Raw genomic sequence first — 57,835 nt, forward strand, 5'->3', positions numbered from 1 at the left:
CTCTGTTTCCTCTTCTTCTGGAATCCCAATTATTCTAATGTTGTTTTGTCTTATGGTGTCACTTATCTCTCGAATTCTCCCCTTGTGATCCAGTAGCTGTTTGTCCCTCTTTTGCTCAGCTTCTTTATTCTCTGTCATTTGGTCTTCTATATTGCTAATTCTTTCTTCTGCCTCATTTATCCTAGCCGTCAGAGCCTCCATTTTTGTTTGCACCTCATTAATAGCTTTTTTGATTTCAACTTGGTTAGCTTTTAGTTCTTTTATTTCTCCAGAAAGGGCTTTTATATCTCCTGAGAGGGTTTCTCTAATATCTTCCATGCCTTTTTCAAGCCCGGCTAGAACCTTGAGAATCGTCATTCTGAACTCTGGATCTGACATATTACCAATGTCTGTATTGATTAGGTCCCTAGCCTTTCGTACTGCCTCTTGTTCTTTTTTTTGTGGTGAATTTTTCCACCTTGTCATTTTGTCCAGATAAGAGTATATGAAGGAGCAAGTAAAATACTAAAAGGGTGGCAACAACCCCAGGAAAATATGCTTTAGCCAAATCAGAAGAGGTCCCAAATCGTGGGGGGGGGGGGGGGAGAAAGGGGATAAAAAGAGGTTCAGAAAGAAAGAAAAAAAATTAAAAAAAGAAAACCAATAAAGAAAAAGTATAAAAAGGAAAAATATATATATATATATATTAGATAAACTAGTTAAAAAATGTTAAAAAAGAAAAGGGTAAAAGTTAAAAATATTTAGCAGAAGAAGAAAAAAAATTGAGAAAGAAAGAAAAAAATTAATTTAACTGCAAGGCTAAAGAATCATGGGGAGAAAGCTATGAGTTCCGTGCTTTGCTTTCTCCTCCTCTGGAATTCCGCCGCTCTCCTTGGTATTGAAACTACACTCCTTGGTAGGTGAACTTGGTCCTGGCTGGGTTTCTTGCTGATCTTCTCGGGGAGGGGCCTGTTGTAGTGATTCTCAAGCGTCTTTGCCCCAGGCGGAGTTGCACCGCCCTTACCAGGGGCCGGGCTGAGTAATCCGCTCGGGTTCGCTTTCGGGGCTTTTGTTCCCTAAGCGCTTTCCATAGAGTTCCAGAGGGCGGGAATGAAGATGGCGGCCTCCCGGTCTCCAGCCCGGAGGAGCCAAGAGCCCGGGGCCGCACTCGTCAGTGTGCCCCCAGAGGACGCGCCCAATGACTCCCGCCACCCTGGCCTCTGGCCGCGCTCCAAGCTGACCGAGTCTGCGACCGGTTCAAGGTAACCCCGAGCTGAGAGTCACTCCTCGGCTCTGTCTCTGTAGCCGGCTTCCCCGTTCTAATACCTGTGAGCTCTGCGACACTCAGACACCCCCGATCCTTCTGTGACCCTGCGGGTCCTGAGGCCACGCTGACCCCGCGTGGGCTTCACCCCGGTTAAGCCTCTGGAGCGATGTCCCTCAGCACAGAGCACCTGAAACCCTTGTAAATTTTTAAGTTATAAGACACTAGGAAGAGTTTTTTTCCTAATGGGGTGATGCTGGGTGAGCTCCTGAATGGGGCTTATCACCACAGAGATCAAGCTATGATTCGTAGCTTGAAAATTTCAGCTCTAACTCCCCATTCTTCAGAGAGGGGAAAACTTAGACATGAAGCTAGTAATTAATCATGCCCATATGAGGAAGCCTCCATAAAAATCCCTAGTACAGAGTTTGGGAGCTTCCAGGTTGGTGAACACATCCATATACCAGCCTGGGTGGCTCAGTTGGTTAAGTCCCTGCCTTCAGCTCAGGTCCTGATCTCAGGGTCCTGGGATTGAGCCCTGCATCGGGCTCTCTGCTCAGCGGGGAGCCTGCTTCCTCCTCTCTCTCTTCCTACCTCTCTGCCTACTTGTGATCTCTCTCTCTCTCTCTCTGTCAAATAAATAAATAAAATCTTTAAAAAAATAATAAATGCAACAACAATATTAAAGAAAATTTGAACAAAAGGAAGTAATTCCTCAAAATCACAAAATCTTGTTATCCTGTTTGCCTTGATTCACCCACTTTCCATTATTCTGTGTTTGTCGTTTTGCCTCACTCCATCAGGCATTTATGGGTTAATGCAGAGCGTTGTTTCCTTGCCTGCTTTTTCAAACTATTGATCGAAACCCTGCCTCTTGCAAAAACAAAAACAAATATAAAGTATGTTTATGAGACATGGTTGGAAGACCTTCTTAGCTGCTTGGAGTGAGAGGTAGAGGTTTATTGATCTAAAAAAGAGAGTGAGCATCTTGCTCAGAAGAGAAACCCCCAACTCCTGTTAACATAGGAGACACTCATCTTCTGGAGATTTTAGTCTTTTTACTGTGAGTTTTTAACGACTGCTCTCATTAAGGAAGAAAAGCACTTAGCTTGTCAGCAGGTTACCTTAATTCAGCACATCTGCAGCTTTACTGTGAATACTTAACTGTAATACACAAATAACCCTGCCTTGTGTATCATCTGTTGTAGAACAACTTCCAAGTGACTTGAGGAAAATGCCCAAGTGTTTTAGAAAGAACGAAGAAACAGGAAAAGAAAAGAGAGAGAGAGAGAGAGAAAATCAAGGAAAACAGAAGACAAGGGAATCTTTATTACTTGTTTGAATTTAAAGAGATCTTTTGTTGTTTATGGCATTGCAAGACATCCTATGGAACTATTACAAAAAAGGACTTTATTATATTTTATGCATCTGGAAGAGGACTTTAGCTACAACCTCCATTTTGACCTCAGTCTGTATTTTCTAAGTGATTAAGCTCTTTCCAGCTCATCTCTTAGCTCAGGCAAAAGACCCAGTGGGCAAAGCATCCCCTGAGGGAAACTAAAACTACCCCCTCAAGCAATGACTGCTCAGAGGCAGCAAGACCCCACCTATGACAGTGATCCATCTGACCTTCACTGCCCACTCACCTTTGTCCCACATTTTTCTCATATAAACCTGGAAGTATTTTCAGCACTTTGGAGACAGTCTTAGAAACACTAGTCTGCCCTTTCTCACTGAAATCAATTCTTTTCTTGTTTCACTACTATAGGGACCTACTCAGCCAGAGTGACTCCATCTTGGTTAAATAGCCATTTTGTTGTTCATGCAGTAAAACTTAAACTGACCCTGCTCCCCCCCCCCCCCGCCGGGGAACTTACTTAAAAGCAAGTCTGGGGGTGTGCCTGGGTGGCTCAGTGGGTTAGGCCTCTGCCTTCAGCTCAGGTCATGATCTCAGCGTCCTGGGATCGAGCCCCACATCAGGCTCTCTGCTCAGTGGGGAGCCTGCTTCCCTCTCTCTCTGCCTGCCTCTCTGCCTACTTGTGATCTCTCTGTCAAATAAATAAATAAATAAATCTTTAAAAAAAAAAAAAGCAAGTCTGGGAAACCAGTAAAATATGGTCGACCAGTCCCTGATAACAGAGCCCAAATACAAGGACAGGTCAAGTCAGGTGGAGATAACAGAGCCCAGAATGCAAGAATGAGTCAGGCCAGGTGAAGACAATCTCATTGGCCAGGCTCAACCACGTGGCCTTTACTCTATAAAAGCTAGTCCGTGAAGCTGGGGGTTGTCGCTCTTTCTGAAAGAGATGGCCCCGGTTGGTCGGTTTGATTCTCGGTGCTGGCGCGAAATAAAGCTTTGCTTAACCTTCGCTTTGTATCAGTCTTGCTCCTTTGATCACGGACCCCATCAACTACCACTCTTTTCTCTGCCTTTGGATTTTGTCAGTGGCCAGTGGCTGAACCTGGTCTGTGTGGGACCCTGGGAGCCAGGTGCTCTTGTAGCCTGGCTACACATCCAACTAACTCAATTATTTGCTTTATGTTCTAGAAGGATGGGGGTAAAAATAATTAGAAGAGTGTCTTTTTAAATTTCCTAATGTCTCTGTATTTTTCAAGTCTTAGGAAGCACCTTCTCATGATAAGTGTCATTGCACCCAAATGAAATTGTCCTTTTTCACTGATCATAATCTATACAGACCTACGATAAATACAAACTAGACTTAAATCTCCATCATCTGAAACAGTTGTTCTATATGCTTTTCTGAAGTCTGATCAGTTGGGTCAGATATTTAAATCTTCAGAGGAATTCCCTTTTTTTTTTTTAGATTTTATTTATTTATTTGACAGAGATCACAAGTAGGCAGAGAGGCAGGCAGAGAGAGAGGAAGGGAAGCAGGCTCCCTGCTGAGCAGAGAGCCGGATGCAGGCTCAAACCCAGGACCCTGGGATCATGACCCAAGCTGAAGGCAGAGGCTTTAACCCACTGAGCTACACAGGCGCCCCTTCAGAGGAATTTCTTAAGTAAGAATATCACGCATCCCTGTCCCCAAAGTAGAAACTAATGCAGGCAGGCTGGGCCAGAGGACACGGGGGCGGAGAGAGGGCATAGGATCAGTCAAGGTAGTCCTTGGCTTCATTCAGGAGAGAAAGTGAATGTGAGCTGGAGAAAGTGGAAGAACAGTTTGTTGGCGTAGGACGAGTGACAGAGAATAGCAAACAGAGTGTTGGGGAGACTCAGAAAGGAAAAAAGAATAAGGTTTATCATTGCTTGGGGTTAGGGGTTTATATTGGAAAGGGGTCTAGGGTATGTGTTCCTTCAGTAACCCAATGTAGGGTCTGATCAAAGGCAAGTGTCGAGTGAACAATAGGTGTTATTCCATACATTACCCAAGGTAAGGGGTATTGATGCTGGCATGAGCTGAGGTTTGCTCAAAGCTAATGTCCTGCAACATGCTTGGAATCCAGCTCTTCTTAGGTGTTACTAGGTGTCTGGGGCCTAGTACAAAATTCAGAGAATGATTAACTTTCTGGCTTCTCTCTGGAGGTGAGAATGTACCTTCTTTGGCTTATTCAGAGGCAAATATTGAACATGAGTATAAAGGACCTCACAGAAAAACAGCCGAGATGGAGCCTTTCTAAAATGGAATTCCTTCAGCTTCCCTACCGCAAAACCATCCAATTAAAAACAATTATGGGGCGCCTGGGTGGCTCAGTGGGTTAAAGCCACTGCCTTTGGCTCGGGTCATGATCCCAGGGTCCTGGGATCGAGTCCCACATTGGGCTCTCTGCTCAGCAGGGAGCCTACTTCCTCCTCTTTCTCTCAGCCTGCTGCTCTGCCTGCTTGTGCTCAGTCTTTGCAGGGGCTCAAGATTATCCTGCTAGACTTCCAGCTTATAAAATAAACAAAATAAATGTAGCCTCTTAACCTTACCTAAGAATCTGAAAAGGGGAGTCTTTCTACTGGATAGGTATGATTTTTCTCCAAGAGTCAGCTTCCAGGAAGATAATTTTTACACCTCAAGCATGGATCTGAGCTGTGGTTGTCATGTCTCCTCTGATTAACCTTATGGAATAAAGAGAGAGGCAAAGGGCAAGGACAGGAAAGGGCATCCCAGCAGGAAATGTTGAGCAGAAGAGTAACATGATTAGACTTGTATTTTTGAAAGGACAATAGTTTGGAGGGGAGTTTGGCGGATGGCAAAGAAGCCTGCGCATTAATCTATTCTCTTCTTAATCAACTCAGCTCCCTTAGCTTCCAAAGTATTCCTATCCTCTTCTTCCTCACACCATTCTGACCATCCTTTCTCAAACCCTTTCCTGATCTCCTCTCGGTCTGCTCACTCCCTCACTGTTGTTTTCCCAGGATCTTGTGGCCCACTGTTCTTTCCCTGCCTCCTCTCCTCACATGCTCACATCTACTCTCATGGTTTTGCCATGATTCTTAAAAGTTTATCTCCCCTGAACTTCAGATGCATATACCCAGACCCTGTATCAGCCAGTCATTGGTCACAGGCAACCAAATCCTGAAGGACTGGATGAAACAGTTTCCTGAAGCCCTGAGAATGACCAGCAAAGGAGCAGCTGGGGGCAGTCATCAGGAGATCTTCCACGTTGCCCCAAAGAGGAGGCATTCTGGGCAGATCACCACTGTATTTACCTAGGTTTCTTTTCCCCCTCACCTCCTACCCCTTCTACCCCAACCCAAAACTATCACTGGTCTTTCCAGTTTTGCTCGCTAGTATCACCAAAATCCATCCCACATTCTCTATAATTCCTATTACTGTCCTAATCCAGGCCTTCATTCCCTCTCTCCTGGAATACTGCACTGGCTTTTTACTGAGTTCTGTGCCCTTTAGCCCATCTTGTTCTCAGAGAAATCTATGTGAAACATACATTCGATCACGTAGCTCCAGGTTTAAATGGTTTCAGTAACTTCCCATGACCTTCAGAATACTGTACCAGTCCCTCATCACAGATGTGAGCCCTCCTGGACTGGCCCCTATCTGTTTTTCCAATCTCATTTCTTCCCATTTTCCATTTGATTATTCACTCTCTGGTGAATATGTAACACACCCCATCACACTGCATGGCTTCATGCTTTGAAGACTGTGTTCATTCTCTTTCCCCTGCCCTGACACACCCTTTCTAGCTTTCTTGCCTTAGTTAATGCTTCTGATTCTGTCAGCTCAGCCTTCAGCGCTTGCAGGCCAAGTTACATTCCATTTTCTGTGCTTCCAAAGAAACGTGTGCACATTGTTACATTATCACTCATCACATTATGTTGATCTATTGACCTGTTGAGATGATTCGTTTTTATATTTGTCTCCTTCACAAATCTTTAAGATCCTCAAGGGCAGAGAATAGATCTTATACTTGAATTCCCAATGTCCAGTATGGTAGCTGTCACGCTGAATGCACGAAGGCACTAGAATTTTTTCACTAAACTGAACCTAACTGCACTGGTAGGAACTCCTGATTCTTTCACTCAATTAAAAAAATGCAATAAAAAGGTTTTTAATTTTTACTTATTTATTTATTTATTTTTAGAGACTTATTTATTTATTTTATTTGACAGAGATCACAGGTAGGCAGAGAGGCAGGCAGAGAGAGAGAGAGAAAGGAGGAAGCAAGCTCTCTGCTAGAGAGCCCGATGCAGGGCTTGATCCCAGGACCCTGGGATCATGACCTGAGCCAAAGGCAGAGGCTTTAACCCACTGAGCCACCCAAGCGCCTCTTTGATTTTTATTTTTTAAGCTGCTTTGAGATTATGAGGCCTTAGAAAAATTAATATAGAATAAATCATTATTTTTTCTAGTGTTTGGAAATGTGACAAAAGTAAGTATAAGATGACCTGACATGGAAAGTGCTAAAGACAGTTTTGCTAAAAAAATATTATCTAGAAGGAAACAGTAAATAAATATCAGTTCCCCATTCTCATTTTTAAACTCATTTATGTTTCCTACTATGTGATAGATTTCATTTCCTTCCCATGACAGATATTCCTGTGATGGTAGACCACAGTATAGCTTTTACAAATAGCAAACATTTGGGCTTCTTGCAGTTTCCACTGAAACTGGATTACTCCTGAAGCTCCAAGCAAATCGAATGCTCTTTGATTTCAGGGAATTTGCAGTGGAGGGCATTGTTTCAATTATCCATTGCCACATTGTATCAATTAACCATTATAAAGTTACACAACAACCAACACATCTATTTAAGTTCAGCTGATCTCTGCAGGCTTGTCTGGTCTTGCTAGGTAGCTTTGCTGATCTTGGCTGGCTTGCTCACTTGTGTGGGGGCTAGTTGATGGATGGCCAGCCTAGGATGGCCTCAGTAGGAATGATGAGGATGACTTGGTTTAGCTCAATGTGTTTTTCATCTCCGGTGGGCTAGTTGGGGCATATTCACCAGTTCAAGCACCTTTTCAGCCTCTGCTGGTGTCATATTTGTTAATATCATATTAACCAAAATAAGATACAAGACCAACCCCAGAATCAGAGTGGGAGTGGACACAGAAGTGAAGGGGAGGGTATGGAGGAGCAGAGAATTGGGATTATTCTTGTATTATACCATAAATGCTTAATTTTTTTTCCAGCATGTCAGTTAATAATTCATTCAATGGAGTCAGATATTCCATGGACCACATTAATTATGTCACCTCCTTTGGCTTGGCTTAATGCTAAGGAAAAGAAGCCAGCATTTATTTTATAAAAACAACAGCAGCAACAGTAAAACAAATGCTGCTTTTGATAAAACACCAACAAATTAATGTATGATTTCTTCATTAAATATTTTAAGCCAACTATTATTTCATGTCTGGAAAGAAAAGAACCAGCACATCAGAGATTCCATTGACAAGGCTCCCAGACCACCAGTATTGTCCCTGGGACACACTTGATGAACTCCTGATGAAAGTATGAAAGTATATATATTTTGAAAATTTGAGTGCAGTTTCACACAGATGAACTTTTGTTTTATGCAGCTAATCCCATCAAATCTCTATCAAATCCCATCAAATCTCTAATCCTAGCAAATGCCAAATCTCCTGTTAAACATTAAATACTGAAGGATCTATTTAAAATGATTTTAAAAGCTGATTTCAGACCAGCCTCTCTCTTCAAAGTAATTTCTTAAAAGCATGATAAAATGGAAAGAACTTGTGTTTATTCACAACCCTTGTATCGTTTTCATATCCATGACATTGGCAAGGCCATTAGGCTTTTCTCTACTGTCTTTACCTCTTTTTAGTTTATGCTCTTTTTTAAACCACTTTCTTAAGGTTCATATTCTTTCACCAGTCACAATTTGTGACAGTAAAAGTACTTTTGTTTCCGTAGTGATACTTAATATTTTACTGATTAGGGAGGAGAACCCCAAGGGATAAGGAGATAATATGGGTATGCCGATAATGTAGCACAAGAACATTTTGTAACCCTCAGTTGTTCTGTGGCTACTACACAAATAGCTTTTTGTTTTCTTTGAGAGAATTCTGAACATCATCTGGAAGTTTGGTATTGTGTTTGGTATATAGATCCTTTGCCTGATTTTGTGGGTGACTTCCCCTCTACCCCAGCTTTACAGAGATATAAATGACATATAACATTGTGCAAGTTTGAGGAGTCCAATGTCTTGATTTAATACACACATGTATTGGAAATGATAACCACCAGAGTATCAACTAGTTATTATTTTTTTGGTGATATTTAAGATCTACTCTTTTAGCAACTTGCAGGTATGAAATACAGTATTATTAACTGTAATCACTATGCTGTGCTTTAGATCTTCAGAAATTACTCACCTTCTAACTGGAAGTTTGTAATCTTTGACCAATATCTTCCCTGTTAGAATGGCCCTCAATTCCTGGTAACTGAAATTCTAGTCACTATTTCTACAAATTTGTCTTTTTTAGATTCTGCATGGACTTGATATATAGTATTTGTCTTTCTCTATTTGACTTACTATGCTTGAGGACTTAGCATAATTTCCTCAAGATCCATCCATGTTGTCACAAACAGCAAGATGTCTTTCTTTCTCAGGGCTGAATAATTATTTATTGTACATATATACCACATCTTCTTTATCCATTTACCCACTGACAGACATTTAGGTTGTTTCCATATTTTGGCTATTATAAAAATGCTGCAAATGAACATTACAGGGTGCAGATCTCTTTTTGAGATAGTAATTTCATTTAGTTTGGATATATGTCCAGAAGTGGAATTGCTGGATCATATGGTATTTCTATTGTTAGTTTTTTGAGGAACCTCCATACTGTTTTCCATAGTGGCTGCACCAATTTATATTCCCACCAACAGTGCAGAAGCATTCCCTTTTGTTCACATCCTTGTCAACATGTACCTCTTGTCTTTTTTGACAATAGCCATTCAATAGCCATTCTAACAGGTGTGAGGTGATCTCATTGTGATTTTGATCTGCACTTCCTCAATAATTAGTGATAATTAGCACCTTTTCATGTCACAAACAGCTTTTTAATTAAAATTTAACTGAGTTTGTCAGAAAATTGTCTAGTAATAGACAATGCTGATGAACTTCTGGAAATTAAAACTCAAGTCAAATATAAAGTTAATTTTGCTTGAATGAACGAGTTTTAAATTCAAAATTCATTTCCCCAAACTTTACACAAATTCATGTCCAAATCTGGGCACCCGCTATTCTATTTGGTTTGTTTTATCATTTTTAAAAATTATTATCATTTTTTAAAGTAGGTTCCAGGCCCAGTGTGGAGCCCAACATGGGGCTTGAACTAGGACCCTGAGATCGAGACCTGGGCTGCGATGGAGTCAGACCCTCAACCAACTGAACCACCTGGGGACCCTTATTTTGTTTGTTTTAATGCAACAGGCATACCAAGAAACTTTAACATCAAGAAAGTATGTACAAACCAGCAACCCTATCTATTCTCATCACAACCATGGCTACACACACCTTGCATCTTGGAATGTCAAGACACTAAGAGAATGACAGAGTATTAACTGTATATTTGAACCACTGTGCTTCTAAAATCCGGGCTGGAGGATAGCCTTCTTTCCCGCCTCAGAATGCTTTCCCCTTCCATTAAATACATTTTTATTTCTAGATGTTGTCTCCTTGTATTTCTATAAAACAGAGACACACGAAAATCGAACGCTGGGAGGCTGAAAACTAAAAGTAAAGGGAGAAACTAAAAACGCCTCTTGCAAGCTCCCAACAGCTGAATCCGTGGGCGGCGCCACGACCTGGGAGCTAAAGGAGCGGTCAGAGGCCTGAGTCCAGCAACGCACGCGCCCCTGCGTTTGCAGCCTCCACGCTGTAGGGGCCGCTGTGGCAATGAACCTGATGGGCGCTCTGGGCGGCTCTGTCCTGCACGCGGAGAGGAGGCGGAGCTGAGAGGACGCGCAGGGTGGGTGACCTCGCAGCAGGTGAGGGGGGGGCGGGTGATGGGCGACGGCGGGGGAACAGGGTGCCCTCCCCCCTCACCCCCACTGTCTGGTCTCTGACGTTGGCGGGGGGGCCGTCCTGTGGGCCTCGCTTCCAGGTGCGTCGGGCCTGACGGCGTTCTCTCCAACACCCCGAACCGTCGCCACTCTGTGGGCGCCCTGAACCGTCTTTGGGATCCTTGGCCTCATAGAGCCCGTTTCCCGGCCCTCACGTGCCAAGATCTCGGTGCTGGTCATGAGCAGCCTCACGTCAGGCACCCTCCCACTTCCTGGACAGTTTCTTGGTGTCCCAGCTCACCAGAGGGAAGAGGTGTTGTGATTGTTTTCACCTGAAGTGCCTCTTTCCTTCAGTCACGTGTTCCCCCTTGCAGTTCCCCACCACAGTGTCTGGAACTTCATTGAGTGCAGTTTCTTTTTCTGGAGGCTTTAAATGCATCTGTCTTTGAGTAATAGCCAGCTGTAGTGTAGGTACCACAATATGGGGAGGGAAGTAGAAGGCACTACTCCCTCAGATTGTAACAGCCATTGTGAAAAACCTTCTCCCTTACTCAGGTACAGTAAATTCAAGAGATGGAAAGGCAACTTTTTAAACTTTTTTTTTTTAAACATCAAACCAACAAATACAGAATCCATTTTAAAAATTTAAATGATTATAATTTTATGTTTTGTAATTCTGGTGATAACTTACCGATTTCAGAGTACAGTGGGGGTGAAATGGAATAGGGGTGGGCTGGAAATTGAGAGACCTGGGTTATCTCACTCTCATTGGCAAAGACAGTCTCTTTGGGTCTAGGTTTCTGTGTTTAAAAAAGGGAATTGGACTAGATGGTAAGCATGACAATAGCTGTCATTTATTGAACATCTGTTACATCCTTTAAAAAGTGTTGTTTCACTTAATCTACACAACTGTTCTATGCAATAGATAACATTACCCTTTTAGGTGGAAACTGAAGCCGGCAGAAGTTGTCACCTCTTCCAAGACCTCCAGCTTATACATAGCAAAATTGGAAGGAATTTGAGGCTATGCCGAATCCCCTGAAAACACAAAGCCGTCTGATTCTATCCCAAACTTGTTTATTCTAATTTAAATTCTTTTTGAAGTGCTCTGACTGCAAATAATTTTCTTAAGTATTAAGATAGTGTGGTATGTGAAACTAAAAAAGTGTATTTTATATCTCCACTAAAATATTTTGTCTATTTTAGAATTCTCTAAATCTTAAAAAAAAAAAAAAGCGGGGGGGGGGTGCTTTGATTATTGCTAAGGTTCGTTCTCACTAACATTCTATAATTCTGATGATTTTTGTTTTGACATCTTCTGTTGAGATGCTGATTTAAAAAACATCTGAAGATTAAATTTTTCCCTAAAGTAACTCATAGTCTTTTTATCTTGGTCTAATTTCCATGTACAACATTATATAGTCCTACCAGTGAATTGTTCAATATCAGTTGCCAAATACACTCTGATCATCTGCCTGAGCAAGAATTTTAGTAAGGGAGGGAAAATCATCCAAAAATGACCAGTTCTGACTGTCTAGGACTATGTTGTACAGGCTCACATATTGTGCATTAGTTCCAGGAGGGCACCATTCTCACTCACACTTTGAGGTGTGAATGACACTCATGAAGCTGTGTGAGGTGGCATCCTTTCTCTCTGCTGCTTTCTTTTCCAATCACGTATTTCCTTCACAAGAGGATGGGCAGAAGAAAAAGATGAACTTTTTACCGGGGAGGGACATATGAAGTAAATGCAGTTGAATTTAGATCCTTTTTATTTACGGGTAGGTATGAAAAATCTTACTGTTTTTAAAAAACGTATAAACGACAGTTTCATATCATTTGTCAGTAAGGGAACAAGAAATGAGTGATGGAAAAATGAAGAAATACAAGTAGGGGCTCCTGGATAGATTGCACCAGCCAGGGGTGGCCCCTTAGATACCTAATTTATTGAGTATTTTGCAAGTGGGCCCACACGCAAGCTAATCACCAAATTGCTTCACCAGCAGCGGTGCAATGCCAGGTTTCGGTCATCCCTGCCAGACTGTGTGTGTGTCTTTTTAACACAATAAATGAGTGTTTTTTCCCTAGCTTAAAAGTAAACCTATCTTGAAAGCAAGTGTAAGTCGAGATTAGCCAGTATCATATGCAAACAAGTAAGCGCTTGCTACTTACAGTGGTAAACAAAGAGTGAGGGGAGAAGTTGGACAAAGTAATGGGAGGACAGGAAGTTCTAAGGGAAGTGTGCTAGATGTTAAATAGATGTTTTTGTCTAAGGTACAATGCATTTGAGTGGTGATGTCAGATTATTGCTCTGCTTTGAATTTATGATTAGTTCTGCAGCTTTTAAAAGTGGAATTTACATTAGCTCTGCACTTGAAAATAGCTTTATTTCTAGATTAAAGTTTACTTTTGATGTAGATATTTGTTTTCCCCAAAAGTTTTGACAGTGAACACATCTGTGAACAAACAACTAAGTTTTTGCACTCTATGTACTTTACTTAGACAACCAACACAAGTTGAATTTCTGCTCCAGCCATATATCTGAGCTCTGTGGGCCAGGCATGTGAAGAGATTCAAAAGAACTTTCTACACGAAAAGATTTTTTGTTGTATTGTTTCTTATAGTTGTATGTAACACAATTTTTTATCTTAATATTTATTTGACAGAGAGACACAGTGAACAGCAAGAGAGGGAACACAAGCAGCGGGGAGTGGGAGAGGGAGAAGCAGGCTTCCCACTGAGCAAGGAGCCCAATGCGGGGCTCAATCTCAGGACCCTGGGATCATGACCTGAGGCAAAGGCAGCCACTTAATGCTTGAGCCACCCAGGTGCCCCATATGTAACAAATTTTCGGCTACTAAAGCCCTTTTTGTACTCAATAATCTATATTTTTTTATTTAAAGTATAGAATAGGGGCGCCTGGGTGGCTCAGTGGGTTAAAGCCTCTGCCTTCGGCTCAGGTCATGATCCCAGGGTCCTGGGATCGAGCCCCGCATCGGGCTCTCTGCTTGGCGGCGAGCCTGCTTCCCCTTCTCTCTCTGTCTGCCTCTCTGCCTGCCTCTCTGCCTACTTGTGATATCTCTGTCAAATAAATAAATAAAAATCTTTAAAAAAAAAAAAAAGTATAGGGCGCCTGGGTGGCTCAGTGGGTTAAGCCGCTGCCTTCGGCTCAGGTCACGATCTCGGAGTCCTGGGATCGAGCCCCGCATCGGGCTCTCTGCTCAGCAGGGAGCCTGCTTCCTCCTCTCTCTCTCTGCCTGCCTCTCTGCCTGCTTGTGATCTCTCTGTCAAATAAATAAATAAATAAATCTTTAAAAAAAAAAAGTATAGAATGATGTTAAGATTTCTTTGTTCAATAGATTATATAAACAAATTCATGCAATTTTGGGGAGAACTGCTATAACCTCTCAGTGACCGTGACCGTGACTTATTAACATGCAGCAATAGGGTGCATGTTAGTTGCACCCTATTAGTTAGTTAGGGTGGCTTAGTCAGTTGAACATCCGACTCTTGATTTCAGCTCAGGTCATGATCTTGGGGTTGTGGGACTGAACCCTGAGTCAGGCTTTATGCTCAGTGAGGAGTCTGTTTGTGCTTCTCCTTCTGATCCTCCTCCCGCCCCTTCTCGCTTTCTCTCTCAAATAAATAAAATCTTAAAAAAAAAAAAAAAAGAAAGCAGCAATAAAATTGAACCGTCTTATGCCATATCTGGTAAAAGACTGATATATAATGGAAAATGTTACTTTTATACTTTGCAGAAAGTATACTTTCCATCCACAAATGATGGAAATTGTGGTATATGAAATCTTTTAAAATATAGTGTGGTAGGTAATCCCTTAATTTGTAAATGTCCCTTTAATAAACATTTCTGCTAGCTTCCAGTTCAGGTGTTCTTTGTCATTTCTGGTAAAAAGTTTACAATAAATAGTGTATTATTAGGTGAATATGGATGTCTGGAGATAGCAGTATAATAAGTACTGCCTTGGTTATTTACTTCCTTCATTCATTACAAAGAAAACATAGGTTCTGCTAAGGAAAAGAGGAGACCAAGGAATCTTGCAAATAAAATTAAGTCATTACAGGGACGCCTTATATGTCAGTTATATGTTCAATTCTTGATCTCAGCTCAGGTCTTGATCTCAGGGTTATGAGTTCAAGTCCCGAGTTGGGCTCCCCACACTGGGGGTTGGGCTCCTTGCATTGGGCTTCCTCCTGGGTGTGGAGCCTACTTAAAAAAAAAAAAAAATTAAGTCATTACAATTCATGTTAGAACACTCTTTTTAAAAAAAAATTTTATTTATTTATTTGACAGAGAGAGAGAGAGATCATAAGTAGGCAGAGAGGCAGGCAGAGCGAGTGGGGGAAGCAGGCTCCCTGCTGAGCAGAGAGCCCAATTCAGGACTTGATCCCAGAACTCTGGGATCATGACCTAAGCCGAAGGCAGAGGCTTTAACCCACTGAGCCACCCAGGCGTCCCATGTTAGAATACTCTTAACCCATACTTTTTACAGACATTTCATATAGGTTGAATTTCAACATTGAAGATCCCTTTGATTTGATTTAAAAATTTTTTTTGCAATCCTTTGATTGTAAAATAGTGAAATGTCTCTTTCTCCCTCTCTTGTTTTTGGATTTGAGGTAAGGATTGCATTAACCATCCTCAGTTCTTGGCACATTTTTATCAGCACAGAATGTAAGTGGTTAACGGTGGTCTGAGGACCCTTCTGTGCTTTACAGTGTGTGCCCTCTGTACCCACCTTCCCCGTTACCTTGTTTTTCTTCCCAGTGAACAATTTTAAACCATAGTCTACTGGATATCTTTGTTTTAATTACATGCAGCAGTTTCTCAATAATTGAAGGAAAATGCCACTTTGTCAGTTTATGGTTAGAATGAATGACCTTTGTGTATTTGCTTTTTCAGGCCTTCCTAGTATTTTTATCTAATGCCCCAGTTTCAATTAGCAGTATATGCAGGCTGTGATTTAGTCTTAAAGTGGCTGTTGTGTTAACTATTTCCTGCCTCACATTTCTTTTAATGGGCAGAGCTGATTTATATTCTATAATATTGCTTCCACTTAAATGATTGCTTCTTTTTAAATTTTCTTTCCCAGTGTTACAGTTAATCATGTTATTAACTTAAGTAGAAACATTACTGGAACTTAGCTTAGGCATCTGGTGACCAGCATTTGTCACTTAAATTCCAAATGCATTAATGGTACATTCCATCTACGCTGCTCTCATGGCTGAGAGAGAAAGATGAAATGCCAGCAGTTTTCATAGAATGAAATGAAAGCAATAGGAGTAGGTTGTTGCCATAAGTAAGGAGGAGTAGCAAAGGAATTTACCATCCCTTCCCCATTTTGTTGACATTTGGGAAAGATTAGGCCGTAGATGAAGAGGAAGTTAAAGTATTGTTCAATAGATTATATAAATCAATAGATTATATAAAAGGGATCCTGGGCCTAAAGTAGAAGCAAATGCCAGGTCCCTATTAAAGCTATTTTTGTGTGATATCAAGAAGTTAGTTCAGGATGGGGCACCTGGCTGGCTCATACAGAAGAGCAGGCAACTCTTGATCTTAGGGTTGTAAGTTTGAGCCCCATGTTGGGTATAGCGATTACTTAAAATTACTTAAAATAAATAAGCTTAAATTTTTTTTTTTAAAGTTAGTGCAGGACACAGGCACATAAGTAGACCTCTTGGTCAGCAGAAAGCAGTGTATTTTTTGCCAGCCTTGGGCATGATGAGTTTCAAGCCAGTGTATTCTGGCTGAACAAATTTCAGGCATCTTAAGGAATTGTTTCATAAGTTGTCTGTAGTGGGAAAAACAAAACAAAACAAAATAAAAAACAGTGTCCTAGTGGAGAAAATGAGTAACTTGCATACAGGAGAAACTTAAAAAAACAATTGCTAGTTACAGTTTGAATGATGTTTGAAATGCTGATGAATTGTGTTTTATGAGTTGCTACGTCATATACCTCATGGCCAAGGTGGACTTTGCAGAAGAAGTAAACAAAGCTAGATGATTGCTGTATTCTTGCAGAAGAGGTAAACAAAGCTAGATGATTGCTGTATTCTGCTGTAACACATCTTGGATGGAAACATGAGACTACTTGTCATTGGCAAGTCAGTTTATCCTCAGTGCTTCAGAAATGCTCATTTGTTCCCCTGTGATTACAAAGCCAGCACACGCATCTGAAGGATGAGAGGTTTATTTAATGAATGTCCAGGAAACGCTGGCCAGAGAATGGAAGGAGCAAAATGCCATATCCTCCTGCTGGCAGACAGTTGCTCTGCCTACAACACACTCCTATGCTTGGATCAGGCATGTATTGAGTTTTTCCCACTGAATTGCATGGAGCCATTCTAAAGCTGTAAGATGGGGGTATAATTTTCACAGTGAAAGCACAGTGCTGAAACAACTCTTTCTAAATTTAAGTGGTGAAGAGAATACAGAAAATGTGATTGCTGAGATCTGGTGGTCTGTAGAAGCCATCCACATAGTGAAATTTTGGCAGAAGGCAGGTATGATTGCTGTGGAACCCCTGAGGTCAACCTGGAAGACTGCAAACCAAGGGTGGTATTTGAAATACTCTGGTACTTAATTGCCAGCTCTCTAAGTCTCCCAAACCAGTTTGATTTTAAAGGCTTTGTGGCTAGAGATAGTAGATTAACTATTTTCCAAGAGTTAGCAAATCCAAAAGTTGCTATAGGAGTGCTAACTAATGTCAGACTGGAGCCAGAAAGTGATGATGATGATGATATTGATAATGACAGTGGCAACCGTAACCTCTGGTGGATGATGGAACAGGGAACAGAACATTTCAGAAGCCCTGGCAAGTATAGGGAGCATTGAGAATCCTTTTCCTTCGAGTAAGTGTTTCTGACAAGGTGTTTATCCAACTAAGTGGTATAAATGAAGTAATCACTTCGACAAAAAACAGTTTTGGGAAAAAAAAGAAAAAACAACAACTCCTGGAGTGCCTGGGTGCTCAGTTGGTTAAGCATCTGCCTTCGGTTCAGGTCATCATCTCAGGGTTCTGGGATCAAGCCTCTTGTCCGGCTCCCCGCTCAATGGAGAGTCTACTTCACCCTCTGCCTCTCTCCTTCCACTCATGCTCTCGATCTCTCTCTCTCTCTCTCTCAAATAAATAAAATCTTTTTTTTTTTTAAGAAAATAGAAAAAAACTGAACTCCTAATTTTCTCCATAATTAATAAAGGTACAAAAATATTGCTTTTATAAAGTCAATTAAATGGAAGACTTGAAGAATTCTTACATGAACAAAGCCCCAAAGAACGTTTAAATGTGAATGTTTGACTCTTGTCATTTACTGTATGGTAGGGTTACAGCATTTCCCCAGAGAATTTTATTAATATTGTCATAATTTCAGCCTTTGGAAGCTCTCTTTGCTACCTTTTCCCTTCCGACTCTCCATCACCCCTCCCCAGCATTAGATGGCAGGAATGATAAGAATTAAGCTTTTGCCTAATGGTATCTAGAAGAGAATATTCACAAAATGTTGACACTCCAGCTGGGAGAACTGGAAGCAAAAAGACACAGAGTTAGAGTGATTAAGAGGAAAAAGGATATTCAGATGAGAAGATAGCAGAGCAGTCCTTCCCAGAGAGTCACTGACACACAACAAAGAGTGAAAGTAACTACCTGCCCTTACTGCTTGGTACTCATGCTTGGGTAGGCCAGCAGACACTTAGCACAGGCCAGGGGGGAAGCTGTGGGAGAAACTGAGGAATGCTAGCAGCCCTTCAGCTGTTTCAAGGTGAGCAATAGTGAAAATGGGAGGAAATAAAGAAGGGTATGAATTACTCCCTGCCCCCTCCTTCCCTTAGTACCCCTTTCATATAACAAGTACAAGGTGACTCAGACCAAGGCTTCGGTGAAAGTAGTAAAACAACTTTTTCCCATTTCACCAGTTTGTTCTAAGAGGTGAAATATTAAATAACTGTTTTACCAAACAAAATTTAAAGCACTGTTTACAAAGTACATGTTATACAAAGTAATAAAATAATTGGCAATCACTTTGCATATAACTGGACTGGGATTCAAGAAAATCAATGAGTACAGAATGATTTTTTTAAAGAACATTATAAAAAAATGGTCATGAAGGGGAAAAAAAGGTCTCTTATCTTATTTTTAGGTAATAAATCATCATTAGTCAAGAAGATGTCTTCAGCACCGGAGTCTCCTGGCTTTAAAGAGGAACCATCCAAAGAGAAAGACTTTAGAAACCCAGGGCTCAGAGGGGTCCGTACAACAACCTTATTTCGAGCTGTGAATCCAGAGCTCTTCATTAAGCCTGTAAGAAATATATCCAGGATAAGTCATTATGTTCAGTTTAACTAGGCTATCAGAAATAGAAAGTTTTTATTTTATCATGAAATAGCAAGTTTTCATTTTCTCATGAAAATTTTGTGTTGACTAGTAAGAGTTCACTGAATAAAAGCAGGTGGAAGGAAAACTTTAAATGCTATTTCTCTAAATACACATATAAAGCTAATTATTTTAAGGGTATTTGAGAACTTTAACAATATAGTTGCACATTAAAAGATCAACTTCTCAAATTCCTATTTAAGATTTTATTTTAATGGTTGCACTAATTTGAAATATTTTTTGCACTGAAGAAATATTTGTTGTTTGATCAGGTATTATTGAGTAAATAAGATCTTCCATTGAAACAAAACAAAATGAATATCTGATCATTCTTACTACAATTCCAGCTTTAATTGTATTATTTTTACTTAAGGGATATTGCAAATATCATGAAAAGTTTTAAACATACAATGTAAGGGAGTTAGCTAATCATTTATATTCTTGTTGCAAATTATTGAATATATTTGACCAGTTTTATTTTTACATAAATAGAAATTTATGTAAAAATAAATTAAATAAAATCAAATATTATATAATATACTTAAATATATTGAATTTGGTTAGAATATTAATAACATAGTTGCCAGTGTAAACTGTTTTAAAGTTAAATAGGTCAGTTTAACAATCAGATCATTAAGTCAAGGTAGAATTTTGTAAAACCTTTGAACAAATGTGTTATTTTATTTTATTTTTTTTTTAAAGATTTTATTTATTTATTTGTCATAGAGAGAGAAGCGAGAGTGAGCACAGGCAGACAGAGTGGCAGGCAGAGGCAGAGGGAGAAGCAGGCTCGCTGCCAAGCAAGGAGCCCGATGCGGGACTCGATCCCAGGACGCTGGGATCATGACCTGAGCCGAAGGCAGCTGCTCAACCAACTGAGCCACCCAGGCGTCCCCAAATGTGTTATTTTAATTGCCAAGTGCATTTCAAGAGTTGTAGATTCAAACCTCTTTGAGCTTATGGCTCTTATGTGTCCATCCAAGTGGAAAAGTTTGACCTTTATTCTTTTGATGATTAAGATTTGAAATAGTAATACAACAGATGTGACAGAAGCAGAGAATACTAATTTAAACTTGTATCACTACTGTGCACTCACACTGATCTTAAGAAACGTTAATTTGTTGAGTGTGAACACAAAAAGGAAGATTTGAGTTATACTCTTTTTTTTTTAAATTTTTTTATTTTTTCAGCATAACAATATTCATTATTTTTGTACCACACCCAGTGCTCCATGCAATCCGTGCCCTCTACAATACCCATTGAGTTATACTCTTGACAGGACAAAACATTTCTGCGGAGTCGTAAACATCTTTTCCTATTTTTTTTTTTCCAATTTCAAAGTTATATCACTTTGTCTCTTAGGTTCTTGGATTTTTCAGCAGTTAATCAAGATTATTATAACAGCATAGTATCTGCCCCAATCACTAAATTTCTTGAGGTTATAGAGTAAGTTCCCAGAGAAGAGTGTATACACTGTCATTTTTACTGCACTAAATATATGACATGAAAATGAAGGGCTTTTTGTTAGTTATCCGTGAACTTAGGCAAGAAGAATAGCATATATACTTCATTCCTCACTTCCTAACAAGATTAAGTAATTGAAGGTTTGCCAGTGGGAAGCTTGGGTTGAGGCACGTAAGGAACTTCTTCATGTCACCCAGATAACAGTGAAAACTCTGAGCACCAGACTCATTTCTGTGCTTCATTTCCCTAGCCTCTCTCCCAGACACCACCATCCTGAAGGTGGAGGCCTGAGATCAGGCTGTACACAGGAGAAAGACTGGAGAGGAGAGCAGGAGTCTTTTCTAATCTCTGAATTATCAGGAGCTAAGTTGATTGGATAAGGAACTGGGTAAACTGTTATAAGGGAAAAGACCATAGCAGTGCTAGTGTGGTAATAAAGACTTGGTATGTCAAGAGGAAAGTGCAATGGATTTGGGTCTCCTCAAATTATTAGTCTTAATGAGGATTTATCATTTTTTTTCTTTGGCAGAACAAACCCGTAATGGCTTTCGGATTGATAACCCTTTCACTTTGCGTGGCGTATATTGGTTATCTACATGCAACACAAGAGAATACCAAGGACCTATATGAAGCTATTGATAGTGAGGGACACAGTTACATGAGGAGGAGAACATCTAAATGGGATTAATAGTGCTGGATACTGAAGATGGAACTTCATAAAAGTCTCTGAAATCTTTGAAGGAGAGACTGTGAGTGCATAGTATCAGCTTCTTGTTCTAGAACGTGTTGATGAGGAAAGAAGGTAGCAGTTACAGCCAGGCCTTAAGGCTGTATTCCTTACCTCATTCTTTTTCCATAGAGGGAGCTTTTCAATATTGTTCTTTTATTAAGTCCTCGTATCAAAGTGCCAGGAGAATGGAAGTCGTTTTGTTAATTATTAAGTTCTGTATAATAAAAGTACCCAGTGCTGTCAGATTTGCAGGGTATTTTTAATATTTTAAGGTGAATTGTGTATTTGCAACTGCTGTGAGGGTTTTGTTTTGCTATTTGCAAAGGCAATGATCATTTTCTTCTTGGCACAGAACCTGTCTGTATTTATGAAAAAGAAAGAAAAAAAGAAAGAAAAATTGTAAATTATTGTAAAGCCTGTAGTCCACATTCAAGACAGATAATTTTTACAGAGTCAGAGATGACTCAAATATTTTGGCATTCTATTTCAGCTATTTTTGGTACAGAATTCTATTTCTTTTGAAAAGGTAGTCCCATTCAACTACTAACCTGAGTAAATGGGAGAATAATCCAATGAAATTGGAGTTTTTCTTTGAAAAAGAAAGTATAGTATACTGAGATATGTTTTTATTTGATTATAACCAAATATTATCTATTTTAGTTTTTATAAATTAATGTTACAGTGATACTAAAAACATAAAACCAAATTTGCTTATTGTTATTTTAAAACTAGAACTATTCAACAGATAAGAAGAGAAGGTCTTCTTACTCTTCTGGGTTTACCTTATATAATTTAAATTTTTCTGACAAGGGTTTTGGACATGTTTCATTTATAGATTTTTACCCTATTTTCCAAATCCCTGTAATTGGGGGGTCAGTAATAAATCTCACTTATGAAATTTTTTTTCACTTATTATTACCAAGTAACAATAACTGCATTGGCAGAGTTTTGTCATCATAGTATGAGCTACTATGATGACAAATAACTACTTTATTGTAGTTTTGTAAGATATGTGAAAATGTAATTATGTCTTATTTATAGATATTAAAGAGTTTAACTAGTTATCTATATGCAACTAAATCAAATCTTTATTCCTGAGCCCTAAATATTTCTTTGCTACGTCTCTCTATATAGTACACTTCATCAGTTTAAAATGCACTTAAGTGGTATAAAATGCCTTTTATTTTATTTTATTTTATTTTTTTAAAGATTTTATTTATTTATTTGACAGAGAGAGATCACAAGCAGGCAGAGAGGCAGGCAGAGAGAGAGGAGGAAGCAGGCTCCCTGCTGAGCAGAGAGCCCGATGCAGGGCTCGATCCCAGGACCCTGAGATCATGACCTGAGCCGAAGGCAGCGGCTTAACCCACTGAGCCACCCAGGCGCCCCATAAAATGCCTTTTAATTTAAAGTATTATCTTTTGCTTTTGGTTTCCCTGTGTACTTTGGCTGTTAATCTAGTATTTTTCTATTTTCAGCTTATGCATGTAATGTCATACCATCATCTTTTAGAATTCCTCTATTATTCAACAAAATAAGTTGATATTTGGTAGGGAGATAGTAGTTAGGTGAACTCTCAAGAGACCAACGCAGCAGCGAAGTGCAGTGGAAAATGCACAGAGCAACCTTAAGCCATGTGACATCTATGTATGTGAACACATACATACTCTCATGTGTCATTTCTGCTATATAGACTTTTATCAGCTCTTCTTATCAAAGTTGCTTGTCTTTCAGGGGTGACCGTTTGGCATGAGAAGAATATGTGTTAAAATCTAGCTTCTGCACTGACCAGTTGTGTGCCTTAGACTGTACACTTAGCCTCTGAGTCTGTTTCCTTATAAGGATGTTAGGGATCCTATATTAAATAGGATTGTGTCATTGTTTTTGGTTATTGGGAAATAAACATAAGATGATTTTATGTTTATAATATAGTTGTGACATTGATTTACAAAAACTAGAATAGATAACATTTGGTTGTAATCAAATAAAAACATCAGACCTCAGTATAATATACTTTTTTTTCCCCAAGGAAAAACTCCAATTGCATTGGGTTATTCTCTCATAGATAATCCCTATCTTGCAGGTGGGTTATGAGGCTATAATGAAATATTTGTTGACATTTATGCAGTGGATTCAGTAAGGTGCGCAGCTATGAAAAATAACAGGAGGGAACAATCACACTGAATTTTAGGAACAAGTAACCTAACTATGATACTTTTTTACAGGGTGGTTACAAGTTACACATGGCACAGGCCATGTGTACGCACGGTGTCAAAGGCTGCCTGAGTGTGTATTGAGGTTCTCATTCATTCTCTAGGGGAAAATGCCACTTTGACACAGTCACTTGTGTCTGAGAAGGGGATGGTCTGGGCATCAGATGCACAGCATTTTGGAGTCAGGGTTCATGTAAAAGGAAGGTCTTTCAGTGTGGGAATCTGGTTGAGATTGGCAAACTCAGTAACATAATAGATTAGGTCTTGAAGCGAGTCTTGGTAAGTAAACTGTTAAAAAGTGGTAAGTGACTTTTTTGCCCAGGGAAGTAGTCTGTTCGGAAAGAAGAGCTATTTGCCCAGAGGAGCAAGCTGTTCAGTTGATAAATTGGTTTTCAAGCCATTTCCTGAATAAACAGTGTTGTTATTGATTGGTTTGTAGCCTGATCCTCCACAGGGTGACCAATCTTTTCCTAGTTTTTCAGGCATGGAGGTGGTTCTTGGGATGCAGGACTTTCCATTTTAAAACAAGGACACCAAATTACTTAACTATGTGATTTTTAAAAACCAGGCTTATTAATTTTGAGTGCTGACTAAAGGAAAGTAATTTTTCCTTTAAGATACTGTGATGTTTCCCCATCTTATCTTCATGACACCAAAACGTCACATTTATAGATAACCTGAAAAAAAATTAAGTTCTTTCCTTTGCTGGCCTAAAAGAAATAAATTCTTTAAATAAACCATTGTTTTTAAACTTACAAAGTTGCATTTTCTTTCTCTCTTTTTTTTTTTTTTTTTAAGATTTTATTTATTTATTTGACAGACGGAGATCACAAGTAGGCAGAGAAGCAGGCAGAGAGAGAGGAGGAAGCAGGCTCCCCACTGAGCAGAGGCCCGATGCGGGGCTCCATCCCAGGACCCTGGGATCATGACCTGAGCCGAAGGCAGAGGCTTTAACCCACTGAGCCACCCAGGCACCCCTAAATAAACCATTTAAAAGAAAGTATAGAAAGGAAGGAAGGAAAGGGAAAAAAGAACAAAGAAAGTGTGGTTGGCTGAATAATGATTCCCCTGTCCCACCCCACCCCCAAAGATGGTTAGATCCTAATTCCTAGAACCTGTGAATATGTTACCTTATATGGCAGAAGGGACTTGGCAGATGTGATCAAGTTAGGGATTTTGAGATGAGGAAATTACATTTATTATCGATATGGGCCTGATATAGTCACAGAGATCCTTGTAAGTAGGAGGCTGAAGATCAGAGGAAGAAGCAATGTCATCATGCACACGGGTAGAAAAGGCTACGTGATGTGAGATAGAGAAGGAATTTGGTTGCCTCAGGTGAAAAAGGCAAGGAAAGACTCTCCCCTAAATCCTTCAGAAGGAAACAATCCTGTTAATACCTTAATTTTAGCCTCGTAAGATTCATTTTGGATTTCAGACCTCCAGCACCGCAAGAGGATAAATTTGTGTTGTTGTTTTTTTTTAAAAGATTTATTTATTTATTTATTTATTTGATAGAGAGAGTTCACAAGCAGACAGAGAGGCAGGCAGACAGAGAGGAGGAAGCAGGCTCCCTGCTGAGTAGAGAGCCCGATGCGGGGCTCAATCCCAGGACCCTGAGATCATGACCTGAGCCAAAGGCAGTGGCTTAACCCACTGAGCCACCTAGGCGCCCCAAATTTGTGTTGTTTTAAATCACTAAATGTATCGTAATTTGTTACAGCAGCAAAAGGAAACTCGTACAGAGTATCTGGGAAATGAATAGCTTATACCATGCTCCTTGGGTCATTATTTCTAGTTGCTTTTATGAGCAAAGCTTGTCTTACCTAGCAACAGTTGCTAAGTAAATTAACAATTTAATTCTAGAGTCTGGAAGAGAGCCACTGCTTAAATCTTCCCAAATCCAGTGCCCATACCTTATGTGGCAAAGACTTTCAGAACCATTCTTTGCCATTAGGCACATAACCACTACCTAATCATGGCAAATCATTTTATTCTTACCAGCCTCTAACATTGTCCTAAAACCCTGAACCTCTAACAGCTTTCTTAAACTTCTAGCTTTTCTTAAAACTTTTTTTTTCATATCATAAGAGTACTTTAACTGCACATAGTAAAAGACATCTAAAATTTAATTATGATCAGAAATCCGAATTACACAAGCTTTGTTTGCTGTGCTGTTTGTAATAAAATAATTCCACCAGCTCCTTTTGGGGAAACCTTCAAACGGATCCATGAATACAAGCCATTTAAGACCCGCTTTTACACTCACAAAGATATACTGGGTAAGTGAATGCTCTTTTACTTTGTTCTAATATTTGATAGCATTATGTATCATTCTTTCTGCTGTATAGACTTTTACCAGGTCTTCTGAAAGTTGCTTGTCTTACAGGGGTGTCTGTTTGGCACGAGAAGAGTGTAGGTTGAAAACTAGCTTCTCCGCTGACCAGTTGTGTGCCTTAGACAGTACACTTAGCCTCTCAGTCTGTGTTATAGGGATGTTAGGGATCCTATATTAAATAGGGATGTTAATACCTATTTGTAGGTTGGTTATGAGGCTTTGATGAAATATTTGTTGATACATAATAGTACATGGAAGTTCTTTTTGCCCTTGTCCATACTTGGGCACCTTCCTAACACATAGGAGAAGAAATACCTCTAAGTAACACCTTAATAGGTGGTGACACTATAACCTTTACTAGTAGCTGGTGACATAAATGTAGATAACGTGGAAATAACCTGAGACTATTTACTGTCTAAGCAAATCAGATTGTCATCACAGGTTTGCTTCTCTCCTTCTTCCCATCAGAGTTTGCAGTCTGACTTTGAGCCTTAAAATGTTTTCCTAAGGGCTCTCAAAATACTTCTCTGAACCTCTCTTCCTGTAACCTGGTAAACTAGTGATTTGATTTCACTCCTGATCTTTGAAAATATAAGAAGCTAAAGAATGGAGAATCTTTTGAAAACACTATAGTGTAGGGGAGATCAGATATGGAATCATCCTCTATAAATGTCAACACCAAAACTGATTTTAACTTTCAGTACATTAATTATAACGTCTAAAATGATTTAACTTTTTATGCCCAGGCAGTGGATATCCATTCTTAGATGTGTGTTTATAGATTGATTCCTATGCCTTCTGAGATATCTGAATCCAAACATTAAGTAGATAAATTAAATCTAACTAATTAGAAATTAATATTTTATATTCAGTGACCTCTATTTGTGATTGACTATTATAAGTCAAAAGAGTCAAAATTCTCTGTTCTTTTTAAATAAATTCAGGAGCATGTAGAAATGTCTGTATAAATGTTAAATAAATATTGCATAGGTCAGTAGTTCTCAACCATAGCAGTGCACATAGCTTTTATTTGTGTGTGTGTGTTTTAAAGATTTTATTTATTTATTTGACAGAGAGATTGCAAGTAGGCAGAGAGTCAGGCAGAGAGAGACGGGGAAGCAGGCTTCCTGCTGAGCAAAGAACCTGATATGGGGCTCCATCCCAGGACCCTGAGATCATGACCTGAGCCAAAAGCAGAGGCTTAACCCACTGAGTCACCCAGATGCCCCGTGTGTGTGTGTGTGTGTGTGTGTGTGTGTGTGTGTGTGTGTGTGTAAGTAGGCTCTGTACCCAACGTGGCGCCTGACATGGGGTTTGAACTCACAACCCTGAGATCAAGACCTGAGCTGAGATCAAGAGTCAGATGCTTAACTGACTGAGCTACCCTGGTGCCCCAGTTCACACAGCTTTTAAAACATTTGTTTTTACTACAGATATCTTAATACAGAGTCACAGGACTTAATTTAATACAGACCCACTAAATTAGAACCTTCAGAATCAGGCTTCAGCATGTGTTGGTTATTTATTTATTTATTTATTTATTTTAATGATTTTTATTTATTTATTTGACAGAGATCACAAGTAGGCAGAGAGGCAGGCGGGGGGTGGGGGGGGTGGCGGGATGCAGGCTCCCCACTGAGCAGAGAGCCTGACGCAAGGCTCTATCCCAGGACCCTGAGATGATGACCTGAGCTGAAGGCAGAGGCTTAACCCACTGAGCCACCCAAGAGCCCCTTTTTATATTTTTATATTTGTTTTATATTTTAATAGGTTTTCATTTGGAAATTGAGACTCGCAAGTTTTAAAAACAGAACAAAGTTCCCTTGTACTCCTCCAGTTTCTCTCATTGGTATCTTACATAATGCTAGTATATTGTCAAAACCAGGAAATTGGTATTGGAACAATACTGTTAACTTAGGTGCAGACCTTACGTTCATTTTTTTCTTGGTATAGTTTATGAAATTTATCACGTGTAGGCTTATGTAACCATCACCACAATCAGGACAGAGAACTGCTCTGTCACCACAAATAACTCCCTGTGTTACCCCTTAACACACCCTACCCTGAGCCACTGGCAACCACTAATCTGTTCTCCATCACTATAATCTTATCCCTTTGAGAATGTTATATAAATAGAATCATATAGTATGTAAATCTTTGAAATTGACTTTTTTCACTCAGCATTATGCCCTTGAGATCCATCCAAGTTGTTCTCTGTATTAGTAGTCTTCCTTTCCAGGTATTTTTTTTTTAAAGCTATGCAGGAATCCTGTTGTACAATCAGGGTTGAGAACAATTAATATAAAATAATGAAATATACATTAAAAAGTAATAGCCCACAGTTGTATCGCATTTTTATGAAGTTTTAGTACATTGATGGTCCATGCTTAGTCACCTTTCTCCCTAGATCTTTCATTATCATACCTACACAGTGTTGATCCTATGTAGTATATGCCCATCTCTACCATAGTAGTCACTGCCCTATGTGCTTAAATTCACTAATCTAATAGCAAGACTCTTAATGCCATCAGACACGGATTTTCAGCTGCAGGTGACTGAAACACAACTCAAACTGCATAAAAGAAAATTCCTTGACCCTTTAACAGAGAAACCCAAGAAGGATCCAATACCAGGGCTTTCAGTCTATCCACGCTTGTTCTCAATGAGTTGGCCTAATTATTTACTACCAGCCAGACTTATTCCAGCAGCTGGGAAAAGAGTAGAAGTGTCCCAAACTGCTCTAAGTGCCTATTACCTCCAGCTTAGAAATCTCAGAGGAAAAAGCTATGTTCTCCTCACATCCTTACATAAAATCCTAAAGAGGAGCCTGGTTGTCCAGGCTGGAGCGTGTGCCCAACCCTGGGCCAACTGTATGGCCTGGAAGATGGTGACAATATAATGGGTCAAGTAGATTGGCTGCTGGGATTTGCAGTCCCCCCCCGAACAACCTGATGTGAGAGAAGAACATTGTTGAAAGAAATGGGTCCTGTTACCAGAGGGAGAGCAGAGATGTTGGGCAAACACATATGTTCACAATGACTTTGTGAACATAAAGTCACAATGCCTTCTCTGTACTTATTACCAAGCCAGACATCAGGAGAGAGACACGGTAATATAAGATATGTTTTGTAATTTTCAGAAGTTGATCGTCAAGACCCAAACACATGAAAAGTTAATAATTCAGTAAATCTAAGATGTGAGAGTTAAGTGGAATGATAAGAGTTTAGACTGAGGAAAAGATGACGCTGTGTGTGACTTGAGCACTGAGAAGGCTGGTCGCCTGCACGCAGGTCCTGAGCCACATTATGGTCCGCTCTGGCAGGCGAAGAGGGAGCTCAGCTGCAGGTCTAGCTCTGTCCCTAGCTACCTGGTACCATGTCATCCTCTAACCCCTTTGGCTTTTATTTTCTTGTCTAAGTAGAGAGGCTATTATTATGGGAATATTATCATGTGGACTTTAAATGAGATAATTGACCAAGAAGTACTAAACAGCTACCCGCTTACTCACTCCACAATGGAAGCAGCTAAACCATGAAGACCTACACATGAAGAAAGGCCTGCAACAGAGTGAAGAGAGCATTGTGCTACCACTTGTCTGAGGGAGGTAACACCAGCACCCAGATCAGGGCAGAGAGAGGGGAGCAGGATAACTTGCTAATATCACTCTAATAATCTCTCACTGCTCTGCTCTGGGACCACAGAATGTGCTGTTTTCTGCCACTTTACTTCCCCAGTTGCTTATTGTGTGGCCTCAGTGTGAGGAAGGGTACAGACTATCTCCAGACCCAACGATGCTGTGAGCTCCCTCCTCATTAATTAGGGAAAAACCTACCCTTTTCATCGGTATCTTTAAAGAAAAGATCGACATCTAAAAGGTATATCTTTTAGAGAACACTAATAACTAGGTGATAGTGAAAAGGAAAAAACAGCCTGTGGATTCTTGTGATTGTTTTTCTTCAAATACACAGGTATCGGGGCAGATATTCTGAGTAAAGAAGAGCAATTTCAAGAGGCAGCACTCAAAGAACTTATTGCAAAAGCAGAAGCTGACGTATGGGTTCAGGTAAAAGAAGCTGGATATCAACCTAAATGCATGTTTATGGTTCTTTCACTCTCTGGATTTGTCTGAAACCATTGGCAGAACTGACTGAATCCTGGTTATCTGTGGGACCTTGGGCAAGTTCTTCAACTCTGCAGTCTCAGCTTCTTCACATGTAAAAGAGGAACAGTAAGATTCTATAGGATTGTTGATAGAGTTCAATGAAATAATGTTCTGGAACACAGGAGGTGTTTAGTGAGAAGCAGACACCATTAGGAGCTTCCTTCCTTCTGAATTGCCCCTCTGTGTGGATGACTCCTGCTTATTTTAATCTCACTGGATTAAAACATAAAAAACAAATCCTTGTTGATAATTGCTTATTATTGCTTCTATTTGTACGGTGTGTAACACCCCTGACCAAGTGCCTAGTTTTGTCAAATTCTGCATTATGGTCTGCTCTCCTTGCTCCATTCTCTCCAAAGTCCTTGATACCTTGTCCCTGTGACTGCTGAGGGTTGTAGTGGTAATTTGAGTGTGTTGGGACTCACAGTCAGATCCCAGACACTTAACTGAAGCAAAATCTCAATCCTTTAGCCCCTATTTCTTCCAGTCATAGACAGAATAACAACTTCCCAAAGAGAATCTCTGTGAGACCAGGACAAGCCACAGTGCTTGGAACCTTAATTCTCAGTTTCTTTATAACATAGATATCATAACAAAGAGTGTTAGAATTGTCCAGCATCTGTGCCAGCACAAGCTTTGTATTAGAGTACTTTGAAAGTGCAAAATGTTCCAAGTGCAAAGGGTAATATGAATAAAAAGCCTTAGTAGTCATCTCTCTTTATCAATAAGAGTAAAATTCAAATCAGTTGCAACCTGTTACTTATACACCCTAATACAAAGCAATGCTTTTATGAGTAATCTCCAGTTTGCATGTCAGCATATCTAATGATCTAGGCATTCTTTTCAGATAAAATAATAAAACCTCTTTCTGAACGTCTGGTGGAGGTCAGGGATGGTGCTCAGCCTCCTTTCTCTGCAAGTTCTAGCTTTGTGCATCTTTACACTTCTCTGTATTTTCCAGATTTTCTGGAATGAGCACACATTCCTTTGACAGTCAGTCAAGCAAGAAATACAGTGCCAAAGAAAAGACAGCTCAGCAGCTTACAGTAAAGCTCTCTTTAACAATTCACAGAATAGTGATGTTAGCCATCAGCTGGGGGATGTGTTAAGGCATCTTTGGCTGAGGCAGCCAGTTTGCTGTGGGAGATTTGAGATGGGAACAGAACAAGTAATTTGGGGCCCCATCGTGGTTGCTAATTTTCAGTGAACGTTAAAAATTTGTGTTAATGTAAGTTTATACATTATAAATATTAATACATATGGGCTGTTTCTTTCAAAGGCTGATGAACGTCAAAAACAAGCAGTTGAGAAAGCACTTGAGGAAGCAAATAACCAACACAAAATTGATATTCAGATTCTGAAAGAAGCACACCAAAAAGATTTACAGGTTTTTATGATGACTTGTTTGTTGTCTTTTTTAAGGGTACATAGGTTAGTTAAAAGCTTTGGCAAACGAATGAGAGAAAAAACAAAATATGTAAAACCTCGATGGATGTTTCCTGGAGGTTGGATGGGAGACCCAGGATTTTTACAGAAGAGATGCTGAACTCACAGATGAGAGCAGCAGTGATGGATGGGTGTGGGAGAATCCCATGGTCTCTGATGTGATGAATCCAAACTTTTATGGGGTTTCAAGGCCCAAAGGAGCTACCCCGTACTTTACCCACCACATCTCTTGCCCCAGCCCTTCTCTCTCACTGCCCTTTTTTGGGTCCTCAAACCTGAATGCACCACCTCCTTCCCACCTCAGGGTCTTTGCAGAATGTTCTTCCCCCACTTCATGGGATTTAGCTCAAACATGGGATTTAGCTCAAACTTGAGGGAAGTTTTACCTGATCAGCTCTTCCCGGCCACAGTACTGCCTTGACACCTTGTCCCCTTTTACAGCGGTCCTCACCCGTCAACATTGCAGTTAAATAGCCTGCGTGATTACTTCTGCCCCACACACGACAGTAGCCTCCAGTAGGCATGTCTCTCATTCCCACTCTAGCCCAGTGTCTATCACAGAGCCTTGACTTAACAAGTGTTCAAGGTGGGGCCAAACAAAGGAAGTAGGCTATTTTCTTCCTTCTCCCAAGCTCTCTGATTGCCTCCTCTTCCCTCAATTTGCTTTTACTGCAGTGCCTAGAGGGACCCTAAGCTGTTACTGAAGTATTTCCTGCAGCACCAGAGGGCATAAAATGAGGGGTCCTCTTTCTAACCTGGATCTTGTTCAAGCACACAACTGTAGGTAACTGGCCCGCTTTCCAGGCGGAGGTCCAGGAATTCATTATTTAGTTAAGTACCTCAGTTACAAAATCTGATCAAAGAAAAAGGATATAGAACTGTTTTCATATGGCAGCCATGGGAGGGACAGGACAGGATGTGGTGTAGATGCGATGATTTATGGGCAGAGGCTGGAGGGAAGGTGGCAGAAGTCTGGCCCCAGATTCAGCCATAACTTAATAAGAACAGAACTAATAAACAATTCAGGGACTACCAGCCCATTTATTCATTGTTTCGGTAATGAATATCAGATGGGTATTAGATGAGATTAAATAGACTGTCCTTGTCCTCAAGAAATTTGTTGGCAGGAAAAAGAGCTCTGCCCCAGGATCCTCCCTGCTTGGCTCTAGTGGCCGTGGTCCCTGAGAAGTGGGCTGCAGGGGTTCCCCGCCCATTCCCTCTTTTAGCTCAAGACATGAAGAGCATTTAAGCACATCTACATGGACTGCTGCACCACTGGCATCTGCCGGTATGGCTCTAAGTATTTAAATACTTCTCTATCAGTTGATAAATAACGACCCCCGCCCCCAGTCTCCCTGGCTGCTAGGTCAGACTAAGACCTCCCCCAATCCAGCAATGAAGGGGGCAACCCTTTAAAACAGTGGGGGAACTTCAGGCCCCTGCACCAGTGCTGCTGTCAGAGAATATACATTTTGAATATCACTCTTGGCATTAGGCTGTGAAAATACAAGGATGACCAAGCTGTGATGCCAGTTTCAAGGAACTCATGTTGATTGTACCCCATATAGCCTTTGCCTGGAGTTGATACACTTGGTGCTGAAGTAGAATTCCTAAGAAGATGTGAAGGGGAAAAGTTAGAAGGAGGTTGACCTTTCTAAAATATTCGTCTAGGGTTTGGGAATTCACATTTATACTGCCATCTCAGGGACATATTTTCTTTTTTTTTTTTTTAAGATTTTATTTATTTATTTGACAGAGAGAGAGAGATCACAAGTAGGCAGAGAGGCAGGGGGAAGCAGGCTCCCTGCTGAGCAGAGAGCCTGACGTGGGGCTCGATCCCAGGACCCTAAGATCATGACCTGAGCCGAAGGCAGTGGTTCAACCCACTGAGCCACCCAGGTGCCCCAGGACGTATTTTCTTAAAGATTTTATTTATTTATTTGAGAGAGAGAGTGTGTACACACACACAAGTGGGGGTGGGGGAAAGGGAGAGGGAGAAGCAGATTCCCTCCTGAGCAGGAAGCCTGACACAGTACTTGATCCTAGGACTCTGGGATCATGACCTGAGCTGAAGGCAGATGCTTGACCAACTGAGCCATCTGGGCACCCACGGATATATTTTTTTTTAATTTTATTTATTTATTTGACAGACAGAGATCACAAGTAGGCAGAGAAGCAGGCAGAGAGAGAGAGGGAAGCAGGCTCCCTGCTGAGCAGAGAGCCCGATGTGGGGCTTGATCCCAGGACCCTGAGATCATGACCTGAGCCGAAGGCAGAGGCTTAAACCACTGAGCCACCCAGGTACCCCCCACGGATATTTTTAGTGTAACGAAGGAGTGATTTGTCTTTAGAGGGATGCGTAGGATTGTTTCAACTTAGGGTACCCAGACATACACATCATTATTGCTTCTCAAGTGGTGTCTATGAACAACCTATTTTAGAGTCTACTCACCTGGGAGCTTAACACGCAGATTTCCAAGCCCCACCTGACCTACACAGTCAGGGGCTAGGTTTTTAACCAGCAGCCCATCTGATTCTCACATGTATTACAGTTTGAGATCGCCAGTATGAAGAGCAGAAAACCAAGCTATTCTAAAACCAAATACCATTAAATTCAGATACGTAGATCTCACCAGGTATTACTCTCTTATGATATTAGAATTTGGGATGCCTGGGTGGCTCAGTTGGTTAAGTGGCTGCCTTTGGCTCAGGTCATGATCCCAGGGTCCTGGGATCGAGTCCCACATCGGGCTCCTTGCTCAGTAAGGAACCTGCTTCTCCCTCTGCCTCTGCCTGCCACTCTGTCTGCCTATGCTCACTCACTCTGACAAATAAATAAATAAAATCTTAAAAAAAAAAAAAGAATTTGGCGTAAGTCTCGGTGCTTGCTGTTAAACAAAATTTCACGATCTTATCCAATGGACGACGGGTAGGTAGTACTTTGCAAAGACGTTTATATTAACGTTTTCCAAATACAATGATATTGAAAACGAAATGATAACATGGAAGCTAAGGGAAAATTAGAGTAGAAAATATAATGAAGTCAGGAGTGAATTAAAAACTTAAAAGTGTATATATGCATCAGTTCCTGTGTAATTATTACTATTTGGGCCTTGAACTTTCTGGCAGTCAGTGCAAAGAGGAAAGTGCCATGAATCAACATGTCCATTAGGCAAAACCAAATCAGATACTCAGAGAGGCCCAGATATTCCTACTCGTGATAGCTGAGAGAAACTTCTCCTAAGGGAGACATCGTGTCATAAATGTCTGTCACATATCAGCACAGCAAATATGATGGATTTCACAAAGCTGTTTCTTTCTTTCTTTTTTTTTTATTTGTTAGAGAGAGAGCGAGCATGAGCACAGGCAGACAGAGTGGTAGGCAGAGGCAGAGGGAGAAGCAGGCTTCCCGCTGAGCAAGGAGCCCGATGTGGGACTCAATCCCAGGACGCTGGGATCATGACCTGAGCCGAAGGCAGCCGCGTAACCAACTGAGCCACCCAGGCGTCCCTCACGAAGCTGTTTCTTACAATATCTCAATATATGAGCTGATTTATTCAAAATGCATTTCAGTTAAAGTAATTTAACTGGGAGACTTTCCATTGAATATGAACACTGCCAAACAGTCAGTCATTGAATTATTTTTGTAACCTTAAATATATATTCCACATACTTTGTGAGGCAGTAAAATGATTTTGCTTTTAATACATCATTACATAAAAAAGAAGGATTCGTTTAATTCTTTGAATCCCAGTTCAGAACCCAGCCAAAATTAAGGGCTGGAGTGTCATTTTAAAATTCTGTGATTCAAATAGAAATAATTTATGATACTCCTTCATCTATCTAAAACTCAACCATTCAGCAATCTCAATTACTGAGAATATACTTGAAAACCCAGAAATAATTTAAAATATCCCTGAGGAATTTAAATAAAGCCTCCAACTACAAGACAGAAACTCAGGCTTATTACTCATAGCAGAACCTCTCCATTCCCCACTCAAATGTTATTTACACTTACTTGACAGCCTGAACCCAGCAGATGTGGCTGCTCAGTGTCACAAATCCAAAATAGATTAAAACCAGAAATGACAAAAAGGAGCTCACAGACAGCAATGAAAAGAGGGTCCTCAGCACAATAGCATGTGAAGAATAAGAAAAAATTTCAAAAATCAGATATCAGATCTCAAAAAGCAAAGCAGTCTGGGATCATTTCTAACAGAGACAAGTAGCCCAATAACTTGAACAATTACTAAATATAGTATAAAGTATTTAGCTCAATACAATTGTTCTCTTTTATCTACCAGACTGGGTCATCAAGAAGGGTTAAAATATGTTCACTATACTCTTTTTTATGAAGTAAGATAAATGTTAAAGACATTTAGAAGTATTTCCACGTAAAATGTTTTATCATCAAAAAGTTCTAGTCTTCTCAGAGACAAAGCCTTCTGCATATGGAAAACCTAGCTGGCATTTCTAAACAGCCAATGTTTTCTTTAACATTTCTTTGTAAATCCATGAACTGAGGCCACTCTGGAGAGATTCTTAAAATTGTTTTGTTGTTTTATTCCTTTTTTAAAATTGTCTCCCTTGGAGTAGCCAAAGTGGGAGGTTGAAAATGTTCCTTCTCTTGAAAAAACTGAAGTCTTGGGGCACCTGGGTGGCTCAGTTGGTTAAGTGACTACCTCCGGCTCAGGTCATGATCCCAGGGTCCTGGGAGCGGTAGAGCTCTGCATTGGGCTCTTGGCTCAACAGGAAACCTGCTTCTCCCTCTCCCACTCCCCCTGCTTATGTTCCCTCTCTCGCTGTGTCTTTGTCAAATAAATAAATGAAATCTTTAAAAAAAAAAAATCTAACAAATATTTTAATTGTTGAAACACTTTTTTTCTAAAAAGCTAAAGTAGTTACAGTTTCCATTGAGACACAGAATTCAAAAGAAAGAAGAGGGAAAGCAAGCAGACATCCTCACTGTGATTAGAAGATTGTACAGGGTTTCTGGAATGAAAATAAATTGATGAATCTCTTGGAAGACCCTAGCATCACAGCCAGCAATAAAGCAAGAAATTGTCATTGAGAATCCTGTTTCTGTTCCTAGTTCTGTGAAATAACTTCTTTATGCCCTCTCGTTATCCTTAAAATAGAGATAAAAATTTACTTTCAAGTGAAAGTTTGAAAACTCGAGACAGAATTCATTGCTCCTCCTTTCTTGCATTTTTACTAAAACACTCTGCATGATTAAGTTGCTGGTTTCCTCTAGATCTGCATTAGACACGGAGTCCTCAAAGAGGAGGATCCCAGTCTTCTTTTGTTTGTACTATATGGGCCTAGCACAGTGCCTGGCACACAGTGCAGTTAGTAGCCATTTCCAAAATGGTTACAGGGTTTTCCTTGAGAATCTGTTTTTCTTGAGTCCTGGTTTGACTAGTGCTTCCTGTCTTTACTTGGGCAAAGGCATCCACAGGTCCTTCTACTCTGGAACAATGAAGCTCTTGTTCCTGTTCCCTTGGTGAAAGAGAAAGGGCCCCTCAATGCTAATGAGCTAGAATGCTCAGATGGCAAGAGGACCAGCAGACAAGCTTCTGTGAATACAGTAATGGGCAACTGTTAGCTGCTTGACCTTCAGGTTCCCTCGTACCCAGGAGACACTTGGGAGACACAGTAATTATTTCTGTCATCTTCCAGGATTGACTTCCTAAAGGAGAATCATATTATATATCTCTAACATGATATTATAGAATATTTGGACAATCAAAGAAAAAAAGATCTATTTTCCTTTTTGCATATTAGGGAATATTCCAATATTACTTATATAAATATTTATGTTTTATGGTTTGCAACATTTCTGGTATTAACATTGTGTAAATGAAAGTTTACATATTATACACAGTCTTCTATTTATTTATTTATTTATTTGAGAGTGAGAGAAAGCATGAGGGAGAGAGAGAGAGTCTTTGCCCAACGTGGAGCCCAAGGCGGAGCTTGATCTCATGACAAGCGATCATGACCTGAGCTGAAATCAAGAGTTGGACACTTAGCTGACTGAACCACCCAGGCACCCCCGCAGTCTTTTAAATCATCAGTGTTCACAGGAGCACATTCCATCAGGTTGATGAACTATGATTTGAATAACCTTTTAGTGTGCATTTTTAAACATCAAAGCTTTAGGGACACCTGGGTGGCTCAGTCAGTTAAGCATCTGACCCTTGATCTCAGGGTTATAAGTTCAAGCCCCACATTGGGCTCTTGTGGAGCCCACTTAAAACAAAACCAAAAATATATATTTAAAAAAATAAGTAAAAATAAAAATCAAAGCTGTAACATCTCAACCTATTTAACTGTTGCTTAAGGAAATGGCAGCCAAAACCAAGATAGAGGAGCACCAAAACATGGAAGACACACTACAGAGAGAACACTTGGCTGCGGAACAACGCATGGTGCATAGAATCCAGAGGATTATGATGGAGTGCCACAGGGAGAAGGTCCAGGCTGTGGAGAAGGCTAGGGCTGAAGAGAGACAGATGGCCCAAGAAGCAATGCAGGCCCAGAAAAGGTATTCCAGAGAACACATTTGCAAATCAGTATCTTACTCCGGCCAAAACAGCTCGGAGCAAGGGCTATAAGGTTGAGGCACATAGGTGGATATTTCCTAGGTTCTGTGTTTTTACATTTTTATTATGGAGTATTTCAAACATAGAGAACAATATGTAATATATTGTAAAATGTGTTTGCGTATGTGTGTGTGTGTAGTTTAAAGAAAAATAGCATGAATATTCAAGGACATACCACTCCTCTGAAGAGACTGAAAATTGCAAACACTTCTGGCGCTCCCATGTGTTCTTCCTCAATCACATTTCCTTCCTCTCACCCCACTCAAGAGATAACTACCATCCTAAATAATGTGCTTTGCATTCTGTATCTCCAGTTTTAAGAGGCTGAGGAGAGGAATCAAGAAATATTTCCCCATAAACACATAAAAGTCAATCTTTACATTTGTTAGCTGATATCATATGCCAGCATGTATTGTGTTACTTTTGGTCTTTTCCTTACTACACAAGTAATACATGCTGTAAATGGAATTGACACTTGGAAATATATAGGGCAAAACATGCTAAGTCCTGACTCACTGCTTAACTACCCTCCCTGTCTCCCAGAGACATTCATTTTAAATAATGGGGCCCAGGTCTTTCTGTGCCCTTTTGACGTTACATCTTTATATTTGTACATAATCAGAAATAATTTCTACATAAATCAGATCACTTTTTTTTAAAGAATACCAAAGTAACCATTTTTATATGTGCAACGAACATTTAATGGAATTGGCCACTTTCAACAGAACAGCAGTCAGGATCCCTAGTGATTATTGGGACCAAGAGAAAAACCACAGTTTGCAGCTACTAAGTGACCTGCCTAAGATCATGCAGCTTCAGCAACATAACCAAGACCGAAATCTCTGTGTTTGGCCTTGTATTCTAGGACTTGTCTGTTTTGCTTTGCTCTTTGACTTAAGGAACAAATCTATCTGTGATTAATGGGTAAAATCTTTGTTAGAACTGTTTAGAATAGGACCAAAGGTCAAATCCTATAGAATGTTTATTTTGCAGATAAATAAGAGTGAAGGCTGCAGCAGTGACTGTTTCAGTGGTACCTTCCTTCATGCACAGGCTATAAATCATTGTTGAGATGGAAAACGAAGGTGAAAGAGGATTCTGGGAGAAAGTTAGAGAAGGTGGTGGTGCCCAAATGAGTTGTGGTCCAGTGCAGTGAAAGATTGTATCCTCCTCTCCCTTCTCCCCACCCTCCATCTGCAGGAACTCTGTCTCTCCTGTAAAAGGTCTATTCCTCCTGGGTCTACTCCTCACACACCTGCAGTGTCTGCTCCTTCCACTCTGCTGCTTTCACCATCGTACCCCTACCACCCCCGCCCTGCCAACCTCTGGCCCTTTCCTCTGTGAGGGCTGAATAGAAGATTTTCGATGGCTGCCTTTTATTAAATAAGTTGACTAAAATTAGGGAATGGCCATGTCTGTTGTTTAAGAATATCCAACTAGAATGTCCATTTTTTCCATTGATGTATTCCAATTGCCTGGAAGAGAGCCTGGCACATGCTATGCATGCATTAACTATTTATTAAACAAAGCTTCGAATTTGTTCCAATTAGCTGAACCCACTCTGCAGCACATCAGATCTTATTTCTAGACATTGCTGGACTCCAGTGTTCTTTAGAGCATTTGCAGAAATGAATATATGGAGAAGGACCACTGTTTAGAATTTGACTGTAGATCTTTTATTTGACTATAAACTTCCACTGAAGAATTAAGGATTCAGAATATTTACATATTATGATAAATATGCTAAATTCACAGAAAACTTTTTTGTGGACTGTGGTGATTATCAAGGAAGGAAGGAAAGAAGGAAGGAAGGAGAGGGGAGGGAGAGAAGAGAGCAAGCAGGCAAGTTTTGCTTAGAAAGGTTCTAAGTGTTTTCTAGCCCAGGACAAAGGCATGAATGAAGTGACTGCTCAGGAATTTTTGTGTTCATGTCTATAATTGCTAATGATAGCTACCCTTAGTTAACATGCAGCACATGCAAGGCCCTTTGTGTGCTTCTCACTGAATTCTCATATCCCTTCCCAAGGCATTCTGTCATCCTCTATATCTTCAGATGAAGTCCTGAGTCTTAAGAGAGTGAGTGAGCAACCTGCCAAATGTCGATAGAGATGAAGTGACGGGGCCCGTTGTGAACCCTGGTCTATCCCATACCAAAGTTTATGACCTTCCATTACACTGCCCTGCTCATTTCACCAGAGCTCATAAAGTGCCTTCTATGGATGTGGTCCTGAGTTCTGCTGCAAGGAAATAAGGGTGTTTCCTCAAAATGTGTAGTGACTAAAGCATGGCTACCCCATAGACCAAGGCTAGATGGATGGGTAGAAAGAACACATAAATGTTGGGAAAGTCCTGAAAAGATCAAGTGTGTTGGCTACGTGGTAAGCTAGGTTTGTTGGAGGCAGTTAGTCTTGGGTTGGGCCTTAGAAAGGGGAAGGAGATCCCATTTTTGAAAGACTGGGAAGAGTAAGAGCAGCACCAACAAACATGTAGAGGGAAGGTAGGTAGTGTAATGAGGCAGAACCAAGGGAAGGTTAAGAATAACCCTGAGATATAGATGTGCCACTAAGGGGTGGCCTCTGGAGATGTCCCCCCACTAAACCTATGCAATGCCTGTCACCTCAGGTTGGGGATATCACTAGTCCTCCTGCAAGACCAGGGTGCAGTAAGTTCCCAGGTGGAAAGTTAGAATATATTTTCCTCCAAACACGTGGTTATAACTGATTAAAATAGTGCTAACAGTGCTATAGTTCAAGTGAAAAAATGGGTTAATAGTTTGTTGTGGGTTCATCAGGCAAATGTTCAGTATCACTCTAAATACTTGATGTACAAATGAATTTTGGGAACAAATCCCTTTATAATTTAGGAATTGAAGAAATGAAGAAATGAAACATTGGTCTTTATTGTCTTAAGAACCAAGACTTTTACTGATGGACATAGAGAGGAGATTGAAAAGTGTGCTTTTAGCAACATATAGGGAAAATGAAAACTTCACTTAATAGGTAGAAGGGAAGGAACAGCCTGATATTATTCTTTAAACCTGTGAGCAATATATCTTGTACCATTTCAATAACCTCCCAAACACACAGAGAGAAAGCTAAGAGAGTCCCTAAATAGAGCAAAGCACAAGTCAGCTGCTAGTATGGTTTTTCCCATGCTTTATTTTTCCCTCAAGAGTCTAATGAGGTTGGATTATTATATATTAGATTCTATTTTTATTTAGTAATCTAGTTTTCTTCTCTGAGAACCTATTTTATAAAATATCAGTCTGAATCCTATAGATATATATGAACACACACTAAAATTATTCAATTTCTAGCCAGCACTGCATGTAAATACTGTGTGTCATTTTGAATCCCAAGATTAGAGCCTCATAAAGTGAGAGAAGGCAGATAGACCTCACCACTTAGAGAAAGAAGGATAAACGTTCATGTCATGTCAGGAGGGTCATTGGAGGTCATCCAGTTGAACCTGCCATTCCTTCTGCTGGATGCCTACCAGGCACTGGTGAGCCTCCTGATTCCTTTTGTCCCAGGAATTTTACAGTTGGTTGAAGTGGTTGATTAAAATGCTGAATGCCTTACTTGTCATGTGCTTCCTAATGTGGAACCAGAATGTGCTGGGTCTCATCCTCACATCCACACTTGGCTTCTAACTCTGCCTCTCCCCAGTGCACAATGATCCTCCAGATATTTCAGAAGAGAGAAAGACTGTCCAAGCATTCGTTTGGAGGAGAAAAGAAAAAAAAACAAAGAGTACTAAGCCAGTTCCTTTACTCCTTTCCCATATAATATGATTTCTAGGCCCTCTTTTGAGAAAAAAAAATGCTGTGGGTAATTTGTATAAATCAAAAAATATTTTAGATAAACCACAAGAATTGACTTTTTATGATGAATAGTTTACTTGTGCTAAGAAACCTTTTTAAGCATGAATTATTTCAAGCTTTAATAATGCTCTAATTTAGCTGTTTTTAAATTAATTGTTTGGCATAAAATATGTTTTGGGGAGAACTACATCTATACTACCCATTCTTTCACTCATTTATTGGTTACCTGTTGTATACACACCAGACACCATGCCAGACGGGGAAATAGGAAGCTGAATGGGTGCTCCAGACCATCTCTCCATGCCCTGCACCCACTTTCCTCCTGGCTTCAATCCCATGATTTCAAGGAAATTATCAGAATTAAGATCAGAGATACTCTGACCTTAAACCAAAAGGAGTGAATCCCATTGGATCAGAAATTCAAGCTCTGACATAAGCTGAGAGAAGTTGGAAAGGACATTTCAAAAAATACCAGATCGTTTTAGTGAGAAGAGATCTCTAGAGCAAGGTGTTTTAGGCCAGGGTGGCGGTGGTGGGGTGGGGTGGGGTGAGGTGGGTACTACAGAGGGTGGGAGCTGGAGTCATCTAAGATGCACTTTATTTGAGCAGTTTTACCTAGGACCAGCTCTGGTGGCGCCTTCTAGTTGGCCCCATAGATGAATACATCCTTTGTGTGGGCCGGGAGAAAACCAGGCAAAGCCAGCAGGAAGCTCACACCTGCATGGGACAGAGCTGTGGTTCCTGAGAAGGAGTACCACTTCCTCTGTGGAGATTTGAACCTGGCTCAAGGAAGCATCCTACCAGTTCTTCCTAATCAAAGCCCCAGGGTCCCTAGTTGCCACCTTTATATAGCATCTCCAAAATCCTGAAGATTCTATGAAACATCAGACTAAATCATCAGAGTGTGTGTAGAGGCTCCCTCCTGGCTCTGGCCACAGTGTGACTTCTTTTGATGGCACCTCCATTCTCCTGTGATCCAGGCTAAGAATCAGGAAGTTTGTCTGGATTTTTATTCTTTCTGCCTCCCCTGTATCCTTGCCAACACAAACTCTGGCACTTATGGCTTTGTAATATTTCTTGGACTTATCCTCTTCTCTCCCTCTTCCTGCCCCTTTCTTTTTTATCATTAATTCAGACCCTAATTATTGCACACCCAGTATGTTGCAAAATATAATACCAGTTCATCTCTCTACTTCACCCCATTACTTTTCAGTTTAAACACTATTACCAGAATAATAATTCTAAAATGTTACTTTCCTTGTTTTGTCCTCCTGATAAAAAATTTATAATTCTCTCTCACACTATTGCAGCAGGTCATGGTTAAGGGCAGGAGCTCTCCCACTTGCTCAGATATGTCACTGAACAATAACTAACTCTCCTTAAGCCTCAATTTCCTCCCCTCTTACATGGGAATAATTAGAGATAATAAATAAAAATTGTACAATCTTCAGTTATTATGAAAATTAAGAGATGTAATAGATGTCAAATGCTTAACACAGTCCCTTGGACACAGTACAATTCAGTAAATATTAACCCTTGTTATTAATCATAGATGTAGCCTAACTGGTGAGAAAAGGGAGGAGAGAAATAGTGCATAGCAGCCACAAAGGCTGAGAACAACTGATATTTACCTCACGATTGGGGAAGTCTGTCACATTTGAAAGTCAAGTTGAAAGAATCAGAGACAATGAGAGAATTGTATCTTGGAGGTTAGAAGTTAGGAGATGGGGAAGGTGCTAAGTCTTGGGAAGATTGTATTAGACTCAGAGGCAGAGGGTGAGGATTTTCAGGAACAATCATACATATTTGAATCAACATTTGTAAGTTATTTTATTCTCAAATCTTGGGAGGTTCTTCTGAAACTAGGTTAAGCAGAGATGTCCACCAAAAGTGCATGCAATGGCTAAAAGCTTTTGACCTGGACTTAGACTGCCTGGGTTGCTCATTTTGCCCCTTGTACTGATTAAGTGAAATAGGACAAGTGAGCCTCAGTCTCCTCATCAGTAAAACAGGCGGAATCATAGACCCACCTCATGGACTCGTTTTGAGGAAACGAGCTAATTAATGTATGCATGGGTTGCTTATCCGCTTACTTGCCTGGGACATGGTAAGAATTCAACACAGTTGGCTGCTATGAATTACATATAGTTGCATACATTACAACCAGAGGCCTGTGAACTCATTAGTGGTGGTTCTCCAAGAGTGGTCCAGAATGCTCAGTGTCCCTGAGACCCTATCAGGGGGTCCCTGAGGTCAAAGCTATTTTCTTAATAATACAAAGATATTATTTGCCTTTTCACTCTCATTAGCTCATGAGTACAGAATGGCATTTTCCAGGATTTTATGACATGTGATGTAACAACAGATTGAAACAATATGAAAAATCCATCTTTTTTTCTATTAAGCCAGACAAGCAGAGTTTTGCAAAAAATATGAAATTATGCCACTTTTCTTAATTTTGGTGAGAAATACACTTTGGAAAGTGTATTTTTCATAAAAAGGTAAATTAATTACATTTAACATTTAATAGATCTAATCATATCTTACATAAATGTGTAAATATTTTTTAATGTCTCACTTTTAATTCTAATACTGTCAGTTTTGCCAGGTATCACCCATACAAACAAAAGTTGTTTGGGTTTCTTGGTCATTTTAAGAGTGGAAAGGTTTTGAGACCAAAAGGTCTGAGGTGGCTATCATAGAGAATTGTTCAGATAAAACTGTGAGTATAGTTTCCTCCCCTTTGGCTAAAGGGAAGTAGCTGGATTGATAGAAATACTTTCTCTAGTGGTTTGGAACTCTGACCCAATTTCTTCATTTTTAATCACATTGCATTCATGTTTTTCTGGCCACAAAGGACTCAGGTCCCTAAAATTACCATCAGACACTAGGCTAGTAGGCCTCACCCTAGTCCGCGGCAGGGAAGACAGTGGGCGATCTCCCTTCGTAAAAAAGGATTTTGGATTGCTAACAGCTAGTGTAATCCAAAAGCTCATCGCTACCAACCTGTCTCAGACTGATGGCTCATCTGAACACTGCCACAATTTCTCATACATCTGAAGCAAAAGACAACGTTGCTTTGTTTTTAGTGGTTAACCCATCTAACTTCTAAATCCCTATCTTTTCTAGAAAAGCCATGGAGGAAATTTTGAATACTGGTATAACAGCTATAAAGGATCAGAGCAAGAGTTTGAACCAAATGATAAAAGAAAAAGAACATGAGATGAACGTGTACTATTGCATGGCTCAGAGACAGAAGCAAGAAGAGGTCCAGGAAGTGCTTCAAGAAGCAGAGAAGACACATAAGACCACGCTTGGAAATGTGATGGATAAACTCGTTGACACTCAGGGGGAGCTGCTGTCCATGGAGAAACAACTAGGCATTATGACAAACTGGAAAGATTTCCTGGAGGAGGAATTACAGGAAACAAGGGAAGCATTTCAAAAATACATCAATTATACATTTCCTAAGCTTTCACCAGGACATGCAGATTTTATTCTACCAGAAAGAAAGAAAACACCTTCCAGTCTTGTTATTCAGGAGAATGAAACAACTCCCGATTAGAAGTCTTTGACTGAAATTTCACTACAAAAGTCAATGCTCCAAAGACTAAATAAATCAACTAAAAAACCACTTATTGATCCCTAGTTATATGCAGGGTACCATTGGGCTGCTGGCATTTTGATGGAAAACCAAAATACTCAAAAAGCACATGCCAGGCTACATTGAGTTCTAAGTCTTTTTGAGGAGAGAAAACAGTGAGAGGGATCAAAACTAATTAGAAGGGGGAAAGTTTCTTGGAAGAAGTCCAAACAAATTTCTGTAATTGGCTTTATTCTTGCCTACATCAGACATGTAGCTATTTTAGTGTTTGTTGCAGTTAAAAACAAAGGGATATGTTTTTAGATTGTTCCTATTGTGGAGAGGTGTGCTAATTTCCAGTAAAGACCGTTATTTGGTGAAGTGCAATAGCATTGTAGGAAAAAAAGCAATTTCCTTCAAATTCAATAGGATAAAATTTAAATTCTGGGAACCCTATGCAAGCTAATTCAGAGAGGGCTGGCACGCTGAACATGGTACACAAGAGGACTTAACTCATTTTCACAGCAGTGTGTGAAAGGTACAAACCAGTAACGCAGTCACAGATAGGTTAAGTCACTTTCTCAAAGTCACACAGCTTGTAATGATCACAACCAGAGAGCATGGGTCTTGAGTCCACTCTTTTAGTCATTATTTTGTTCAGCCTGAACATCAAGGCCTTCATGCCTCATTGGTACTCTGCAAGTGTGTGTCTGGGTGTATTCTATGATGAGGACAAGAACGTGGTGTGTTCTCTCTGTCTGGCATCATTTTTGTATCCTGAAAGTCGAAGGATCTTATACCTGATTGTGGTATCTGAGTTATTGGAGTCACCCACCAGATTCAAATCTGAGTGCATACCATAAGGGAACAGAAGGAAACTGTCTTCTGAAGGGATTCACTTTTCGACCACAGTTCAGCATGACAACTTTGGCATCAGTGACATAGTGAGTAACATGAAAAGAAAGCCAACAATGTATTTTTGGTTTGAAAAAAGGAACCTATCTTCTCAGTCTTCAGATTGGAAGACATTAAATTAGCTGAGTTTTTAGTATTTTCCTCGTCAATATTGCTGTCCCTTCTCCTACCCCAATCCCAAACAACAGCTTCCTTAGAGTTTTAAAAGCAATTTGGACCCACCAGAGAACTTACCTCTCCACTCCCGAAAGTGTTAATCATCCTCCTGTCATAGGAGTAATTACAGGGGATCCTATCAGGACAGACTGTCTGATCCCAGGCCCCCATTTACCACTTACTTTAGAGTCTGGAGTCAGCACCAACCACGGCAGGAGGCTCTTCTTTCACTTCCCTTGTTCTCACTCAGCTTTACCTCTCCCAGAGTCACACTGGGGGAACATCATCTTTGCTCTTCCCTAAATCTTTCACCTGATTTGATCAGCTCAACCCCTAGTTCTTCCAGGTTTGAATGTTTCCCAGATAATATAGCCCTGAGAATTAGAGTTCAAGTGGTTGCATAATTTCCCCTGAAAAGAAGGAAAGGCTGATGGCAGACTAAAAATGAGATGTAACTCATATTTCCAGTGCCACATTCAGTGGGACCCCTCAGTAGTCTCTTGTTTCTATGACACTGATAAGGATGATCCTGATGGATTAAAAAATGACACAATGGAAAATATAGCAATAGCCATTTCTGAGCATGCCCTATGCACCAGACAGCGCACTAGGCTCCTTACTTAACATTGTCTTATTGAAATCTCACAGCATCTCTGTTAGATACCTATGAGGACCCCAATTTTGAAAATGAGGAGCCTGTGACTCAGAGAAGCAAAGTCACTTGCTGAAGATCACAGAATTGTTTGACCGCAAGCCCATGTGTTTTTCACAATTACAGCACATCAGCCTAATTTAGTGCCTGTGGAAACACTAAGTAGCCACCAGTCATGCATTGCTTTCAAAATACATTGAATTGTAGCAGGGAAATTCTGAATTATTGTGCAGAACCCTGACTGTTCCAGTGGCCATGCTTGGGAGCCAAGAGTGAAGGGGAGCAGAACTGGACAACTTTCCCCAAACATGCTCAATGAGCTTTCCTAGATAACTAAGCCCCAAGGGTGAATATATGGAGGGGCATACTCCCTCCCACCATTCCAAAGTCAAGAAGGACAGATTCCCCTTAGGGTTCTGGACAGAGATCAATTGCCTGTAGCTCAAAGGTGAGACTCTACAAGTCAAGTGAAAATTAGAAGTGAGATATGTTTTTGAAATCTCAGTGGGAGCCTTACTCCAAGGTTTTCTAGGGAAACTTGATTGAGACTAAATTGGGTTATTTTCAAAAAGAAAGATTCTTTGAGTGAACCAATTTTTTTTTTTTTTTTAGCATAACTTAACTTGAGAACACTTAACTCTCCTGGTATCATTTACTTCAAGTACAATCCCTAAAGAGACCATTACAGACCTCAGATACTAAGCCCCATGTGAGTTATTGAAATTGTAAAAGTGTTGGAGAATTCTTTTAAGGAGAAATTAAAGAGTGCATTTTTCTTAGTTGTCTTAGATGTTACCTGTACAATAGAAATACATGCATGGGATGCCTGGGTGGCTCAGTGGGTTGGAGCCTCTGTCTTCGGCTCAGGTCATGATCCCAGGGTCCTGGGATCGAGCCCCACATCAGGCTCTCTGCTCGGCAGGGAGCCTGCTTCCTCCTCTCTCTCTCTCTCTCTGCCTGCCTCTCTGCCTACTTGTGATCTCTATCTGTCAAATAAAATAAATTAAAAAAAAAAATCTTAAAAAAAAAAAGTGCATGCAGTTCCCATGTTCTCTGCTATTTAGGAAGATATATTAATTCCTGAAGGCCACCTGGGAACTTAATCTGGGGATCCTAAGAAGTAACTTCAGTTTAATTTTCTAGAAGTCATTTCACCAAAAAATAAATAAATAAAAATTTAAAAAAATCTTGCTTTTGGAGAAAATAGATCTGTAGGCTGGAAAACAGATGTACAATACCCCTAGGAGAGGTGGCGAAACCCCCAGTCAGCTTAGTCACAAAGCACAGGAGTTGGGCTAGTTAGTGATCAGTGGACCTTGATGTTACAAAGAAGTCACTCTAACTTGGATTTCACTCGACCTATTTAAAGCTTGCTTAAATGTATTTAGTTTGGGGGGCCTGATTTACATGGACACCAGGTAGACATTATTTGGCAAAACTTAGGTTCACTTACAGATCAGAGGAGTTTGATGGAACTCTTCTTGCTTGGCCGAGATCACTCAGAAGAGGAAAGGAGAGGAAACATCACCATCTGTTGTCCAGTTATCATAAGTCAGGCAGTGAGTGAGTGTTTCATCTGCATTATTCCACTTCTGCCTCACAGCAACAGGATGAAGAATTTCAGGCACTTTGAGGTTAGGCATTCTGTATAAGGTCATCTATTTGAGAAGTTGGGATGCATTCAACCAATTGCTATCTGATTCCAAATTGCAAGATTGAAAATAAGTGGGTTTTACTCTAGTTAGTTTCCAATATGAACACTTTACTATTGAGCTGAATGAAGTTAAAATTATAGCAACTGCCTGTTAGATCTTAAAATTTCTGAGGGTCTAAGTCTGTCAATCTGCTTTTTAAAAATTCTTTTTTTTGTTGTTTTTTTTGTTTTGTTTTTAAAGATTTTATTTATTTATTTGACAGACAGAGATCACAAGTTGGCAGAGAGGCAGGCAGAGAGAGAGGAGGAAGCAGGCTCCCTGCTGAGCAGAGAGCCCGATGTGGGGCTTGATCCCAGGACCCTGAGATCATGACCTGAGCTGAAGGCAGAGGATTTAACCCACTGAGCCACTCAGGCGCCCCTGCTTTTTAAAAATTCTTGACAATATATGATATTTCCTATTTCTCATAGCTCTATTTCCTTCTTACCTATTTGGGTGTCTATTTCCCACCGCTGGACCAAAGACCATAGAGGACTCTCTGCCGAGGTCTCATAACAAACTCCAGAGCCAAGCAGTATCCTTGACCTGTCACTTTATACTGCACCAATATTTCTTGTCCCCTCACTCCCAACTCCAGGTTCCCAAGCAGGGCTATTTTATCACTTGTGCATCTGAAGGAATATCACTTAATTACATAATAGAATTACAGAGTTATGAATCTCAATTAAAAATATATTTCTAGAATCTCTACAATGTAGAGACTACAATCTCTAGAAATTTATGGGATACATATAGAGACAATGGGATATCAATTATTACTTTGTTTATTCAGCATACATCAGGAAGCAACCTACTAGATGCCAGGTACTATGTTAGATGCTTGGGTTCTTGGTCCATGACTTAGGTGGTAGTCTTTAATCTTGGAGAGGTCAGCCAAATGAATAGAAAGATGGTGAATACATGTGTTACAATGTTGTCAAGGGGTGGGGAAGCAAAAATAATGTCCTCATAGCCCCATTTCCCAATTCATGTTGTGCCATACTGGTAGGTGTTAATATTTACCCCGAGTTGCCTTCTATCTGATGTTCTTGCTTGGTGCTAAGTCCTGTCCACATTAGAAAAGGAATGGCTTGGTGCAAATTTTGTTCCTAGTAAAGTGACTTCTATAATCCAAAGGATGAATTTTCCTAGTTCTTGCATAGTTTTGTCTTCTCAAAGCTGTCAGGTGGCCAAGAGTAGATGGTTGTTTCCTCTGTTGGTTCAGGCCACCAGATTCCTATCTGATGAAATATGATCTCTGGGATCTCTGAAATCCAAGGAGAATCTCAGCCTCTGGGGAAGTCCTCAGGAAGATACAAAAGAAAGTCCTGCAACTGTGGTCACTCAGTTTCAGGCAGCCCCAGAGGCTCAGTCTGGCCAGGGAACATCCCAAATATAAAGGGTGAATTGTGGGGCATCTGGGTGGCTCAGCTGGTTAAGCATCTGTCTTCAGCTCAGGCCATGATCTTGGGGTCCTGGACTAGAGCCCCGCAGTAAGGAGTCTGCTTTTTCCTCTCCCTTTCCCTTCCCCCTGCTCATACATTCTCTCTTTCTCTCACTCTCTTTCAAATAAATAAAAAATATTTTAAAAAGAAAACTCAGTGGATGAGTTGTGAGACTAAACCCCACTGTTTTATTGCTGAGGAATTTAGGCAAGCCAGTCTCCCAAGGGGTATGTCCAAGTCACCCCCTGTGTCTCATCTCTAGGCCTTTGTTTGCCTCCAAAAGGACACTGATACCCCAAGAAGACTTCTTGGCAAACAGGTAGGATTTAGTAATTCAGTTTACTCAAAGTGTGTTTGTGATCTTGACTTCATGACTCACCTTAACTTTGCAACATAACAATATGCACAATAAGGAAATGTCAGAATTATCACTCATTTTTGCATTTTATCCTTTAATTTCTGAATAATTAGTAAAAACAATTTAGTATCTTCCTTTCCAAGTGAAGAGCTGAAAGAAAGGAGGTTATTATTGAAGTCCTTAAGTGAAAATAAAAGATACCCCTTTGTATTCATATGGTTTTGTAAGCTCCTTGGATGAACTAACAAAGACAATCATTACATACCATCATACAATCATTCCCCATATTTAAGAACTCTTTTTGTCTTATTTACCTGATATTTGATTTAAATAACTTTTTACTTACGTAAACATCATGCTTTGGGAAGAAAGAGAGAAGAAAGGAAGCATCATGGCGTCATAGAGACTGGCAGAACAGAGCTGAAGTGTTAAAGCCAGACAGAGCAGGTAATGATGACCCCAGGGGCGAAGAACAAGAGTGGGCAGACATCTGGTAGGGATGGGTACAGAACCTCAACAAGGTAAATTCCAGCCTGAGGAAGAAAGGTTAGGCTGGATATAGAAGTATGAATGGAATTTGGAGGTTAGGTGGCCAGGAGGTTTTGAGGTTGATTTGGAAGAACTGGGATAAGGGACCGAAGTTTGACTGAGGCTGTGAGCACTTGAGGAATGAGTTTTCAGTGCTGGGAGAAGGGTGAAAAGAAGATGGTGATGTACGTTGAGGAAATAGAAGGCTGGCGGAAGCTTCAGGCTGGGAACTGAGACAGTACCCTGGGTTGAAGAAAGATGGCCTGGGAGTGGAGTGTGAGAGCAGAGCACTGGGGAGGAGGGAGATACCAGGAAGGCTAAGGAAGAGGGTGAAGAAGGGTACTGAAGTGAGTGCAAAGGGCAGGGTTGCACCAAGGAGGAGCAACAGGGTCTGTTGCAATGGGGAGGAGGTAGTGGTGTACCCTGGAGAAATGGACACAGAGATTAAGTGCCTGCCGTGGCAGCGTGGTCTCCTGAGACTGCTGTGGTGCAGGTCAGCATCCACTGAGTTAAGCTGACATGTTTGTGTACCACCTAAGGCCTCTCTTGAACAGTGGTATGTGGTATAAGTGCCTCAGTCTCTCTCTCTCTGTGTATGTGTGTATTTCAAATAAATCACGTAGAGATGAAAAATACAACATCTGAAATGAAAAATATCCTGGGTGGGAATAAGAGGAAAAGATAAACTTGAAGTTATAGCAATAGAAATGATGCAAATTGAATAACAAACAAACAAAAAAACCAAAACAAAAAATAAACTGCAAACATTAACAGAGCCTCAAAGACCTGTGGAACAACATTAAAAAAAAAAAAAAAAAGCCTAACATATATGTAATTGGAGTTTCAGGGGGAAAAAGGTGGGAGGTGCAGAAAAAATATTTGAGGAAATGGTAGCTGAACATTTTCCAAATTTGAGGAAAATATAAAGCCACAGATCTATTAAGCTTAATAAACTCCAAGCAAAAAAATATATAAAGAAATCCACACTGAAGCATATAAATCAAACTGTTGAAAGGAAGTGATAAAGAAAAAAAGCTAAAATGCAACCAGAGAAAAAAGACATTTTACCTGTGGAGGAACAAAGAATGACAGGGAAAGAAACAAGCCAGAAAACAATGTAACAACATCTTGAAAATACTGAGAGAAGAGCAAAACCAGTTACACCCAGTGAAAAGTTCTGCCAAAATGAAGGCAAAATGACGACTTTTTCAGACAAAAGCTGAGAAAATCTATTGTTAGCACATCTGCAATATAATTAAGATTAAAGGAAGTTCTTTGAGCCGTAGGAAGTGATAACAGATAAAAAGATCTATGTGAAGGAACAAGGAACACTAGGAGTGATAAATCTGCGAGTAAAGGTAAGTATTTTTCCTCATTTTAATCTATAATTGACTAGAGAAAAAATAGTGTGATGTGGGGTTTATAACGTATGTAGAAGTTATACGTATGACGACAACTACACCAAATGGGGTGAGGAAGATGGAGGCATACCGTAGTAAGGCTCTCACACAGCTTTGTGAAGTGGTTTAATATTTGAAGGTAGACCATGGTAAGTTAAAGATGTGAAATGTAAAGCCTAGAGCAACCCCTAAAATGACAGGCAGATAAGTGTAGGCAACTAAGCCAATAATGTATTCAATTAATATTCACAAAACATATTCAATTAATCCAAAGAAGGCAAAAAATGAGAGAAAAAAGAAACAAGAGTGAGATTACTAGAAAACAAATATCAATATAGCAGATTTACTTATATTCAGTGGAAATGGTCCAAATACTCTAATTAAAACATAGAGATTGTTTGATTGGATAAAAAAGCCACTCACTGGGTGGCTCAGTGTGTTGAGCATCCAACCCTTGGTTTTGGCTCAGGTTATGATCTTGAAGTGCTGGGATTGCCCTGAGTCAGACTCTGTGCTCCACGTGGAGTTTGTTTATCCCTCTCCCTCCCCCTGTTTGCTCATGATCAATCTCTCTCTCTCTCTAATAAATAAATAAAATCTTAAAAAATAAAAAGTAAGACTCAACCATATACTATCCCTAAGAAATTCAAGTTAGCTATAAAGACACACATGTTAAAAGTAAAAGGATGGAAAATGACAATACCATGAAAACACTAGTCAAAAGAAAAGTAGAATGACTATATTAAGAACCAGCAAAGTTGATTTAAGAACAAGCAGTCTTACCAGGGGAAGAAAGGGACATTTCAAAATGATAGAGATTGATTGATCAAGAGATCATAACAACCCTGTGTATTTACTCAATATCACAGCTTCAAATTATATGACACAAAAACTGATAGACTAGAAGAAAAAAATAAATGAATCCTCAATTATAGTTGGAAGCTTCAATAATCCTCTCTTGCTAATTGATAAAAAAGGGACAGAAAATCAGCAAGGATGTAGAAAACATGAACAACTCTAGGCAAGTTGAGCTAATTAACATTTCAGATATATTTGGAATATTCATAAATAAGGACCATAAAATGGGCCAAAAAACAAGTCCCAACAAAAAGGGATTGAAAGTTTCTGAAATACATTCTTTAAATTAAATTAGAAGTAACTGAAAGATATCTGAAAAATCCCTAAATATTTGGAAATTAAACAACGTGTAAAGAACCCATGTATCAGAACAAAGCATAAGTTAAATTAGAAAATATTTTGAACTAAAAAAGCAAGCCACAAAATGAAGAAAAATATTTGGAAAATATATATCTGATTAAAGTCATAAGTGCAGAAAATATAAAGAATATTCACAGTTCAATAGGAAGACAATCTTCCCCTGCCAAAATATGCCAAAGAAAATATGCAAATGACAACTAAATACATGAAAAGCTATTCAAAATTAGTATTGGGGAAATGTGAATTAAAACCACGATGAAATTCTCAGCCTGCTGCTCTCTGGCTCTTGCTCTCTCCTTCTGCTCTCTTCTGGGGCCCCATCATCATGTGTTCCTGGCCCCGTTGGCTGCTTTGCACCCTCTTGTTAACTCCACACCTGCCAGCTACACTTAGACCTTGAGCTGTTAGTCACCTGGGTCTTCCAGATGGGCCTGGATAGTTCCTAACACAACATCAACTTCTCGGTTATAGAACCACCAGGAAAAAAAAAGCGGGGTGGGGGGAGTGTTGCCACTTCGAGAAGTTGGTTGCAGTATATGGTAAGTTTGGCGGTGCTGGTCATCTCACCATCATTTACAATCAAGGCTTTGAGATTATGTTAATTGACAAGTGGTTTGCTTTTTCTAAGTTAATAAATACAGCATCTGTTGAGGGGTTCTTTTAAAAAGACAGCCAGGGGCACCTAGGTGGCTCAGTGGATTAAAGGCTCTGCCTTCAGTTCGGGTCATGATCCCAGGGTCCTGGGATTGAGTTCCTCATAGGGCTTTCTGCTCAGTGGGGAGCCTTCTTCCCCCCTCTACCCTCTCTGCCTGCCTCTCTGCCTACTTGTGGTCTCTCTCTCTGTCAAATAAATAAATAAATCTTTAAAAAATAATAATAATTAAAAAACAAATAAAAAGACAGCCAGAAACTGACTTTGGGTCTATGAGGTCGGCAGCATGCATCCATGGACCTGCCTGCCTCTAACAGCTAGCGGAGGACTCTGGAAGCTACATTTCATTTTGGAGTCTTCATATGCATGTTTTAAGGTTGTGGAATCCTAGTGACCTACCAGCAAGGCAGCTTCCCTCCTGAACATTTCCTTGGAAAGCCATAGCTGCCATTTTGAAATGGGAACAACAGAGACCACATAGGAAAAAGAAAGAAAAATCTGGAAGTCTTAGGTGGCTTCACGATTCAGCCTTTGTATAAAAGGACCAACAGGCAACTCAAATTTGTTCTCTTTTGAATATTCCATTAACATGATTTTTCCAAACTGCTTAGGATTTGAATTTTGTGTTTTATTTTGTTCATAGTGCAATTTTTATTACCAGTTAAACTATCTTCCCATATGCCTTCTTTCTCTAGTTACCTTGAGGGACCCCAGCCCCTACTGTAAAAAGAAAATAATGCTTCAAGACATCTTGAGATGCACAGATACGTTACTGGTGAGAAGATGGTTCTATGGAGGTCATGTTCCGGGGAACAGGCTGAGTTAAGCCAAACTGCTAAAGGGTATCTTTTGTGTTTCATAGGTCTACAGTACCCTGGCCAGAAAGACTGGGTGATTAATACATTTTTGTTTGTTTGTTTGTTTCATTAGGGGCCAACTTATACTAAGAACTCGATGTACTTTACTTCACAAGAATCTTATGAAGTAGATATTACAGCTAGGGAAAATTCGTCTCTTAGAGTGCTTATGCTCACACAGCATCTACTTGTAAAACGAGAAGGATTAGTCTTCCAAGCCTGAGGACCTCTCTAAGGCAAAAGAGCGAAAGAAAATCCATTTCACAAAGAAGTAATGGTACTTGGAGTGACATTTCAGTGGATTTTCGGGTGAGTTCCAGTTCATAAGTGTGGATGTTAGTTTAATGGAATGGAATATGCATTGTATTGGCTTCTGTTGAAATTTTAGGAGAATTGGCTTAAAGCTTATGTTCCCTTACCAAATTAGGCTACTCTCCCTTTCTTTTCTTAACCGAGGGTCCTTTCGTTCAAGAAGAAAACTTACCTTCTTTCCTTTTGTAGTCCTCTACATTGGAAGGAGAGCTTTGTAAACTTCAAATTAAGTACCCTTGCCAAGTTGACGTCTCTTAATTACACTATTGTTTATACTGATTGCTATCTTTTCGCTCTTTCCTACTAAATGATGGACTAGTTTCCTGCTCAGTTGTTCAGAACTGATTAAATCAGCCTTGGTAAACTTAAAATAGGGGGCTATACCTAGTCCATATTTTCTGGGAGGGCTTTTCTCTGGTATGCTGGCTTGAAAGGAGTAATTTCTAAATACCAGATTTTTATCATTATTTTATTAGTTCAGATAATTTTCTATGACATCTAAGGGGTACTGGTCTGCTATTCTGGGAAGACTGTCTTAATAAAGGTCAAGTAGCCATATACCCGACTAATTCTACCTGGATACTTCTTCCATCCTACCTCTGGACCTAATAATTCATCACTCAGGACCTTGATGCCACTTCTCTGAAATCGTCCCTAGTTCTCTCTCTTCATGGGAGAACTGCCATTATTTTGGTTCACATTGTGCTTTGCAGTCACCTCTGTTCAGGTAGCACTGTACTGACTGCTGGGATGGACTGCTCTGAGAGCATGTCTTCCTCGTCTTCCAGACAGAAAAGCTAGAGAGCTCCTTATGTATCCTCCAAAAGTGTTTGGAAAATTGACTACACTTTTCTGGTCTTTTCAAAGACTTCACAAGTAGTATCAGTCTACAGAGAACTAATTCTGTAGGATACCAGAAGCACAAATCAGGAATAAGACTATGGTTATATTTTTGGTTCTTTGCTCTAAGGAACATCAGGTTACCAGTCTCCAGAGGTCTAAAAGAGTGTGTGTTTTCAAACCGGATTTTCAGGATGTAAATACTGACAGAGCAGTTAATATGTATAAGAATGTATTCGATATGGAATTTAAAATCACCTCTACTAAAGTCTTTTGTTTCTTTCTACTTCTCCAAGCAACTTTATATCTAAATGTTTTGATTATGGGAAAAAAGAGTTGATGGGCAGGAACTGGCAGACTTTTGTGTTAGGAGGCATGCTACACAACACTGTGTAGCATTTTCTGTCATAATTGCTTATTTGTCTTCTCCTCTGGTCTTTAAACTCTATAAGTGCAGGAATCAACTCTGTATTACTAACCATTTTATTTCCCGTGGATAGCATGATGCATGATACATAATAGGCCTTCAATAAACACAATGAAATACCACTACACTACACACACACGCACATACAAACACACACATGCCTAAAATTTAAATATGGACAATACCAAGGGTAGACAAGGATATGAGTCCCTAGAACATTTACCCATTGCTTGGGGAAATACAAAATGGTTCACACACTTTGAAAAATTATTTGGAAGTTTTCTATAAAGATAAATAGAACCTTATCAGATGACTACATGATACCATAGGACCTAGAAGTCAAATTTGTAGTACTTACTCAAGAGAAATGAAAACATCGTTGAAACAAGTATTTGTATTCAAATGTTCACAGCAGCCTTCTTCATAATTACCTCAAATCAAAAAATAACCCAGACGTCCATCAACTGGTGAATAAACAAATTGTGGCATACCCCTGCAATAGAATATCACTATATAATAAAAAGTAATAACTACTGATAGATACAACAACAACAACAACATAATGAGTCTTAAGTGCTTTACAATACATTTAAAAATTCATCCTCAGGGGGCACCTGGGCAGTCAGTTAAGAGTCCAACTCTTGATATCAACTCAGGTCATGAACTCAGGGTTGTGAGATCAAGCCCTGCATTGGGCTCTGTTGCTGGGCATGGAGCCTGCTTAAGATTCTCTCTCTCCCTCTCCTTCACTCCCCACCGGGCTCTCACTCTCTCTCTCTCTCAAAAAAAAAAAAAAAAAAAAAAAAAAAAAATCACCCTCTAAAGACAACTACTATATGATTTAATTTATTTGAAATTTTAGAAGAGGCAAAACTCCATGACAGAAAGGACACCAGTGGGGTTGCCAGGAGCCAGGGAGTATGGGGTAAAATTATCAACTCTAAAGGCAG

General features: G+C 40.0%; 2 protein-coding genes across 3 annotated transcripts; both read left to right on the forward strand.

Annotated features, from left to right (window-relative positions):
* The first annotated feature begins 10,568 nt into the window (after positions 1-10,568).
* On the forward strand, positions 10,569-21,506 carry SMIM8 (small integral membrane protein 8). The gene is made up of 3 exons (XM_047733818.1): positions 10,569-10,662; positions 18,835-18,995; positions 21,061-21,506. The coding sequence occupies exons 2-3, from the start codon at positions 18,861-18,863 to the stop codon at positions 21,217-21,219; spliced, it is 294 nt and encodes a 97-aa protein (XP_047589774.1). The 5' UTR covers positions 10,569-10,662; positions 18,835-18,860; the 3' UTR covers positions 21,220-21,506.
* Positions 21,507-25,162: 3,656 nt separating this feature from the next.
* On the forward strand, positions 25,163-47,933 carry C6H6orf163 (chromosome 6 C6orf163 homolog). 2 transcript variants are annotated; one of them, XM_047733816.1, is made up of 5 exons: positions 25,163-25,756; positions 29,781-29,875; positions 31,254-31,361; positions 37,765-37,967; positions 44,978-47,933. In XM_047733816.1, exons 1-5 carry the CDS (start codon positions 25,609-25,611, stop codon positions 45,411-45,413), a joined length of 990 nt encoding a protein of 329 aa, XP_047589772.1. In that variant the 5' UTR covers positions 25,163-25,608; the 3' UTR covers positions 45,414-47,933. The 2 variants fall into 2 exon arrangements, with proteins under 2 accessions (XP_047589772.1, XP_047589773.1); XM_047733817.1 differs by lacking the exon at positions 31,254-31,361.
* The last annotated feature ends 9,902 nt before the right edge of the window (positions 47,934-57,835 follow it).

This window comes from Lutra lutra, chromosome 6, assembly GCF_902655055.1.
Source record: "Lutra lutra chromosome 6, mLutLut1.2, whole genome shotgun sequence".
Lineage (NCBI taxonomy): Eukaryota > Metazoa > Chordata > Mammalia > Carnivora > Mustelidae > Lutra > Lutra lutra.

Excerpts from the sequence above, each read along its gene's own strand:
- C6H6orf163 (XM_047733816.1), top strand. The coding sequence starts at position 25,609 with ATGATCAGAAATCCGAATTACACAAGCTTTGTTTGCTGTGCTGTTTGT. Across the intron at positions 29,876-31,253 it reads AAGCTGACGTATGGGTTCAG|GCTGATGAACGTCAAAAACA; the intron begins GTAAAAGAAGCT and ends TTTCTTTCAAAG. Across the intron at positions 37,968-44,977 it reads GCAATGCAGGCCCAGAAAAG|AAAAGCCATGGAGGAAATTT; the intron begins GTATTCCAGAGA and ends TATCTTTTCTAG.
- SMIM8 (XM_047733818.1), top strand. The coding sequence starts at position 18,861 with ATGTCTTCAGCACCGGAGTCTCCTGGCTTTAAAGAGGAACCATCCAAA. Across the intron at positions 18,996-21,060 it reads CAGAGCTCTTCATTAAGCCT|AACAAACCCGTAATGGCTTT; the intron begins GTAAGAAATATA and ends TTTCTTTGGCAG.